This window comes from Halichoeres trimaculatus, unplaced genomic scaffold (assembly GCF_033239565.1).
Source record: "Halichoeres trimaculatus isolate MK-OKI-2021-1 unplaced genomic scaffold, fHalTri1.1 fHalTri1_scaffold_10, whole genome shotgun sequence".
In the NCBI taxonomy this organism is placed as follows: Eukaryota; Metazoa; Chordata; class Actinopteri; order Labriformes; family Labridae; genus Halichoeres; species Halichoeres trimaculatus.
This window is the reverse complement of record NW_027437187.1, coordinates 1,988,197-2,041,547: the sequence shown is the minus strand read 5'-3', so window position 1 is coordinate 2,041,547 and position 53,351 is coordinate 1,988,197. Positions and strand designations below refer to the sequence as shown.

Sequence of the window (53,351 nt, the reverse complement as noted above, 5' to 3'; positions counted from 1 at the left end):
TTTTGTGGCCCATAAAAAACATGACTGTTAATTTCTGTCTGTCAGTTCTGTTCACACGAGTCTGTGATAGTTCATTTTGAGGAATCGTCTGGAAGAAAAGAAAAAGAGAGAAAAGAGCCCCAGGAGTGATTAAACTGATGAGAGATCAGTGGATTAAACCTTTAATCTGTGTTGAGTCTGTCTGGAATAAACTGGATTAACAGGTTGACCTGCAGCTGAACTCCTGACACAGAGAGCACATGAAACACTGTTTATGTTTATCCAGTTTATACATAGTTTTCCTAACTGACCTCAACACTGGCTCGTTCTTTATAATTTACATAAACAGTCTGCAGGAAATCTGATCTTGTTTACAGTATTAGTTGAAGAGGGGCCAGTTACTCACAGCAGGTGGTCTGATTAAAACAATCAAGTAGACTTCATAGGGATTATCAGTCTGCGTCATCATAAAGACGTGCAGTAGTAGCATCAAGCTACGATCACTCAGACAAGTTATCTTTTTTTAAACTCTAAACTAAAGCTGTTGGCAGCATCAAAATGTCTGGTTGTTCAGTAGTCAGTCGTCAGGAACGATACTACGGCATGAAGGCAGCTTCTGACTCACTTCTCACTGTTACAGAGTTACAGGTGTTTTGGAGCAAAGAGTGACCACGCTAACTGGAGACTCTCAGTCAACATGTCAGTGATTAACCATAGACTGTATAATAAATGGAAATAGTCCCTCTGACATCATCCATCTGTTTCTGAAACTGAGTTTTGAGGCAAACCGTCTGGCACAGCCACATTGGAAATGGGGCGGGCTTTGAGGTCTCCTCACTGACAGCTACAGGGTGCCCGTCAGTCACAGCGAGCTGTGCCTCTGATTGGGCGATCTTAAAATCTTTTAAACCACAGAGTACAAAACAAATCCCCCATCTGTACAGTGTGTGCTGTTAGAGAAATTAGCAATTCAGATGGGAGTCATTTTTTGTACCAGGCTGTAAATGTGTTTATTTCTGCTGCTCTTTTGGCTTAGTGTAATATTCCAGTGTTAATCCAGTTCAGAGTAGAGTGTTACACTCTTGGTGTTGTTTTGAGGTATTTAACTCTTTGCTGGTGTGAAACATAGACTGTAATAAAAATGGATGTAATCTTGCTTGGATCAAAGTGAGGTTGCCACAAAAACTGCTCCCCCTGGTGGCTGGCTGCAGTATAGGTCAAAAAATCCACCTCCCCAGTCATTCCAGATAAGCTGTGTTTAAACTTAATACAAAAAAAAAAAATTAAAACACGTGGTAGAAATGTTTCTCACGTCCGACTGTTGTGGTGATTTGAAGATATCATTTGGCTGTCTTGTATTCAAGTCCTCTTTTTTCTGAAAAGTTTCGTTTTCATTAGTTATGAGAGGTTAAAAACAAAGTTTTACATTACATTTAACGATGATTGACAGCTGACGTTCTTGTGTGTTTTTTCCTGGTATTGTAAAATATGTCGGGTGGTAGAGTCAAGAAGTGATGAGAGTCTTGAAAGAATTTTTTTTTTTTTTTTTGTCACCCAGCTCCACTCAGATTCTCCCAGAATCCCTCACAGTCTCTACTGCGCAGACTCTGGCTGCACAACTGCTTTAATGGCTGCACCTGTGACAGTAGAGTTTTGGCTTCAAAACGGTGCAATGGTAAATGGCAGATGCACACTGTCCACTCTAAATAGGATCTATGGTGTTAAACCATACTACTGTGGGAGTAACTTTGCAGTGTTGATGAAAAATAAAACCACAAAGTGTTACTTTATACACTCCTCACTCATGATCGCAATGACTCGTTCTTTGATCTGCTCTGTTGACCCAGCAGTTTTTTGCTAGCAAACCTTCTCAGCAGAGTTTTATTAAAAATTATGAGTGACCGCTTATAACTTTTAATTTATTCAAATGAAGCTAAAGTTTTTGGCAAGAACTGCACTGTTTTAAAACTGAGGAAAGTGATTGTACTTTAATGATTTGAGTCATGATGAACTAAACAAAAGGTTTCAGTAGGGTTAACATCAATTGTAAAAGTATTGGATTTAAACTACACTGCGCTATAAAAACAAACTGTTGTCCAACTTAAAGGGCAACTCTGGTTTTTCGACAGCTGGACCTTATTTATAGGTGTGTGCATGCTCATATACTCACTCAGACAAACATCGTGAAGCTCGGAGTCCTTCAGAAGTTATTTAGATCCAACCGATTTTAGCCGCACTTAGCGGGGGCCACGGCAAGGGAGCTTCAGCGCGGGACATAATCTCTGCAAAATCGCTCATTTCGGCTATATTTTTTCATCCATCGCCAGTGTTATCATAAAGTCAGCTTGACTACCGTCTTCAGGTGGGTCAGCTGACCCAGAGCTGACCTGGTAAACAAACGTTTGATGGTTGTCCTTACCGGTTTGAGCCTGAGTACACGGGCGAGGAGCTCCATGAAAGAAGGATGCAGAGGGGGAGAGACGAAGAGCTGGCTCGAGAACAACAAACAGGAGCACGTCCACGACTCAATGCAAACTGGTGGTGCGCTTGTGGACAGTGTTCGCCTATGGCAACAGAAGAGGAGTGTGTTTGCTGCTCAGAGTGGGACTTGAGACCGGCTGACACGCGTATGGATCTATCCAGGAATATATGTCTGACTACTCTGGAGGATTTCTCTGCAATGACAGACCGCGCTGAAGCTCCCTTGCCGTGGCCCCCGCTAAGTGCGGCTAAAATCAGCTGGATCTAAATAACTTCTGAAGGACTCCCAGCTGCACAATGTTTGTCTGAGTGAGTATATGAGCATGCACACACCTATAAATAAGGTCCAGGTGTCAAAAAAACGTAGTTGCCCTTTGATAAAACTGTTTTAATTGGTAACACACAAACATTTTTTTTTTTTTACAAATAACTGTTTTATGTTGGACTAACATCATTGGTTTGAGTTTCATGTGCTTAGTGATTTGATTCATTTCAAATCATCACCTTGAAAAAACCCAATTCACAACAAGCTAAGCTAAATTTTTAGAAAAGTCATTTTTGTTATGGCAGCTTTTTGTAACCGTGAGTGAGGAGGGAATGCAATAGACATGAGATATATATATATATATATATATATATATATATATATATATATATTCAAAATCCAGAATTGACTTTGCTTATTTAATGAAAATGTTGGTTTGGGGCTGAGGTTCTGACCAAACATGGACTCAATATAGACAGTAAATAAGAAGTGAAGCTATAGATTATGATTAACAGAGATTATCATCAAACTATTAACTAGTTGAATTAGTTAGTCTAAAATATAATTTATCATTAACTTTCTGATGTATTTGGTGCAGTTCCCTGGACGTAGTTTCTGGTTCTTTTATGATGAACCGGGTCTCAGACTCCGCAGTCTGTGTGCTATCTGTGGTTTGGGAGGGTTGTGTGTTTAAATTCCTCTGAGTACACGCTGGATTTTTCTGCTAAAAACATCTGTCCACCTAATATCTGTCCACTTGCTGATCTCTTCATCCACTCACTGCTTTTTGACAAACCTGGGAGCCATTTATCATCTGTCAAACTGATGATATTAATTTAAAAAACAGATTGTCTGGTGGTTAACTCTCTCACGTGTCTTGACAAACCATAATATTGTGCAGTGCTTCTGCAGTTAAAGTGCGCTCAACCGCCCTTGTTGATAATCAAATAATCCCTCTGTAAAGACATCATCTTCCAATCTGAATATTCCTAACATGGTTTAAACCTTGAATCAGTTTACTGAAACATTCAGCAGTAGTGAGGAGTGTTTAAACCAGAACCGTTCATAACTATTTAGATCTAATTCAGAACATGATCCATGTCAGAGCCATAGTTAAAACATTATAAGATGAAAGCTTGGGCTGAAAATGAACCAGAAAAAAATGAAAGATGACTCATTTCACCTGCTCTCTAAATGCGGTTCAATCTGACATGTTATTTTTTTACTTAATATTAATAACATAATGAAAAAGTTTGGTTCTGTAAGGTAATGTCAAAGGTTAATCTATCCATTGGAAAGTATCAGCAGCACTCTGAAAGTTTTGTGCCAACATCACAGATTAGCCTTTCTTTGTGTGTACAGAGAATGCCTACTGCCCCCTGGTGGGTTAGAGGTGAATAGCATATATCTGGATGTTTTCATGGATAACCTTTTTAATCCAGTATGAGTGATTTTGCTGTAGAGGTTTAGACATTTGAAAAGTAAAATCTGCAGTGAGAAAGCACTGGCTCAGCTGGTTGATACAGTGAACATGTGTTTATTGGTAGGAGGTTAATAAGTGCACAGATGAACATATCCACAGGTCAGAAGTGCAGGAACATCTCAGAAAACAAAACCCATGGCTCGTCTCAAAAACTGGAGGACTGAGAGTGTTGAAAGGAGAGAGGGCTGACTGGCCGTCTGGTCTGCATCTTCACATGGGCCGGAATGATACTCCCTCCTCCTCCCCTTCTGCTTCTACTTCTTATTCTTATAGTCCTCCAGGTGAGCCAGGATCCAGCCGGAGGGACCCAGGATGGTCGCGAACATGACTGTCATAGCGATGACCTGCTCCTGAGACACACACACACACACACAAACAAAGAGAAAGTTCAGTATCACGGAGCAGCATGATGATGTTCCCAAAGTCACACACTGAGAAGAACAACCTGAGCCTATCAGGGACAAAAACAGGAAGTTTGAGTGGACTACTTTAGCCCTGGTTTCACCAAACAGTCTGGTTTAGATCAGTATGGTTTGGTACTGGTTAGGGCTGTCAATCCATTAAAACATTTAATCCCAATTAACCGTATGATTGTTCATAGTTAACTGGCAATTAATTTCAAATCTATCACACATTTTTTCATCTTTTCCAATTGTTGTAGCAGTGCTCTCTGTCTCATTGTGCTGACTCTGAGAGCAGAGCTTCATGTAAACAAACGCTTTACGATGACGTAGGCAAGACATGCATGTGTGTAATACCGCGCGTCAAATAAGTTAGTGGGGTTTATCTCAGGTTTAAAAAGTCCCCAATTTACCCTTTAAAACCCTTTAAAAAATAAACTCCACAGATGATAAATATAACAAACACACTCTGAAAGATCTCTGTAATGCTCCTGTTTTGGTGAGGGGAGTATTTTTAAACCATATCTTTTGTCCATGTTTGGTCTTAATTACCAGAGCGTTGTTTTCTTTGGCATGATGAGCAACGACGAAAAAGACTTCTTTTATAGTCTACAGTCTGTAAACACTCAGTCCAAAAACAACACCGGACTGCACTGAACTTTGCTCCTCTTTTTCAGGACTCAAACTCCCCAAATCCTCCCACCAGCTCTGCTGGTTTACTGAGGGAATCTGTACGAGTCAAATGTTCTGTAGTGATGAGTGGACGACTCCACAGGACCCTACGGTACACCCCACCCAGAGCAGCGTCTCAGCATGCAGGTTTACTTTACCTTATGCTAAGTGCTAAGGCTGAGTTTAAAGTCAGGCTGTTGGTGTTAAAAACCTCTTACTGACCTGGTTATGGTCAAAGTAAACATGTAGCTGTGCTGTTTTTTACCCCTTCAGTGTACAGTGATATCTCTGCTGTTTCGAATGGCACATTTCACTTTAAACAACATCCAGACGGCTCAGCCAACAGGTGAAAATAATCAACCCTTTATTTAAAACAATATAACTGAAGTGACTGAAGTCTGTGCTAACCCCTACAGCAACCACAACACAGAATCAGACAGAGTATAGTTTGAGCTGAGGATGAGACTCAAAGACAGCGTGGATACGTAAGAGGAAGCTGTCTGCAGGAAGACTTGGTCGGCATGGTGTGATGGGTCCTATCAATGTGGGAAATAACAGTTTCACTCACACCAGACACACATGTAGAAACCAAACTGGAGCTCCTGAAGAGTGTAAACGCTGTCATATTAACCAGGGATCACAGGAGGTCAGAGGGTGATCAGAGACTCTCACTGTGTGTTCACAACAAAAGAGGCAAAAGAGGCAAGCACGCCGGAAGTTCATTCATCTTCAATGAGAGCCCGGTCCTGAGCGGCTAAAGCGGCTAAAGCGGCTAAAGAGGCACCAGATGAGAAGTTGAGCCTCAGTCAACTTTATGGTAATTAACTATGACGCAGTTCAGCGGCAAACGGTGGCAACCAATCAGAGTAGAGATGTCCTTCGACCGAGCGGGCCAAAGGAACAACGCATGAAACTTCCTAGTGTGAAGAAGGACAACTTTTATTTTTTCATTAGTTGGGAACTTTTTCATGATTTTGGGTTTATGAACATTGAGATTATTGTTCTATTTTGTTTGTGATTTTCTTTGGAACGGGGACTACACACGGGCTGTGCAGGGGTTTCATTTATTGAATAACAGATTAAACTTGAGTCCGGCTCCTGGGTATTTTTCTCTAGGATTATAAAAAACACACACACACACACACACACACACACACACACACAGACACACACACACACACACACACACACACACACACACACACACACACACAGTGTGCAAATGGGCGCTCCTTACCACCACAGACCTTTAGTATATTTCAAAACTGTAAAGGTTGATGTGGTGGATAAATCAATATCATCTCCTTTGTAAATTGCTCTGCCTGTCAATCCGCTTGTGACTGATTAGATGGTGATTTTACGTCATGTTCATGCTATGCAGCAATGCTAAACATGCTAAACATCAAGCAGATGCTGCTGTGAAGAAGTGCGCTGTGCAGCTCCTTTAAATGACAAGCACGATTTAACTCTGACATCAGTCACGTGATGAGTGGCCAAAGCGGCTAAAATATTCAGCCGCTTTGGCCACTGTCCACTTTCTCGGGTGTGCTTGCCACTTTTGCCTCTTTTGCCTCTTTTGGTGTGTCAGAGTCAGAGGATCTGCTTTGTCATGTGGTGTGCCTCAGGGTACTGTGCTGGGATCTGTTTTATTCTCTTTGTATACTTTGCTACTTGGCCTTGGAGCAGACAGTCTCAGGAACGTCATAACACTGTTAAGCTGATTTTATTCAACTGTGTGTTTCTTTTAAGCCAGAGACTGTCTGACCTCCACACAGTCCTGGATGAGTAACGACTTCCTCCACATATCTCAGAGAAAACAGAGGCTCTTATTCTTGCCTCTGACAGAGGCCTTGCCAGCGTTGCTACATCTATGGGTTTCCCTTTCTACTTCAACTAACTTCAGAAGTCTTTGCATCATTTTTGATCACAGAATGTTTTTATCAAATACATCAAATCATTCACCGCTGGGTCATGTTTCTTTCGTTTAAGAAACACTGTAAAACTCAGCTCTATTGTCTCAAATTCATTGATTTATTCGAGTGCTGCACGATTTGGGGAAAAGGTGCAATTTGCGATTAGGTGGACAATATTGCGATTGCGATTGTGCTTGCGATTTAACAAAAAAAGGTGTGTCATGATGAGTCAACAGACTTGCTTGGTTATCATGGAGAAAAATCTGAATTGCATGTGCTGACATTGCGATTGCGATATCCTCTTTTGCGATTACATAATTGCATGTGCTGACATTGCGATTGCGATTGCGATAATCGTGCAGCCCTAATTTATTCCCTCCTGGATCAACTGTTGTGATAATACTTTCACAAGCCAAAAAAGCTGCGTTTCCACCAAGCAGTCCAGTTTGGTCCAGTATGGTTTGGCACGGTTTGATACAGTTAAGCTTGATCTCGTTGCCTTTTCCACAGCAAACTGTGCCCTCTCGTGGAAGGCGGCGTGTAAACCGGATGCCAAAAGCCACATCTGTTAAATAACAGCGTGACGCCAAAGCAGCTTACCCCGCTAATAAATCCAATGAAGAAGAAAAACGCGACACAGTAAACAAAGAGCACAGATGGAAGACATGCAGCATTTCATCCTCTCTGTGATTGTCATGTAGCTCTTTGATACAAAGAACAATCAAGCTTTGTTTCAGAGAAGTCTGTGTGCCACCAGGAGAAATGCAGCAGCTGTCGGGGTAAGTGATGATTCTTTTGATCAATCAACAGTCTGCAGTGTTGTTGCTCCACCTTCCGAGAGTGGATCAGTTCAGTCTGGCACCCATACAAAAGGGTCCCAAAAAGTGGGACGGCTCGTCTCGGTTATTTGGGGATCTGTCCCGGGATAAGTCGGTGGAAACGCCGCAAAATGCGCGCCGTACCAAGACAAACTGAACCGGACTGCTTGAAAAATGCAGTCCTTTGACTGTCTTTAAGTGATCCAAAGTGTCGCAGGTAGACTGCCACCAGCTCCAGGTAGAAGCCCCTCATCGCTCCTGTTTGACTCTCTTTACACTGGCTGTCAATCAGAGTCTGAATTAATTTTAAATCCTTGTTTTGAACTATGTCAGACCTGCTCCACCCCTCAGGTCTTTTGATCAGGGTCTACTCCCTGCACCCTGTGGTAGGCCTAAACACAATGCTGCATTTGCCCATGTGCTCTGATGCTCTGGAATAGTCCTCCTGGGCACATACACTGTGCTGTCTCTGCTGAAGCCTTCAAAAAGGAGCTTAGACCGTTTTGTTTAAACTGGGCTTGGATCATTTGATGTAACCTTAGACCACTGTTACCTTTTTATGTTGATTTATCTCTATATTTGCTGTTTTGTCTATAATAATTTTAAAAACACCTTTAAAACATGACTGATCGCAAGTTTCTTTTGTGTTGTTTTTTTTTACTCGATTCAGTAGTTTCTCTGAATCAATTCACCTTTTGGCCATTGGGGCGTTCTTTCATGTAAGGACGGAAGCTGCACCGGGCCAAACAACAAAATGCCAACCAAAGCAATTCGCAGCAGCATTAAGCTGGCTTCTTCAACTTTTAAGACTGATTTTAAAAACTGGAAATACTGATTATTAGTAGTCAAGGAAGCTGATGACCAATATTTTGGGGCCAATATTCATTTGCAGTAAAAGTGAAAATATCGGCGTTAAAATCAAGGATAATACAAACTCCAACACTTCACTTGTTTTAATGCTGTGAAGATAATGTTCATTAAACAGCTCCCAGGCTCAGCAGCTGTCTTAAAAAGTTAAAAGAAACCTTAAGTTTTCAGCAGTAGGTCAAGTTTTCCAAAACATGGCTCTGTGTTAGAGGTGTCCCAGGCCCATATTGATATCGGATATCGGTCCGATATCAGCAAATAAACAAATATTGGTATCGTATCGGAGTGCATCTAAAATCTCCGATATAAGCACTCCATTCCAGACTCCACTCCTGCTGTTTTTATTTGATTAATTTAGGTTATTTTCTGGGTCTCCTAATTTATTCTTTATTTTATTCAATTACTAGTATTTTTTATGTTTAATGTTAAAATTTCTGTTACCCATTGGTTTATAATAAATGGGTCAGTTTTTCCTCATACCTACTGTTGCTGACTACTGTTATTTGTTTGAATAATATCACTGAGTCAAGCCTTTTCTAACATGACAGACATACTACAGAATAAGTAATAAAAGTATGTATGTTTAATGCTGGTATGGTATCAGATTAAAATCGGTGTCGGCCAATACTCAATGCTGTAGTATCTGTATCGTATCGGAAGTGAGAATGCAATATCGGGACATTCCTACTCTGCATGTCACCAATCAGATGGAACTGTGGGTGGGACAATGCTGGAGACAAGTGTAGCAGACAAAGGTGTGAAGCAAAAATAACAGTCCTTAATGTAATTTCCTATCAACAACCGGATTAAAAATAAGGCCAATGCTGATATGCCTCAAAATGCTAAATATTGGTGCTGCTGATAATCTGCCTATTCCTTTAAAAAAGGTCAATTGTTTTTTTCCTTCTTAATGAATCTACATCAAAGCATTTGAATCAATATCAAATCGAATCAGATGGATATCAAGTTGAGAGGTTCTCAACAGCACCCAGCCCTGCTTTATTGAGTGGTTTTAGAAATGTGGTAATCAGCCATATACCAGAAACAGTTTGAACACTCTGCATAACATAACATGCATGAATAGTCATATGTTTGTTCCACACTGCAAAAAAAAAAAAAAAAAAAAAAAATCAGAAATCTTATCAAGTGTTTTTGTCTTATTTTGAGTAGAAATTGTCTTCTTATACTTTGTATGAGATCCATCCAACTCATCATTCCAGAAAAATGTCTTGTTTCAAGTTATTTAAAGACAGAAATAAGGTCTGAATTGCTGTAGGCTAACAAGTACATTAATCTGCCAATGGAACAAGAGAAACTCCTTGTAAATTCACTTGAACCTAGAACAATGTCTGAAGTAAGTTTACTTCTTACAAACATTTCAGACCTCATTTTAGTCTTTAAATAACTGGAAACCGGACTGGTCATGTGAATGTGGCTCATGTTTAGTCTAAAAAAAACATTTTCTACTGAAAATAAGACAAAAACACTTGATAAGATTTCAGTTTTTTCCAGCACATAAAATGTGTCCACACTGGACGTGTAGGCAGCACCTTATCTACCCCAGCATATATATCCACTCTGCAGCTGCCTTCACATGCGTGTGCGTGTGTGTGTGTGTGTGTGTGTGTGTGTGTGTGTGTGTGTGTGTGTGTGGGTGTGTGTATGTGTTATTTATATGCCTCACTTCATCAGATCGTGGTTGAGGAACCACATGTTGCTGTGTCTGTTGTTTGTGTATAACATTAAGCATTGAGTTGACCTGAGGACTCCTGTAGCTGTACATTTGTATCTCAGGGAGTGTGTGTGTGTGTGTGTGTGTGTGCGTGTGTGTGTGTGTGTGTGTGTGTGTGTGTGTGTGTGTGTGTGTGTGTGTGTGTGTGTGTGTGTGCATGTGTGCCTCAGTTGACCCTGCCTCCCTTACACTCCTATAACCCTGGGCCTAGGTGAGCTCAGGTTGTGCTGTTATTAAGATTTAAAAACACTCTGATTAGTGACAAAATCAGTGGTCAGACAGCACTCCTGTAAGAGTTATTAATAAACTGTATGGTATCATGTCATATCAGCGCTGTGACCTTTAGGACGTGTTACAGATCTTATATCTCTATAGAAGAAGCTCCTATCAAACTATGGCTGACAGAAGTCAGCATGAAGGTCAGTCTGCTGGCACTGGATCACCTGGACGCCATGAGTTTACACAGCCAGACGACCCAGTATGACAGAGGGAGAGAAAGAGAGAGAGAGAGAGAGAGAGAGAGAGAGAAAGAGAGTTGATATATAGTAAAGGAAGCCAGTGCTGTGGTTTAACGTGCAGGAACTTAAACACAACCAGCTGTGTGTGTGTGTGTGTGTGTGTGTGTGTGTGTGTGTGTGTGTGTGTGTGTGTGTGTGTGTGTGTGTGTCTGTGTGTGTGTCTGTGTGTGTGTTAGAGAGAGAGCTGGCAGAGCCGTGTACGTGTTCCAATCAGGCGGAATAATGGCGCGATACTGACGCAATATCGAAAGTGTTAAAAATAAACAGATCAGTCACGGTCACAGTTCGCTTCCTGAAGGTCAAAAAGGACATGAAACATTAAGATATGAACATAAAACACCAACATCCGAACATGCGCAGCTGGGTGTAAAGTTTGGCGCAGTTAAGAGAAGTGAGACGCAGCAGGATTATGCGGCGTCATGTGAGGCCACATGAGGACACGGAGTCTTGGGGGCTGACGGAGACGTTAGCAGACTATTAGGGTGGATGTCTGTGGACCCCTGTGGGATGAGAGGACCCGCTGCGGACTCGTGAGGACCGTTCAGAGCGCACAGACTCACCCCAGCTGAGACGTTGTGTTTTGCAGGTTTGGACGACAGGTTGGCCACAGGCAGCATCTGAGTCCGGAGCGCGCTCCTCAGCAGCCTGGAGGCGGCGGGCAGAGACATACCGGCGGTGCAGAGAGACACGAGCAGCTAGATTACAGCAAATGATCCACTTCAGTCCTCACTGTTCGTCTTAACCGACGTGAGACGCTCACACTGTACGTACGTGCGTGAGTGTGTGCGCGCGTGCGTGTGTACGGCGGCGGGAGGGGGTTACGTTATCACACTTTGGGCGGTGTCGGAATTTAATTGGCCATCTCACCTCCGGATATATGACACTGTGACCGCCGCGCGCGCGGAACGTGTCCTCATATCACCCCCGCGTGCACTACAGTAAACACTACGCCCACGTGCCCCAAGAAACAAGCATTGGATCAGCGGTTAAATATGAGAGCGTCACATGTGAACACTTCTTCCTTCATAACAAATAATGACTTATACTGTGTTTTCTGTTCAGTTCTTTTTCAGGGAATCCCGTTTCAGGCGTTTATAATCCAACTATACACTTACAAACTTTTATACTCAGTTACAGTTTATCCAATGCTGAAACACATTTCTTGAAACCTCAAATTCCCAAATTCAAATTGCGTTCATAAAAAACAGACGTTTTTGTCACAATCAACCATCACCTCAAAATCAGTTATCATGTGATCAGAACAAAACAATGTTCAGATCATACACAAGGCGAATGATATCATATTCACCACAGAACATCCATTGGACCAGGGGTCAACCTTTTTGAGACTGAGAGCTGCCTCAAGGGAAATGAGTGGCATGAAGGGCTACTTGTTTGATGAAAACTTTCTAAACAAAACTGCACAGATCACTTTTTAATAACATTGATGGTATTTGTAGTAGTTCTATGGGAAGAGACTGCTTACATGTGACTGTTAATTATTTCACAGTTATTACTAATGATTTAGACAACAATCATGGTGGGTGGGAGCTCTGTTGTGACCAGCGTTGTTTTTTGGAACATGCACCTTAAGTGGCTCTTGAGGGCCTCCAGGTGCCCATGGGCACTGCGTTGGTGATGTTGGAGTTGTGCTCACATTTTGCCTCCAGTGTTTGAAGTTTTCCCAACTCGAGTGCATCACAGTGTAAATTGTGTGTTTGTGATTGAGAGTGTGTTAAAGGTTTAGAAAAATTAGAACAGGTGAGTTTTCAAGTTGAGTCTATGGAAAGTGTTCCAGTTTTGGCCAAAATAGTGTTTGATTTCAAAAAAGAATTCCTTGAAAGTTTGTCTCAGAGAACGAGCCTTAGTGTTTAGTAACTGGGAGAAACTGTGATTATAGAACAACCCAGGTCCATAAAGGTGAACATTTTATTAACTGTAATTTATTTTCAATTATTCAAACTCCATTAAACAACTTGACAATTAATTTTTGAACTTTGGGATGTTTGTGTATTTTACGTTTATACATGAAAGTGTATTTTCACAGTTTCTTATAATCCGAACCAGTGGCTCAAAAACTGATGTTATTTATTGACTGATTGACCAAAAAATATAAATAAATTTTGCCAGTATATTAGTCCCACTTGGAAAATAGTTTCCACATGATGTGACTCAGTGATTGAGAAACATCAGAAGATGTATTAGTGTCAGCATTCAACTCAACTCAACTCAACTCAACTTTATTTATAGAGCACTTTAAAACAACCTCAGCTGAAAACAAAGTGCTGTACATAAAAGTAGTGCAGACATAAACGAGTAAATAAAACAAATAAAACATTAAAACAAAGGTGCACATAGTAAAATAAATTGTGGCATTGTTCTAAGTTAATTAAAACAATGAAACAATTAATTAAAAACTAAAACAAACCGTAAAAACACTAAAACATTCACAGTGAAGAGGAGACTTCAGGATGCTGGACTTCATGACAGAAATGCCACAAAAAGAAAAAAGGCAGAGATGGATAAAAATGTAAAGACACTGGGAGATTAGAAGGTGTTGTGGAGAGATGCTTTTGTGAGATGCAGAATAAATGAAAAGATGTGAAAGCAGTGTTCAAGGCCATCAGTCAAGCATGGTGGAGGCTGCGTGGTGGTCTGGGGGTGATGACATATGAGGTTTGTACCGAGAGGAGGGAACCTTAACTGCCATGCCACACCCTGTAGACAGCACTATTTGGGCCAGTTCAAGGGGTAACATCCAGTTAATAAAAATAAAGCCTATGCAGAAGTGCTAAAAGTTGCTGTTCATGGAGAATCTGCTTGAGGCTGGCTGCAGAAAGACGTGAAGTCATAAACAGACTTTTACGGCATTGAAAAACATGTTTACAGACTGGTTCAAAAACAGCTTGGGTCTAAAATGCTGATTTCAGTGTTTCCCCTACCATTGTATAGAAGACTTAACCAACTGGAGCACGACCGTGTTGGAGGCACTCTCACAACAGAGCAGAACTGAGCTAGCAGGTATGTAGGATTATTGTCGCACAAAATGACAAATTATTGCACTTTTTGCTGCACTAATCCGTTGGATTGAGAAAAAAAACATTTCATATGCTTTTGACTCCCAAAAATCATTGTAGATCGAGGTGAGGAGTGCAAACAATTGCCCACAGAAGAACATTGCTGGCTAAACTCAGCCTGGATTTCCAAGGCAATAATCTGTCATTAATCCCAACAGTCCCCCAACGGTCAAGTCTGTCCACAGCATCTTTAAGTAATAGTTTAATTAAAGGAAATTTACCTGGTGTGACTCTGTGTTGTCAGAAATGATTATCTGCATAACACAGAAAGAGTCTCTGAACTTCAACAGAAACAAAAGTCGCCCGTCTCTGCTCCACTCCCCAAGGACGACAGAAAAGGGGAGAGGGCAGGGGTCCAACCAAATATAAAAGAAAAGACACCAATGAAGAAGAGACTGACTGGCTGCACATAGAAAGACTTAATACAGAATTTACAGAGACTCTTCAACACAGACACAAATGTATACAGGCATTATTTTTGTAATTATAAAGAAAAAAAATTAGTCAGAGTTAAACCCCCACAAGTATATTATGATAGAGAATAACTTTGATTGAGAGGTAATTCACGACAATAAATAGTTCTCAAATCAAACTCAGTGTCTTTCAGGGGGCTTTTTAAAGAGTCAGAAAGTGAACCTTTCCCAAAAGAACATCATTTGTTCCGTGGACACCCTCTCCAGTGAGAAATAAAGCAACATCTATGTTTTCATACCTTTGGGTAGATGATTAAAAAGATGCTAACTTTTAAACTGAGTCTCTCCTGCTTATTAGGTGTCATCTTTGAAAATCTCTCTCCTTTTCTTGCTGGCTGAGTCCTTCTCAATAAGTAGTGTGCTCTGTGTGTTTTTCCACATTTGTTTTACACACATTTCTATCTCTGTCCATTCTATGTACCTGGTACCTCCAGTGTTGCCGCACATCCAGGTAACTACCCATATCGCAACGTCAGCGCAAACCCACTTTTGAACCTGATTTATTTATTCATTTTAATCAATATAACCATATATTGATTCTGTTTCTTTGGCTGGAGTCAAAATTTGAAGATCACATTCATCAGTTTTATTTAAACCCGAAATTCAGACCCTGACATGTTTATTTGCTAGTTTTGAGAGCACTGTACTTTTTTAAGAATCGATTTTATTTTATAATGCTGTTACTATTTATTATTATTATTATTATTAATCTTAAGCCATTTTCATTTGTTTCTTTTTCTTTTTATTTCCAGTCCATGTCTTTTTAATCTTTTACTCATTGTAACTTCTTTTTACCTTAATTTCTATTTATTTATTCTTCATTTTTTCTGTCTTGACTTTATTCTGCTGCTTTAAAATCGTCTTTCTTGCTTCAAGCATTTCGTTATTTATGAGCCTCAGAGACTTTTCTTTTTGTTCTGTGTGAAGCACTTTCAGTGCCAAACGTGTGGATTAGATTTGATTATATGTCCGAGTTTAAACAGGAATAAAAAAAAGAATTCTTGTTGTTTTCATCCGCGTTGGTAAATTTTAATTTTCCACTGAAAGCGGAACAAAAAGTCCGCAGCGACACAGTCGGGGCTGTGTTGATGTGACACACAGCAGAAGTATAAATAATGGAGGCAGTCCTGCTGTAGTAGCTCACCTCTTTTCTTCACTTGTATCAAATGCACGATGTCCTCACCTGAATCCCTGAGGGAGTTTGTGACCGAGCGGCTGGCTGCAGCTGCTGAAGACATTCTGTCCGCTTTTCAAGCGACCATCGTCCGCTACGAGGAGGAGATCGACCGGCAGCGCAGAATGCTGGATGTGGTTTGGAAACCTCACATTAACTTACACAGAATTGGTAAGTCTTAAAGATAGACAGAGAAACTGGGGTCATACTGGAGTAAAATAGTGTTACTGTGAGAGTGAAGACCTTATCACAGACCACTCCTGGTCTGTTTTAAAGAGACATGTCTGGAGAGCAGGTACACTTCTGATGTGGGGCTCACAGTTTCTCCAGGGTCTGATGAGCAGACTTCACATTCTTCATGGAAACTAAATGATGTATTTGACTGCAAACAGGCAGACGAGTGGCTCCAAAGATCCTGGAGACATAAAAGGAGCAATGTCATGTTGATTCAGGAAACAGCTAATTTCTATAGACTGATCATAAAGAAGACCATTTACTTCATTTACCTCTTTATTCTTTAACTTAACAACATTCTCACAGGGTCTCTTAAAGTGGCCCTTAGAGCTCACAGCACTGCAACTTCAGAAAACATATGCAAAAAGATAAATCAGAAACAAATTAAGAAAACATCTTCAGCAATCTGGCAACACTTGTGCAGCATTAAGAAAACGCACTCCAAACACCACAAAACAACACATTAGAAAAGCATACTGCAAACACCACAAAACAACACATTAGTAAAACACACTCCAAAAACATTGCGACACTTTGAAAAATGCAGTGCAAACACTACAAAACATCAGAAAAAGGTGGTGCAAATATATCACAACTAGGGCTGGGCAACGATTAAAACTTTTAATCGTAGTTAATCGCATGATTTCCCTGATTAATCATAATTAATCGCATTGTGAAAGTGCCATAACATCTGTCATGCAAACACAAAATCAGTACTTGTTATACAGTAATAGTTAAATCACACATTTAGTGCAAATCAAATTTACAAAATGTAAATACAAAATTAAAGCTTATTACCACTGTCAGGGCATTAAAGTGATACTCCGGGATGGAACAAGTTGGGTCCTATCACAAGGTTTAGGGCAGAAATTACCCCTACAGCAGTGTTTTTGTGCAGCAGAAGCCCAGGGTGCTCGCACCAAACACCCCCTTCCTGCTCCTCTGCCGGTTTCCTCTGCACTCAGACGGGACCATATTTCACTTGACCAAAAACACAAATAAACAGACTCCCACCGAAAAACTCTGATATCGGTCTGCATTCACGCTTTATTTAGAGAATTTTCAGCGCGTTACTTTCACACAAAAACACCGCTAAATAAAGCTCTAGTTCTCATTGTGTCTCTTCGTCCTGGCAGACTACCTGCATTTGTTTATATTTGGCACACCGTGAGCGCAGACTGATGCACTAAGCAGCGAGCGCCTTTAAAGGGCAACTGCGGTTTTTCGACAGCTGGACCTTATTTATAGGTGTGTGCATGCTCATATACTTACTCAGACAAACATCATGCAGCTCGGAGTCCTTCAGAAGTTATTTAGATCCAACTGATTTTAGCCGCACTTCGCTTCATCGCGGGACATGATCTCTGCAAAATTGCTCATTTCAGCTATATTTTTTCATCCATCCTCAGTGTCATCACAAATACACTCCTCTTCTGTTGCCATAGGCGAACACTGTCCACAAGCGCACCACCAGTTTGCATTGAGTCGTGGACGTGCTCCTGTTTGTTGTTCTCAGCCAGCTCTTCGTCTCTCTCCCTCTGCATCCTTCTTTCATGGAGCTCCTCGTCCGTGTACTCAGGCTCAAACCGGTAAGGACAACCGTCAAACTCGAAGTCGTAGTCTGAAGACGGTAGACGAGCTAACTTTATGATAACACTGGCGATGGATGAAAAAATATAGCCGAAATGCCCCTCTTCTCCATGCTTGTTTTGGTTACTCATCGTGTTTTTCCGCCAATTTCACTCCCGGTCAGCGACAGACATTTACAAAATAAAAGCATGTGAGCAACATGCACTAACGTGCGATAAAATATTTAACTGCGTTAATAGATTGACGAGTTAACGCGAAAATAACGCGTTAACTTGCCCAGCACTGATCACAACACATAAGAAAAACACACTGCAAATACAATACAACACAACACATTGAAAAAATGCGCTTCAAATACAACAACACACCATTAGAAAAAAGCACTGCAAACACCACAAGAAAACCATTAAAAAACACACTGCAGCCACCACATCACAACACATTAGGAAAACACACTGTAAACATTACAACACAATACTTAGAAAAAGTCGTGCAAATATATATTACAACTCATCAGAAAAACGCACTGCAAACACCACAACACAACACGTTAGAAAAACATGCTGCAAATACAACAACACAACCATTGAAAAACTCGCAACAAATACCACAACACAACACATTAGAAAAATGCGCTGCCAACACCACAACACAACACATAAGAATAACACGCACTGTAAATTCCACAACACAACCCAACACATAAGAATAACACGCACTGCAAATCCCACAACACATTAGAAAAGTGCACTGCAGATAAATTAAATTTGATGCACATGTCCAGTTGTTGACATAGATTTTCAGTCACAGGTCTATTATGGTTTTCTTTCTGTCACTTATGTTGGAAATGAGGTAAAAACTATGTGTTTTTGAATTAGCATTGTATTAGAGTATGTGTAATTACTTTTCTTTGTAACTATTTTTTACTAAAATTCTGAGACAATCATTGAAATAATTGAGACTGCTTTTATTTTCAGCTTTCAACACAGTCTCTAAGATCTGTGTTCCAGATGTTACTTGTAATGGGCTGCCTTTGTTTCTCAGGAACAAACTCATACACACTCGTCTGTCTCTTGACATCAACCGAGGACCACAATAGGCTTTTTTTTTTCAGTTCGCATTTTTCAGACAGTTTTTATGGACATCTTCGTGGGGGTGCACGATAACGGGAAATTATTACGTCATTCCTATCGGTACGGTATTACGGCAGCTAGCCCCGATAACGTGTATCTTTGTCAGCGCGGCGGTGCCCCGCTCCCACTACATGAACGGCCTGCAGTGAATGATGCGTTCAGGCGGCGTCGGCAAAAATATTACAGCGCTTCCTGACTGGGAAAATGTAAGAGTTCCCCCTCATGTCGGAAAAGACTCATTAAGTTGGTCATATTGTGGTGGTTACAGACTTGAATTGGCACCCACAGTATGTTTTTTACATGTTACACATAAACAATACAAACATAAACTCGAAAAGGCCAAAAGAAGGACTAGCAAACATGGGAACCGTGATTTTACGTCATACCCTAAATGCATCACAGCACAGCACAGCATGTTGACGCTTCAAAACAGAACACATGGAGTCGACTGTGTCGGACTTCTTTAAAGTTTCTGAAGAAGACAGTTATTCCAGGAAAGTTCCATGAGGAAGAAAAGGGAGCAGCTTGAATACTTTAAACCTAATCAGTCACCTGAAACAAAACCGTCGCTTCGACAGAGTTTTGAAAGCACGAGGACACCTGGGATGCTAAAGACGCTAATAACGTAAAGCCGACCGCAACAAATCCACTGGGACTTATACACTTCTGAAAAATCCAAGAAATTTGCCGGACATGACCCACGGGCTAAGGTTATTCAAGAATTGTTTAGAATACAGTGTCAGGTCAGAACATGTGCCATCTTTATAGGCACGAACAAAACACTGAATGAAAACCATCATCTCCAGCTCTCATACTCTCACACTGAGTGAGGTCTTGCACACACCTCCGCCCCTCCCTCCTGCTGCTCTCTGACTCTGACCCGCTCACAGCCGTCATGATGCCTTCATACTGACAGTCACAAACACAAACATCTGCACTGAACACACAACTAACAGCAGACCCAGATAGCAGTCAGTTCTGGGCCGATTCTGGCTATCTTCCGCCAGTGTCGGCCGACAGACGGACAGATTATCTGTGTACATGCCAGAATCGTCCCAGATGTGGAAGCCACCTGCCAGTATCATCATCTAAAAGGTGTTGCTGGGCCAGTGGTTTTCCCACGGTTTATGGCCCATGACTGTACAGTAACTGTTGGCCCACATTGTTCTCTTAGTGTGTTGGTACACAATCGGAAAACCGTGTCTGGGCCGGAACAGATGACCAACATGTAAACCGGCGTTTTAATTTAGATACACAACAGGAGGGTCAGCTGTTGTTTTTCTTACAGCCCGTCACAATTGAGGGAGGGCGGTGCCCCAATGAGGAGCTCGTCAGGAAATTTGTGAACCGCTTTTGTTTCTCAGTTGAAACAAGTAAAAAATTCCAGACTACAGTCATATAGCACTGGATCAAGTGCATACGAAAAGAGGACTAGAACAACTATCAACAAGACCATACGCTACCGTCTGCGCGGGGCATCCCTGAAACAAAAACAAGCGCTCCCACAAACCTCTTGGGGAAAAAAAACGCCCACAGGCGTTACTCCTCGGGTCACGCTCTCAAATCCGGGCAGGCGCTGAGAGGGCAATACGGTAAGTGGACCTCCTCTTTATCAATAAAATGTTTTCTCCCAGTCTACTTATGTAACCGAGAGTTATGACAAAGTAAGAACCATGTTTTAAACTTCAGATTTTGCTTACTATAAGGTAAAGTAATAAGCACCGACAAAAACTTGACTAGAAAAGCACTCGGAGAGCGCAAATCACCGCCAATACAGTTTAGGCTGATAGCTGCCCAGATGATAGAGTCCTTTAAAAACAAAAAACCTGTATCCAGACATCAATCCGAATTGTTCCCAATATCTAGTCATTTTTTCATTTCTCCAAATTTCATCAAAATCCATCTATAGCTTTTTGAGTTTTGTTGCTCACTAACAAACAGTCAAACCCCGGCACAAACGTAACCTCATCCCTGGCTGAGGTATTTAATTCTGGTACAGTGTATAGGCATATGTAGTTTGGAGCAATTTATGTGCCCAGCACATCTTCGATTTAAAAAATTAATTAAGTTTTGCCATGTATGAACTGTAAATTTTACACATTTTTCTTGACAGCTAGCTTACTAAAAAAAATGGCGGGCAGTGGAGCCTTTTAACGTCCGAAACGTTATGGGCCATGTATAGTCTATCAGCCATGGCCCAGCAATGAATAATTTAGGTGTGGGCCAGTTGTGGTAATTCTGAACTCAGCCTGAACATCACTTTTTAACTCTTGGAGGGATCGTTTACCTGTAGCAGCCCAATTTCACAACATTTAGTAAGGGAAATTTTGACAAAAAGGTGGGGTATGAGTATATATATCACTAGTAACTGTCATCACCAACAGGTACAAGGATGCTCAACTTGTTTATCAGAAATACCATAAATTTGTTTGATTTTTATATTAACTTGTATGTCTTTGTCTTTTAGAGGCTGATTTGTCCCATGATCCGTCTGGCACCACATCAGATTACAGGTACCACTAGTTATACCCCTAACCCTGAGCCTTATTGGAGGATGTGACATCAAGGACACTGTGTGGCGCATTATGAAGCAGACCATTTCCAACAAGCTAGCTACACAAACAAATTGGAGAGGGGTGAATGGGAAAAACTCCATGGCATCACTTCAGTTGAAGAATGTTATAATTGGTAAATTCATACTCAGATATAAAATTTATACTTTTCAATATTGTACTTCTGGATCGTATAGTTTTGTTCTGCACTGACTTTATTTCTCCTATTTCTTTGTACTGTCTCTTTGTAACTTCTTTTCTGCATCAGCTGCTGTCAGAAAAAATCCTTTAACAACGAAGGCCCCTGAACATGAGATTGAAATGTACATGAAGCGATGGTTGCAGCTGGCAGCAGACGAGAAGGGGGAAGGAAGCGACGGACAAGAACTGCATGGTCGGGGATTTTTTTACATTGACAGTCTTCACTTTTGAATTTTTGTTACAATGAATTTCCAAAATATAAATTTTGTTACATTGTTATGTTCCAGATTATTGTTTCTTTGTTGTAAATGCCATGCTGTTAAGGCTGAAAATGTTGGCAGTTTGTAAGGTTGTACTCTAACAAAACAAAAAGCATGAATTATCAAAATAAAATCCAGTTAACTGTTTGAATGTTGAATTTCTTGGACACACCTACATACACAAAAGCACACACACAAGGTCTTACTGATGAGTTGCACTACACAAATTACTTTTTCCAGTTTTATCAGTATTTATAGAATGTTAAAATATTGAGGATTTTCTTTTATCCTAAGCAGGGGGCAATGACAAATTTTGCCCATTTTCTAATCAAACAGCTGCTGCTAAGTTGAGTTCTAATAGTATAGGCATAACCAGAAAATTAACTGTATGTTTGAAATGGGACAGGACTTGAGATCTCCATGGCAACAAGATCTCCATGCACACAGTAAATGGGCCAGAACTGGGCCAGCTGTATATTTTTAACGGTATGTAGTGTATGGGCCAGATGTGGACCCCAACTTTTTATCAGTTGTAATGAACACACTGGGCCAGGTCCGGACCATATACTTCATGACTGTCAGGTCAAACAGTAGTGGGCCATGTCAGGCCCACTACTGTTTGACCTGACAGTCGTGAAGTACATGGGCCGGACTTGGCCCGAGGAACCAGCCGTATAGTGGGCCAGAGGAAACCCAAGTATGTGGCCCATGTGTGGGCCATAAGTATTTTGCTTGCTGGGGAGCTGTTACAGTATGAACGCCAGAGTCCGTTTGTGACACGTCCGCGGAGGTGCGTTGTTATGATAAAGTGCCGTGTTTTTTAAAGGCAGTATAGTATAGTATATGGTATACAGGTGTTTCCATTGCATATTTTGTGATAAACTTCTCTGAAAAATCACCTCATGAGAGCATAAAAGCTTTTTTTATTCAAATTTGAGAGGTTTCGCGAAATTTTGGTGTCTCTATTATTATTTTTTTTACATTTAAGTTGCAGAAAAAAAAAAATGAACCTCATTTACTGTAGTGAAAAGATATTCATTTGAATCAAACCAGAAGCCAGAGTCCTTTAAGACAGATAGATAGAAAGATAGATAAATGGTAAGATAGATAGGTAGACAGACAGACAGGAACCTAATTAATCCCTCGGAAAGGTTACCCCAAAAAATTCAGATTCCAGCAGCAGTTGCACCAAAGAATAGAACCAGCACACAAGTAGAAAAAAATAAATAAGATACACACTCAAGTTATATACGAGCACTATACTGTACACAGTAGCTGCAATTATAATAGTACTTAGGTTTTTTTTTTATAGAATTCACGTCATGATCTTAGGTTAATATGTAAATGTTTGAGAGTGTGTGTTATCGGTATCGGCCTGGAAAAGCTGAAAGTTCTCGGTTATCGTATCGGTTCAAGGAAAAAGTTGTACATCCCTACATCTTCAACGTTACACTCCCTAACTGTACTTTTTTTGGTTGTCTCACAGTTGTTTAACTGCTCTGCTGCATTGACCATTGTTAACTTAAAATCAGAATCATAACTCTGCCTCAATTCTCTGTTAGCTAACCCAACTTTTGGTCCACTTTGCTCTGGACAGTCAGTGCACCTCTCCATGCCTCTTCTCCTGTCTCTGCGTCTCTGCTGTGATTGACGGATCACTGCAGCCACAGTGAGGTCACTGTCTTTACAAAAAGCTGGCTCTCACCATAGACAACTATCAGCATGTGCCAATGCATAGACCCCGATTAAAAGAAGACCCCCCACTTTTCACATTATTTTCAATAATGAAAAAAACTTTGGCTTATATTCAGGCCAATACGGAAATTCACGTTTCCTGTCTCACCTCAGTGATGCTTCTGTTTCATGTTCCTGTAGAGCTCCCACAGCAACATGTCTGCAAGGAGGAGGAGGAGGAGGAGGTTCTCTCTGAGCAGCAGCTCTGGAACCAGGACAGGACCTCCAGTCTGGACCAAGAGGACCCAGAGCCTCCTCAGATTAAAGAGGAACAGGAGGAACTCTACAGCAGTCAGGATGGAGAGCTGCTTCAACCAGAGCTGAGAACTGAAGACTTGAAGCAGAGTCTTACATTTGAGGATGGGAAGAACTCTGACCTGGGACAAACAAATAAAGAGCAGTTTCATTCTCCAGACCCTCATGTCCCTAAGAACCAAGATCCAAAGACAGACCAGCATGAAGAATCCGAACCAACCGGATTATCAGAACTTAAACCTAAGAAAAGGGTTGACAGAAGAAGGAGTCCCAACCCCAAACTGTCAGAGACTCAGCAAGCAGAGAAGTCCCTTCAGTGTGACACATGTGGGGAAGATTTTAAGTATAACTCAGAGTTACAGACACATTTGCGTGGCCACACAGGTAAAGAGACACACACCTGCAAGAGCTGTGGGAAAATATTCAGCTACAAGTCATTACTGACCGCTCACTTGAAGACGCACACAGGTGAGAAACCGTACTCCTGCAAAACATGTGGGAATCATTTCAGAAGCAGCAGGACACTAGTGGTCCACATGAAGACTCACACAGGTGAGAAACCGTACTCCTGCAAAACATGTGGGAAAAGGTTCCGTCAGAATACTCACCTGAAGAGGCACGCTCTGACTCACACAGGGGAGAAACCTTTTTCCTGCTCCGTGTGCAGCCAGTCCTTCAAAGAGAAACGTGCTTTAAATGACCACATGAGAACTCACACAGGGGAGAAACCTTTTTCCTGCTCTGTGTGCAGCCAGTCCTTTGGAGAGAAAGGTGCTTTGACTGACCACATGAGAACACACACAGGTGAGAGACCCTACTTCTGTAAAATTTGTGTAAAAGAATTTAAGTCTTCATACTCTCTGAAGTCCCACATGGAGAGACACACAGGTGAGAAACCTTACTGCTGTGACACCTGTGGGAAAAGGTTCAGTCAGAATGCTCACCTGAAGAGGCACATTCTGATTCACACAGGGGAGAAACCTTTTCCCTGCTCCGTGTGCAGCCAGTCCTTCAGAGATAAAGCTACTTTGACTGAACACATGAGAACTCACACAGGGGAGAGACCCTACTTCTGCAAAATTTGTGAAAAAGAATTAAAGTCTTCAAACACTATGAGGTACCACATGAGGAGACACACAGGTGAGAAACCGTACTCCTGCAGCACCTGTGGGAAAAGGTTCCTCCGCAACTCCGAGCTCAAAAAGCATTCGGATCGGATCCATTCAGAGGAAGAACCGTCCTTCACCTGCAAAACCTGTGGCAAAGCGTATCGGTTCAGGAGTGCCCTGACAGAGCACATGAAAACACACTTGGATGAGAAGCCTTATTCCTGCAGTGTCTGCCGCAAACAATTCCTGCAAAGCTCAGCTCTGAATATTCACATTCGGATTCATACGGGGGAAAAGCCGTTCATTTGTGAGACCTGCAGGAAATCTTTCAAATCCAGCAGTGAGCTGAGGAGACATGTAAGAAAAATCCACACGAGAGAGAGGCCACACTCCTGCAGCACCTGTGGGAAAGGATTCTTTTGGAAGGGAGACTTGAATAGGCATTTTAAAAGTCAGTCAGGTAAAAGCTGCTCTCCTGTGGCACCTGTGGAAGGTCGCTCAACATGAGGAGTTCCTTTTATCAACACATTCAACCAAATTGAAATAAACCCTGTTAATCTGAAATAGGGATGCATCTATACTGATCCTGGTATCGGGTATTGGTGTATCGGTGCCCGTCAAAGCAGGATCGGTATTGGGGCTGATGGTGAGGGCCAATTCATAGAGCTGATCCAGGCGAACAGCTCTATGCCTTTTTTCACTGGCTCTCTGGGCTACTTGATTTAAAATGTTACCTTTGATGTACTTTTTTTGCTGCATTACCAGTCTACAGGGTATAAAAGTTTACATTTGAATAGAATTTCTGTACATTCTGAAGCTTTGTTTGTACTAAATAGTTATAGTTTAAATAAATATTTACTTCAGTTTTTCCATCTACTCATTTTTTGCCTTTTACCCAAAACATTACCAGTCTTATCCCACAGTAGGACATGCAGGTTATCATTTACCACTGGTATCAGATCAGTATCGATATGGACTGATACCCAAAACCCAGGCATCAGTATCAGAACCAGAAAAGTTGGATCGGTGCATCCCTACATACTGTGCCATTACACATTGCACTCAGGTTGTTGCAACGCTATTTAAAAATTCATCCATCCATTTTCGATACCGCTTATCCTGTTCAGGGTCATGGGTGGCTGGAGCCTATCCCAGCTGTCATTGGGCGAGAGGCGGGGTACACCCTGGACTGGTCGCCAGCCAATCACAGGGCTGACATATAGAGACAGACAACCATTCACTCACACACTCACACCTAGGGATAATTTAGATTTACCACTTAACCTGATGAGCATGTTTTTGGACTGTGGGAGGAAGCCAGAGTACCATGGTGTCCCACACATGCACGGGGAGAACATGCAAACTCCACACAGAAAGGCCAACCAGTGACCTTCTTGCTGTGAGGCTGCAGCGCTAACCGTTGCACCACCATGCAGCTATTTAAAGAATGGCTTGAAATTGAGAATGATGTTTGTTTTATGTTTTACTATGTGGCCTACTGTATTGGTATGGATCAGGTATCGGCATAATTGAATTTTAATGGATCACATCAGAATGTAAAAAAGTGTATCGGCCTGTATCTCTAATCTGAAATACACCAGGTGTGTCTGCAGGCTGTCCCCGTTTTGTCACTGCAACTGATCCGATAAGTTTCCATTCAAATCAATCTGTCAACTAACACTGGATCTTTTCATTGCAGTCTGCGTGGCTGCTCTGTCGTGTTGCAGGTAATATGCAGATGTCCTATTTTAGCCGGATGTGGAGCTGTGACACATAAATTCAGCGTTGGGAAGATCGAGTGGGACAGGAAGTCGTGACCGGAATCTACCTAAGAATACCCAGTGATTTTCCAAATAAAACTGTGTTAAAATCAGTTCAAATTTAGCTGGACTACCACAACAAACGGACATAATGAGTGAAGCCAGACCAGAGGCCTATAGCACAAAGCACGGTCAACTTTTCCTCGGTAACTCACATCTATCCAGGATTGAGTACCTGTAACAATGGCAATCAGGATAATTGATAGCAAGACACAAGTTATCAACACGGTAACTCAACCCAGGATTGTCTCATCAAGAGCCATGAACGCGCACGTAAAAGAGGAGGGCTCAGAGGCAGCTGACCAATCACAATCATGAGCGACTAAGAAAGCTCTGTACGTCACCGCTGAAGAGCAGCGGCTGATAATGCAGCAAAACAAGGAGGAGAGAAGCAATAACTTGGTAAGGGGGAACACGGTAGCAGCAGCCAAACGCTGGCAAAATGCATGGCAACGCAGAGTGGACTGTGTAAATACTAAGTTACTCATCAGTGGCTCAGTATGATAGTGATCACACTTCTAAATCCCATAAAATAATAAATGCTACTGTGCAAATGACTTACGTGTATTCCAATTATCATGTCATTCTCCCAGATGTAATCCTTCTGGAGTCAGAAGAACATGGAGCAGATAAAAAACAAATACAAGAACATCATCATGTCTGAAAAGTCTGTTTCAAGCAGTGGCGATTGCTCTAAGACTACAAGAGAAGCTCAGCTCCCCCTAAAATGTTCCCAAAAAAGTGGTGATATGTTCTGCTGTGTGTATATTTCATTGACAAAATATGCCCCAGAATTCCTTCATCTTTAGTTCAGAATCAGCTCCTATCACAGGTAACTGGCCCCACCTCCTTCTCATTCATCCTGGGAACGCTATGAATTCGTCCCTAAGTTGCGTAAAGGCAGCAGCCACTCGATGCGCGGGATGCCGTAAACTTGCTCAGCCGCTCCTCATCCCCGACAGAGTACATGAAGCTGCCCGTGGCAAAGAACCGCAGGGAGATGCACAATGTCTGTGGGACAGTCAGTGCACTGCTCCTGTGGGTTGCACGGGCAATGTACGGCTCTAATATTTCACAGAGGTAGAGTAGTCTGGGCCGTGAGAACCTATACCTCTTATACAGGGAATCATCGCTTTGATGGAGTGGATCTGATCGATCTTTAAACACCCTTTTCGTAAAGCTCTTCTTACAACTTGTGCCTCTGTCCACCAGGTTTGGGAGAAAAGGGCAGGCCATTGTTTCGAAGAAGCCGATTGGCCAGTGGGAGGGGCTTTTTATAGGATCAGATTCAACCTCCAACTTATCCTGCTCCAGAGCAGGATAGCCGTTCAGAGTAGGTCACCATGGTGATCTACTCTGATAAAAAAGGAACCGGCTTCGTGCTATTGGTAATCAAGAGTTAACCCTGAAGTTATCTCGCTAAGACACTAATCCTGCTTCGTGATATTAGGCCTCTGGAGTCAACAGGTTTGAGGTTTCACTGCCCAACATGAATGAATGGAGTGGGAACTCCTCAGTCTGTGACTCCAGCTGTCCATCTGTCTGTCAGGCAGCTTGTTGGACTGAACACACAACTGGTGTAAGTTGACAAACACAGTCAAGACGCAACGTAATGGAGTCACACTGCAGACGTATCTGGTGTAATGGAGACGTGATGCAGCATGTGGAGCCTTAGGCCATGTCCACACATAGCTGGGTATTCAGCATATATATTTATACGTTTAGGCCTGTCGTCCACATGAAACCACAGTTTTACATCACTGTAAACAATGTTTTCTGAAAACTCTGGCCAAAGAGAAGATCTTTGTAAAACTCTGGGTTCATGGTTTTGTGTTAGACGCTGGGAAACAGAGTTTTGTTTTCTCAAACAAGATCTGTGTGAAAACCTGCAGTCACACACCTGAGTTTGTAAGTCCTATGACATCACATGCGTGGAAGTGGCCGTGTGTAGATATGCTGGAGACGATTCAGTTGAAGTGATGGCTGTGTCTCTGTGTTTAAATGTGTTTCATATCCAGAGGAGATCTGGGTAGTGTCGATGTAATGAAAAGATTTAATTCGAACAATGTTTTAAAGTATTTTTGACTTTTTCCTCCTTTTAATTTCTGCTCATATCAAACATCTATCATGGATAATAATGCTCATCACTCCTCATATGAAACAGTGACGTGTTTTTCATTGGCCTTCATGTCCTCCCTGTCCTGACACTAACTGCTCAGACTGAAGACATCAGACTGTTGTTCTTCCCTGAACTGCTTATGAACAAGCTGAAACAGAAGAAATAAACCTGATGACTGTTGGTACCAAAGACTGTTGGGATCTCTTCTGTGTTTTCTGATGTAAAACCTTTGTAACATGAAGATGTGGGTTTAAGATCACTGTGGTGAGACATTCTGTTCACCACACCTTCAGATGACCTACATGCAGATGTCAGGGCTTGGTGTGAGACTGCAGCTACTTTTGCACAGTGTGTCCTGTTTCAACACGTCTGGTGGTCAAACTACATCAGGCATGTCCAAAGTCAGGCTGAGGTGCGTTTTCATCCAGCCTACAGTTTTCGTATGACTAAGTATTCATTACATCACTGTATGCAGCTGACATCGTTTGCCCTCTTTTGTCCTGTCAGGTTATTTTTTGCTCAATTTTTTGGCTGAAATTTTGGTGTCTTACCCCACACAGAATGATATTTTGTAAGAAGGGTTTTTCATGAAAATCTTCAAGTGTATATATTTTTTGTTTTCATACGTCAGTTTTACACTGGGGGTAAATTTTCCCTGTCACTGTTTATGGAGACAAAAACAGAAACAACAACAACATCAACAAAAACCCAAAGCCAACATATGTGAAAATGTGATCCGATTTTGAGGACTGAGGATTTTCCTTTTGAGATTATGTTAAACTATAAATAAGTTTAGAAATGAAATTGTTTTTGATGCATTGTTTTGTTTTTGGTATATTTAGTATATGGTGACATCATAACTGAATGGGTAGAGATAATAAATACAATTGAGTATTCGGTTTGGACTGAAGTTAATTGAAAGATGTGAGGAAAAATAATAAACCAAAAAATCTGTTTTTTTTTTTTTTTTGTTGTTTTTTTTTTGTGGTTGTTGCAGCTTTTGGTAGAGGACATTTTTGTCCTCTAATTTCCTCAAAGTGTTGAACATCAAAGCAACCCATGAGGCTCCAAATGAATTTAATCATCATGATGTGAAAATGTGCTTCATCAGAGAGGACACAGGAACAGAGTTATGAAATGGAAGGTGAACAGTAGTGTCCAAAGTGGCACAAGTTATGTATTATTATTGTGTATTGAAAACATGTAGTGATATATCTGTTGTTAATGTGAATCATGAATAGGTGGTTGACGCAGTAGGTTCCCGCACTTGCAAGAAACTCTCTATCACAGTCTCCCCGGAGTCTGGGCACCCCTAAAAGTCTGGTCCTAAACTGCCTCTCATACACAAAATAAATACTGATTGGCTTTGCTTTTTCTCCTCTGATTGGTTAATCCACAGCACAGGTGTTCGATGAAAGGTTCATCTTTTGAACCTGGACTGTGGAACAATCAGAAATCCTCATCTGATGATCTGAAATTATCTGAGATGATATATAATCTGAGTTTATCTGCTGATGTGTAAGTATTGCAATCAGGGAAATTAAAACAAAAAATTCTCCATTTCATGGCAGACTGCACTCAGCATTCTGGTGCTTTACTGCCATCTACTGGAGTCTGGAGTTATTTCCCCCAATTACATACAAAAATCACCTTGATTAAACAACCATTGTGGAATGGGCACTAAAATAGTCTGCTCGAGTTTAATTATTTAGTGGTAGTAAAAGTGCGAGCCTTCAAATCCACTTCAGTGCATGTGGATGGTGCATCGTGTTCCCTCCATGCGGCCACCAGAGGGCAGACACACGTCAACCCTGACTCTACGCTGCCAGCTTTACATTAACGAAGAAGGTCACCTCCTCCTTACATGAGGTGTAGAACCTGGACATTTCACCTGAATGTGGCTCAAATATCCAGTTAAACCACAGAAACACAAGACAGGTAAGACATTCCCACCACACTGATCATAGTTTGCCAGCTGAGCAGCACTGTTAACTAGTGATGGGTGCTCCAGGCTTTGTAGATGCTCCGAAAATGCTTCATTGCTCAAAGCTTTAACGATACAACGCTCTAGTAGGTCATCTAGTGGTCAATAAAATGAAGTGCAATTGTTATAGGTTAGGTTGTTGGAATCTGTTGTTGTGACTGTCACAGAGTGCATCCAGACGGACCAAGATATAACAAAAATATATATTTCTTTATTTTTCAAACATGATTTGAACGGCACAGAAACACTTTGAGGGAGAGCTCCTCACGGAGACATCTCCCAACTCGTCTCTCCAGTCCTAGGCTCTGGAGAGGTCTCCTCACTCTCTGCCATGCCACACCTTTTAACACCTTCCCCTCAGGTGCCACTGATTACCCCGCACTCACAAAAAGAAAACACACCGGTAACCAAACCTTCCCCCATTAACATGCTGTAACTTAAAAGAACACTACTGATAAAAATGTAATGATGGATTAACGTTAACAACAGAAGAAAATGAATTTGATGAATAAACTGATTGGCCAATCCTTAAATCCAAAATAAGTTACAGATAACCTTAACCCCTAAACTCAACAATGCATTACACAACATACTAAAATAACATTCCCCTGTTTATGTTTAGAGTGTGAATGTATATATGAAGGTGTAGGAGTATGTATGTGTATGTGTATGTGTATGTGTGTGTATGTGTATGTGTGTGAATGGGTGAGTGAAAGGCTCAGAGAGACAGGGCAGCAGGCCCAGCAGAACCTCCCTTCACAGTGACCTAGCTTAATTTTTTTTTCTGTTTCCCTTATATGGTTTCAGGAGGGTTGCAGGCCCAGCAGTGACGTCATCAGGAGCATGTGGCGCCGTTGGCGGGTGTAGGCTGCACCTTCACCTTGCTTCCCCCTAATTGTGTGTGATTGGTTGTTACACCTTAATTTTTGTTCTCATTGGGCACATTTATTTTATTATTTTTTTTTTAAATATTTGTTTATTTTGACGTACACAAAACAGCACACAACACAACACACAACATATGTACATATATACAGTATTATTTACAATACACATAACGCAGCAGAGAGACAAACCCAGCGCAGGGGTATCAAACTAGGAGTTCATAAATCATGCACGTAATTTAAGGCTTCACATATCTGCAATGTTTTAATTGCCTTTTGATTCTCAAGTCCTGTCAGAGTCCCAAAGTAATAATCAATTTCCAGTTTAAGTTGTAGAAAGCGTGGGATTTTTTCAGCCCATCTGGATTTATGTATGTTGTATTTCCCAAGTAGTATAATAAGGTTTAAAAGAAAAGTCTCTTTGTATCTAGTGCTGCTGTCGAAATATGAAATAATGTCCTTCATATTTAAGTGGACGCTGATTCCAAATTGATCTGTCATAAACCTTTCCACCTCTATCCAGAGCAGCTTTACACACAGACATTCATAAAACAGGTGAATCACAGTTTCGGGCTCAGATTTACAAAACACACACATTTCATCTATATCTCTGAATCTGGAGAGTATTTTTTTAACTGGATAAATCCTATGTTCAATTTTAAAGGATACTTCTCTTATCTTGTTGGTAACACAATATTTTTTATTTATATTCCACACCAATTTCCAATTGATATTTTGAACTTGTGCTTCCCAAAAAGCCTTAGCAGAAGGAATTGATTTTTCCTGACAGAGACTTCTAATATGGTTACTATTACACTTCTTGTTCATGGGCACATTTTCTTTGGTTTGCAGTGTGTGTGTGTGTGTGTGTGTGTGTGTGTGTGTGTGTGTGTGTGTGTGTGTGTGTGTGTGTGTGTGTGTGTGTGTGTGTGTGTGTGAGGTCACAGGGTGTGGGCACCAGCATGTATGGTAAGTAGTCTGCACCCCCTTTCCCAGTCACAACCACTTACGAGCCCTTGGTCTGGAATCTCCCCTTTTATTAGTTTTCTTTTTTAATTAACTGTTTTATCTTTTTCCTCTTTATGGTGAATTATTGTTGCTGCTGCAGGTGTTTTAAGTAATACCAAATAAGTTATACATTTGATCTTGAACTAAATTACCACTAAAGTTTATCCAAATCCAAAATGCCAAAGCAAATTGATTCAGATAGAAAAACTTTTTTCATAGATGTTGATGACCTATCAACAAATAAAACTATGATGTTAGCTGAAGATTAGTCTGAATTGCTGAGAGAGGTTGTTTTTTCAAAAAACTGTGGCGGTGAGGTAAAGTGAGACAAATAGTGTGGGGTAAAGTGAGACAGTGATCACATAATTTTTTCAAGGTTAACTAAGGCCAACTGATCTTGCCACAAACCTAAATCTTACAGTAATGAATTGTCTACTGTAGGTAGAGATTGGTTTGGCAGCTCTCTTGCACATCTTCCTCTCTCTGTCCAAACTCCAGAGGCAACATCCCTGGAAAGGGCTACAGCCTTCAATAAAGCTACAGTTGGGGAGTTCTTTGGGCCATTGTAAGCTTGTGATTGAGAACATGGTCCACAAGTGTGATATATCATTATTGTCGTCTACAGAAAATGTGTTGCCACTGTCTGTACAAAGGAAAGTACACAGACATACTTCCCATTTGATGGTTCATGAGATTAACCTTTAAGCTATTTCAGAAAACAGGTTGATCATTGGCTGGTCGAACGCTTTACACATTTCTATTTGTTAGAGAAAGTCAAGGCTGACCAAGGAGAAATTCACCAATCCAGACAGATTTAGAAAAAATGTCTACTGGAATTGTGTGGAAAGATGCTGTCAATGAAGGCGGACACTTTTCTTCTAGCTCCCTCCTCCCTATGTGCCCTGCTTGCTCTTGGTCTGTCTCTGTCTGAACTATCAGAGCCAGACCGTATGCCTGTCGAGGATGTTGAAGACATCTACATATTTGGATTCATGATAACAGGCTTTCTGCTGTTTGGAGCTGGCAGTTTCCTGATATATCGCAAAATTCAGAAGCTGTAGGCTGCTATTTCTGCTATCCACAATCAGCCCGTCTTTGAGGGATTTGGCCGGGCTGTCAACACTCAGACTCAAGCGACATGCGAAGTGAATCGCAGACTGGATAAGATGGATAACAACTTGGAAAAGTTGTCAACTTGGCTCGGCTGTAATGGGACACCAAATTAGGCCACAGAGATGACCAGTAGAACTCTAAAGCAGATGGAAAATTTTACAGTCTGCCTGTTCCAAAACAATTTTTTTATCTCTCTTTCGGCTCCTCCGCGTTGGCCTTGGTAGGCTGATAAGCGCTCTTCTCTCCTGGATGGTATGCAGACAGATGCTCTCTCCCTCCCAACCCCAACCTTCCACCTGTGAACTTGTCTCTGGAGGATCAGAACTCTTTGAGGTCGTCTCCACGGCCACCATCAGACGGCAGAGAGATTGTCGAGTCTGGTGGGGATGAAGCCCATGGGCTTACACATACACAGACATGAACTCACATGGCACACACACAACCTTGGACTCAACGCCTTCGTTGGCTCTGTCACAGTTCATCTGTAGAGGGTAGTGCGTGAGTGCCTGAGAAGGCTGCATGCCCACGAGACCACTTTTTTAAAAAATAATTTTCACTGCCCTTCTTCCTAAATACAACCTGATGATTTCCATTGCTAGGAAACATCCTAAATTAATGGGAAATGTGTACATTTTACTGATGCACCATTTCAGCTCACTTAGAGGGGAGCAAATGTAAAAACTGTCTCACATTACCCCATTCTCCCCTAAGTAGTGATAGAAATGTGTGTTTTTCCACATTTGTTTTACACACATTTCTATTTCTGACCATTCTATGTACCTGGTACCTCCAGTGTTGCCACACATCCAGGTAACTACCCAAATCGCAACGTCAGTGCAAACCCACTATTGAACCTTATTTATTTATTCATTTAAATCAATTTAACCATATATTGATTTTATTTTTTTTGTTTGTTTTTGGCTAAAGTCAAAGTTTGATGATCACATTCATCAGTTTTATTTAAATTCTTAATTTAGACTGACATGTTTTGGGTACGTTTGAGCAGTACTGTACTTTTTAAAGAATAGATTTTATCTTATAATGCTATTCATTTTTTATTATTTATTTTTAGACATTTTTCATTTGTTTATTTGTTTCTTTTTATTTACAGTCCAAGTTTTTTTTTTTAAATTTTTACTCATTGTAACTTCTTTATACCTTAATTTCTATTTATTTGTTCTTCATTTTTTCTGTCTTAAAAAATCTTAAAATCGTCTTTCTTTCTTTAAGCATTTCGTTATTTATCAGCCTCAGAGTCTTTTCTTTTTGTTCTGTGTGAAGCACTTTCAGTGCCAAACGTGGATTAGATTGGATTATATGTCCGAGTTTAAACAGGAATAAAAAATATATTTTTGTTGTTTTCATCCGCTTTGGTAAATTTTCCACTGAAAGCGGAACAAAAAGTCCGCAGCGACACAGCCGGGGCTGTGTTGATGTGACACACAGCAGATGTATAAATAATGGAGGCAGCCCTGCTGTAGTAGCTCACCTCTTTTCTTCACTTGTATCAAATGCACGATGTCCTCACCTGAATCCCTGAGGGAGTTTGTGACCGAGCGGCTGGCTGCAGCTGCTGAAGACATTCTGTCCGCTTTTCAAGCGACCATCGTCCGCTACGAGGAGGAGATCGACCGGCAGCGCAGAATGTTGGATGTGGTTTGGAAACCTCACATTAACTTACACAGAATTGGTAAGTCTTAAAAATAAACAGAACAACTGGGGTCATACTGGAGTAAAATAGTGTTACTGTGAGAGTGAAGACCTTAGTACAGACCACTCCTGGTCTGTTTTAAAGAGACATGTCTGGAGAGCAGACTCCCTAAAGTGATGCACATGTCCAGACTGGAGTCAAGCCAGCACACAAGTAGAAACACTCGGTCAAGCCAGCCCACACGTTGTTTTATGATGCGCGAATATATGGCAAATTACGGTAATAGCGGCAAACGCCTCATTTCAAAGTAAAAGCAATCTGACTGATAGTACAAGATGTGAGGATTAAACTCAGATAAAAATCAGCTCATTCTGATGTGGAATTTCATAATAAAAGCCCTCTAAACTTTCGAATCTCACTGTATTTTGCTCGGCGCTGCCCTAGTTTCTGCCTGTTGCAGTAGCTCTCCCGTTTTTGTCTTGTAATTTTTTTTGTCTCTTTTTGTCGTCTTAGTATTTGGAGTGGATCATTACTTTGTATGGTTCATTGTTGGTCATAGACACCAAACCTTTTGTGGCTTCTGTGATATTTTTACTACTTTTCTCCTGTGTTTGTCTGGAGATCCTACATGTAACCATGGCTGCATTGTTTACATGTGAAATTAGCTGTTAGCAGCCTGTAGCATGTCAATGCTAACTAGTGTAAGGCTTGATGATGTCCCTCGAGGTGAGGAGGAGGAGGTGAGGACGACATACTGTTTCTCCGATGTGAGCTGGGAGGTGACGATGTGGACCTGTCCTTCCATCCATCATTGTTGGGAACGTGGAATCTAGCTCTGGTGGGATGGACGAGCTAGCCGTGCTAACCCAGCGGCATCGTGCTGTTCACGGACGTGGCTGACGGAGCTGACATTGGACGCCGGCGCCACATTGGAGGAGCTTCACCTGCTGTGAGCAGACAGGATCCAGGAGACAGAGGCCCCGTTTACACGACGCCGAAAACGGTCGATTCCGCAAACATTTCGTTGCGTTTTGGCCTTCCGTTTAGACGAGACCACGTTGCGTTTTCAGTGAAAACGCAAACTTTTGAAAACGCTCCCCAGAGTGGAAAGATCTGAATCCGCTCCTCCATCCAGCTTCGTGTAAACACAGAGCGGAGCGTCTCAGGGTGAAACGCTGACGTCACCGCATGCGCACTCGCAGTTTTAGGTGAAGGCTCCGCGCTAAGCCACATTTCCAGTTGAGCCAGTAGTTGGGGGTAATGCGCGTTATGGTTGGATTGCCGACCGTCTCACACAACAAAACGGCAGAAAAAGAAAGAACAGAAGAGGAGGCTTCTCCTCCTGGAGTCGTATGAACGCGGATCGTTTTCACCCCGTCCTCATGTAAACGCGGGTGGCTTTTGAAAACGCAAAGGAAGAATCGTTGAGGGAGTCTCCGTGTAAACGGGGCCAGAGACTGAACAGACTGCTGGGGAGGCTCAGTCCTGGACCCTGTGGAGGTGGAGACTGGCTCGGCTGGAGAGTGGTGGACGAGTGGTGGACGGGATGTCGTCATCTAATTTCTTATGGACCTTTTTGCACTTTCAATACACTTTCTTACTTTTGTTTTATTGATTGCTGCTGTGACTCCTGATTTTCCCTCGGGGATGAATAAAGTAGTTTTCTATTCTGTTCTATTTTGTCGATAATTAGATTATAATTATCAAAAATAAATCTTTAGTTATAACTGGACCATTCCACTTTAGACTGATAGTACTTGACCTCAGGATGACACTCAGAAAAAAACAGCTCTTTCTGATGTGGAATTTCACAATAAAAGCCCTCTGATTTTTTATTTATTTACATTTTAACTAACTATTATTATTAAAATTCTGAGACAATCATTGGAATAATGGAGACTGCTTTTATTTTTGGCTCTAAATACAGTCTCTAAGATCTGTGTTTCAGATGTTACTTGTAATGGGCTGCCTTTGTTTCTCAGTAACAAACTCATACACACTCGTCTGTCTCTTGATATCAGCCGCCATGAGGACCACAATAGGCTTTTTTTTTAGTTCGCATTTTTCAGACAGTTTTTGTGGACATCTTGGACATTACACTCCCTAACTGTACTTTTTTGGTTGTCTCACAGTTGTTTAACTGCTCTGCTGCATTGACCATTGTTAAGTTAAAATCAGAATCATAACTCTGCCTCAATTCTCTGTTAACTAACCCAACTTTTGGTCCACTTTGCTCTGGACAATCAGTGCACCTCTCCATGCCTCTTCTCCTGTCTCTGCATCTCTGCTGTGATTGACGGATCACTGCAGCCACAGTGAGGTCACTGTCTTTACAAAAAGCTGGCTCTCACCATAGACAACTATCAGCATGTGCCAATGCATAGAGCTCGATTAAAAGAAGACCCCCCACTTTTCACATTATTTTCAATAATGAAAAAAACTTTGTCTTATATTCAGGCCAATACTGTAATTCATGTTTCCTGTCTCACCTCAGTGATGCTTCTGTTTCATGTTCCTGTAGAGCTCCCCCAGCAACACGCCTGCAAGGAGGAGGAGGAGGACGACGAGGTTCTCTCTGAGCAGCAGCTCTGGAACCAGAACAGGACCTCCAGTCTGGACCAAGAGGACCCAGAGCCTCCTCAGATTAAAGAGGAACAGGAGGAACTCTACAGCAGTCAGGATGGAGAGCTGCTTCAACCAGAGCTGAGAACTGAAGACTTGAAGCAGAGTCTTACATTTGAGGATGGGAAGAACTCTGACCTGGGACAAAAAAATAAAGAGCAGTTTCATTCTCCAGACCCTCATGTCCCTAAGAACCAAGATCCAAAGACAGGCCAGCATGGAGAGTCCGAACCAACCGGACTATCAGAACTAAAACCTAAGAAAAGGGTTGACAGAAGAAGGAGTCCCAACCCCAAACTGTCAGAGACTCAGCAAGCAGAGAAGTCCCTTCAGTGTGACACATGTGGGGAAGATTTTAAGTATAACTCAGAGTTACAGACACATTTGCGTGGCCACACAAGTAAAGAGACACACACCTGCAAGAGCTGTGGGAAAATATTCAGCTACAGGTCATTACTGACCGCTCACATGAAGACACACACAGGTGAGAAACCGTACTCCTGCAAAACATGTGGGAAACATTTCAGGTTCAGGCGCATTTTGGCAGTCCACATGAAGACTCACACAGGTGAGAAACCTTACTGCTGTGACACCTGTGGGAAAAGGTTCCGTCAGAATACTCACCTGAAGAGGCACGCTCTGACTCACACAGGGGAGAAACCTTTTCCCTGCTCCGTGTGCAGCCAGTCCTTCAGTGAGAAACGTGCTTTGACTGAACACATGAGAACTCACACAGGGGAGAAACCTTTTTCCTGCTCCGTCTGCAGCCAGTCCTTCAAAAAGAAAGGTGCTTTGACTGATCACATAAGAACTCACACAGAGGAGAAACCCTACTTCTGCAAAATTTGTGAAAAAGAATTTAAGTCTTCATACTCTCTGAAATCCCACATGGACAGACACACAGGTGAGAAACCTTACTGCTGTGACACCTGTGGGAAAAGGTTCAGTCAGAATGCTCACCTGAAGAGGCATGCTCAGATTCACACAGGGGAGAAACCTTTTCCCTGCTCCTCGTGCAGCCAGTCCTTCAGAGATAAAGCTACTTTGACTGAACACATGAGAACTCACACAGGGGAGAGACCCTACTTCTGCAAAATTTGTGAAAAAGAATTAAAGTCTTCAAACACTATGAGGTACCACATGAGGAGACACAAAGGTGAGAAACCATACTCCTGCAGCACCTGTGGGAAAAGGTTTCTTCGCAACTCCGAGCTAAAAGTGCACCATCGGGTCCATTCAGAGGAAGAACCGTCCTTCACCTGCAAAACCTGTGGCAAAGCGTATCGGTTCAAGAGTGCCCTGACAGTGCACATGAAAACACACACAGGCAAGAAGCCTTATTCCTGCAGAGTCTGCTGCAAACAATTCCTGCGAAGCTCATCTCTGAATGTTCATATTCGGATTCATACGGGGGAAAAGCCTTTCATTTGTGAGACCTGCAGCAATTCTTTCAAATCCAGCAGTGAGCTGAGGAGACATGTAAGAAAAATCCACACGAGAGAGAAGCCACACTCCTGCAGCACCTGTGGGAAAAGATTCTTTTGGAAGGGAGACTTGAATAAGCATTTTAAAAGTCAGTCAGGTAAAAGCTGCTCTCCTGTGGCACCTGTGGAAGGTCACTCAACATGAGGAGTTCCTTTTATCAACACATTCAACCAAATTGAAATAAACCCTGTTAATCTGAAATACACTAGGTGTGTCTGCAGTCCGTCCCTGTTTTGTCACTCTAAAATAGGGATGCGTCTATACTGATCCTGGTATCGGGTATTGGTGTATCGGTGCCCGTCAAAGCAGGATCGGTATTGGGGCTGATGGTGAGGGCCGATCCATAGAGCTGATCCAGGCAAACAGCTCTATGCCTTTTTTCACTGGCTCTCTGGGCTACTTGATTTAAAATGTTACCTCTGATGTACTTTTTTTGCTACAGGGTATAAAAGTTTACATTTGAATAGAATTTCTGTACATTCTGAAGCTTTGTTTGTACCAAATAGTTATAGTTTAAATAAATATTTACTTCAGTTTTTCCATCTACTCATTTTTGCCTTTTACCCAAAACATTACCAGTCTTATCCCACAGTAGGACATGCAGGTTATCATTTACCACTGGTATCAGATCAGTATCGATATGGACCGATACCCAAAGCCCAGGCATCAGTATCAGAACCAGAAAAGTTGGATCGGTGCATCCCTACATACTGTGCCATTACATATTGCACTCAGGTTGTTGCAACGCTATTTAAAAATTCATCCATCCATTTTCGATACCGCTTATCTTGTTCAGGGTCGTGGGTGGCTGGAGCCTATCCCAGCTGTCATTGGGCGAGAGGCGGGGTACACCCTGGACTGGTCGCCAGCCAATCACAGGGCTGACATATAGAGACAGAAAACCATTCACTCACACACTCACACCTAGGGATAATTTAGATTGACCACTTAACCTGATGAGAATGTTTTTGGACTGTGGGAGGAAGCCGGAGTACCTGGAGAGGACCTGCGCATGCACGGGGAGAACATGCAAACTCCACACAGAAAGGCCAACCAGTGACCTTCTTGCTGTGAGGCTGCAGCACTAACCATTGCGCCACCATGCAGCTATTTAAAGAATGGCTTGAAATTGAGAATGATGTTTGTTTTATGTTTTACTATGTTGCCTACTGTATTGGTATGGATCAGGTATCGGCATAATTAAATTTTAATAGATCAGATCAGAATGTAAAAAAGTGTATCGGCCTATCTCTAATCTGAAATACACCAGGTGTGTCTGCAGGCTGTCCCCGTTTTGTCACTGCAACTGATCTGATAATTTTCCATTCAAATCAATCTGTCAACTAACACTGGATCTTTTCATCGCAGTCTGCGTGGCTGCTCTGTCGTGTTGCAGGTAATTTGCAGCTGTCCTATTTTAACCAGACCAGGAGTCAATAGGTTTGAGGTTTTCCAGCCCAACATGAATGAATGGAGTGGGAACTCCTCAGTCTGTGACTCCAGCTGTCCATCTGTCTGTCAGGCAGCTTGTTGGACTGAACACACAACTGGTGTAAGTTGACAAACAGTCAAGACGCAACGTAATGGAGTCACACTGCAGACGTATCTGGTGTAATGGAGACGTGATGCAGCATGTGGAGCCTTAGGCCATGTCCACACATAGCTGGGTATTCAGCATATATATTTATATGTTTAGGCCTGTCATCCACATGAAACCACAGTTTTACATCACTGTAAACAATGTTTTCTGAAAACTCTGGCCAAAGAGTAGATCTTTGTAAAACTCTGGTTTCATGGTTTAGTGTTAGACGCTGGGAAACAGAGTTTTGTTTTCTCAAACAAGATCTGTGTAAAAACCTGCAGTCACACACCTGAGTTTGTAAGTCCTAGGACATCACATGCGTGGAAGTGGCCGTGTGTAGATATGCTGGAGACGATTCAGTTGAAGTGATGGGGTTGGGGGCCCCTCGGCCACCTGGGGGTCGGCCGCTGGGGCCTGGCATACCTCCACATCTTGCCCCACCTGGCCTGGCTGTGGTTCGTGGCCTCCCCTCTGGGGAGGGGTCTGGTCCTGGGGGAGCTGGCTCTCGGGTGGCTTGGGGCCTCCGGCCTGCCGCAGGGGATGTGGGGGTGACTGGGTGCTGGGGGTGGGGGTGGCTTGGGGCCAGGTGGTCGGAGAGGGTGGGCGCTGTCTGCAGGGGGGGCCACTGCTTTGGGCCCTGGGTGCTGTCTTTGGTATCGGCGGGGAGGCAGGTCTGTGCCCCCTTGAGTCCTGAGGCTGTCCCTGGGCCTGGCGGTTTGGGGACTGTGTTGGGGGGTCCTGGGTGCCCTGGTGGCCAGGGGGGCGCCCGTGGCTGTGTTTTACTTACTTGGATATTCGGTGACCACCTCACACGCATGCAGATACTCAAGCTTCTGTCGAGACTAACTAAGAGACATGATAGATCCTATCAGAGCATGCCGAGTCGGGTACTATTACACATCTTCTCACATCCTGTGATGCATGCCACTTCAACTCCTATCCACGTAGGCCCACACTCCCCACACTTTCAAGACCCCACATTTCTGGTGTCCCTGGTTTCGTACAACCTTTACTTCCTGTATTGAATTAGCCTAGCACTTGAACTGCTATCTTAAGTCAACAATAGTAGACGTTTGTCCTCCCTTCTGTTTGTCTTGTCTCGTCCTGCCTGTCATTATTTCCCCTTCTTTCACACTGTGGTGTGGCATGGCCCTCCCCTTCAGCTCACATCAGGGGTTAAATAAAGTTTAGAATGATGGAGTAGCCTACAGGGAGGGCTGGTGATGGTCACTATAGCAGTTAATCATATTCACATCTCTCTGACTGCTAGAAAAAAAATGCATTGGTCTTTTCAACGCTGTCATATGACACAGTGCTCAGCAGAAAAGATAATGCAGACAAGGGAAAAAAAAAAAAAGAAGTGATGGCTGTGTCTCTGTGTTTAAATGTGTTTCATATCCAGAGGAGATCTGGGTAGTGTCAATGTAATGAAAAGATATAATTTTAACAATGTTATTAAGTATTTTTGACTTTTTCCTCCCTTTGAATTTCTGCTCATATCAAACATCTATCATGGATAATAAAGCTCATCACTCCTCCTTATGAAGAAAAAACAGTAACAACAAAAAATAAACAAAACGCGCAAAACCAACAAATATGAAAATATGATCGATGTTTGAGGGCTGAGGATCTTTCTTTTCAGATTATGTTAAACTATAAATAAGTTTAGAATTAAAATTTTTTTTGATGCATTTTTTTTTTGTATATTTCGTATATGGTGACATCATAACTGACTGGGTAGAGATAATATTAAAAATACTATTGGGTATTCGGTTTTGGACTAGAGTTAATTGAAAGATCTGAGGGAAAATAATAAACCCATAAAAACGTTTTTTTGTTGTTGTTGTTGCAGCTTTTGGTAGAGGACATTTTTGTCCTCTAATGTCCTCAAAGTGTTGAACATCAAAACAACCCATGAGGCTCCAAATGAATTTATTCATCACAATGTGAAAATGTGCTTCATCAGAGAGGACACAGGAACAGAGTTATGAAATGGAAGGTGAACAGTAGTGTCCAAAGTGGCACAAGTTATGTATTATTATTGTGTATTGAAAACATGTAGTGATATATCTGTTGTTAATGTGAATCATGAATAGGTGGTTGAAGCAGTAGGTTCCAGCACTTGCAAGAAACTCTCTATCACAGTCTCCCTGGAGTCTGGGCACCCCTAAAAGTCTGGTCCTAAACTGCCTCTCATACACAAAATAAATACTGATTGGCTTTGCTTTTTCTCCTCTGATTGGTTAATCCACAGCACAGGTGTTCGATGAAAGGTTCATCTTTTGAACCTGGACTGTGGAACAATCAGAAATCCTCATCTGATGATCTGAAATTATCTGAGATGATATATAATCTGAGTTTATCTGCTGATGTGTAAGTATTGCAATCAGGGAAATCAAAACAAAAAATTCTCCATTTCATGGCAGACTGCACTCAGCATTTTGGTGCTTTGCTGCCATCTACTGGAGTCTGGAGTTATTTCCCCCAATTACATACAAAAATCACCTTGATTCAACAACCATTGTGGAATGGGCACTAAAATAGTCTACTCTAGTTTAATTATTTAGTAGTGGTAAAAGTGCGAGCCTTCAAATCCACTTCAGTTCATGTGGATGGTCATATTCCCTCCATGCGGCCACCAGAGGGCAGAAACACGTTGACCATGACTCTACGCTGCCAGATTTACATTAACAAAGAAGGTCACCTCCTCCTTACATGAGGTGTAGAACCTGGACACTTCACCTGAATGTGGCTCAAATATCCAGTTAAACCACAGAAACACAAGACAGGTAAGACATTCCCACCACACTGATCATAGTTTGCCAGCTGAGCAGCACTAGTGATGGGCGCTTGAGGCTTTGTAGATGCTCCAACACCGAGTTTGAAAAAATGCTTCATTGCTCAAGGCTTCAATGATACAATGCTCTAGTAGGTCTTCTAGTGGTCAATAAAATGAAGTGAAATTGTTATGGGTTAGGTTGTTGGAATCTGATGTTGTGGATGTGTGTAGATTAATTTGTTTTTTTCTGTTTCCCTTATATGATTTCAGGAGGGTTGCAGGTCCAGGGGTGACGTCATCAAGAGCACGTGGCGCCATTGGCGGGTGTAGGCTGCACCTGCACCTTGCTTCCCCCTAATTGTGTGTGATTGGTAGTTACACCTTAATTTTTGTTCTCATTGGGCACATCTTCTTTGGTTTGCAGTGTGTGTGTGTGTGTGTGAGGTCACAGGGTGTGGGCATGTTAGGGCGAATTTAAAGGCTAAACATACAGCTATTCGTTTCATGTGATGTTTGTGAGATTCTAGTTGAGGTAATTTCAGCCAGACCTGCAGCAGGCTTGTTCTCGGAAAAGGTGCTTGTGAGAGAGGTCAGAGGTGAGTTTCTCAGCAGCGAAAAACAATACTCGAAACCTTTGCCAAAACGTTCCACCCTGATAAGAGAGTACAGGAAATCTCATGCCGTGACCAGTGGTAGTTTGGCTGGAGCCAAACTATCCCCATAGTGACGAGTTGGCAAAAACAGACACATGATGACGTCACTGAAACCTTCCATAAAGATACATGTTTGAAGCTGAGGGGAGTCGGTCCGTCCATCTACCATGATTGCTGTGTTTCGAGCTGTGTGACTTCAATAAAACCCGCAAAGGCTGCCAAGTTGATTCTGTCGTCTCATCATTGATATATGTGTATTTGCATCTGGGAAATCCTTAACATAAGTGGCGTCACGAACATGAATAACAGGCTGCCAAGTTGATTCTGTCGTCTCATCATTGATATATGTGTATTTGCATCTGGGAAATCCTTAACATAAGTGGCGTCATCGAATTTCGGTCTGATTGGGAGCCGGAGCGTTGGTCTCTCCAGGCAGGTGAAATCTGTGCCGGCACAAAAGGTAGGAGAAATTTTATTCTCAATTTTAAGAGTGATTTCACTGTGTGGTGAGACTAACTTTTGCTTTGGCTCTCTCTCACATAAAAGAACCTGTGGACACAGAATCAGCTTCAGCCTGTTATTCATGTGCACATGAAGGCTGCTTGAAAACGTGTCAGTAGGACACCTAAATTGTGAGACGGACAAATTAATCATTGGGATTGAAGCAGCAGAAAGCTTGGCCAAGCATTTAGAGTAAGGTTGTTAAAGATATGCTGGGCCTCAGTGGTATGGCTGTCGAGCATACACTGGAGGCCAGCTCGTGAGACAAGATACAGAAAAGTGGTATTGGAGAGCCATTGACCACTGTGTGTGTGTGTGTGGTTTTTGAAGTCGACTGCCTGGCCCGGGCCTGTTTAAACACGATGAGGTTTGACTGAAATCAGAGATACAGCTCAAGAGGAGCGAGTGAGAGTCCGAACGGTGTTGACCCATTAGGACCTTGCTCATGTTAAGTGCCGTGATCGGGGGCCGACCTTTTAGGGCTCGAAAGGCGCTCACCTTACCGGTTGCGGACTTTTCTAATATAATTTATACGTGGAGAAATTCACTATTTCAGGAGCAGTGAGATGCTGCTGGGCTGCACTGCGAATGCAGAAAAGTTGCAGTAGCACTGGCTGTTAAAGTCCTAGGAAATTCATTTCAGTCCTTAGGAGGGGCTCTTATAGTACATAACAAACCTAGACAAAAAGCTAGCTATAAGGGGGGTGCGGCAAACCTTGAATGAATAAAATACTATTTGGCAAAGGATAATTGGATACTGGAGAGAACAAATCTATAAGGAAGGAGTTGTCAGATCTGCAACTCCTCTCCCAATTGCCACCGACTAAAACACGTCTGATCAACGTGTTAAGTACACAGACATCTGCCTTTTTATAAAATATCTCCAGTCAAAAAAAAAAAAAAAAAAAAAAAAAGAGAGAGAAAAACATACAAAACAATATTGCATGACCAAGACGACCGACTCTTGACTGCTGACGGACTAGACGGAGTGAATGAGCGTCTCTTTTCCTTTGTCTCCCACGTCTCACTTCCTTGTGTGTGTGGGTTAACCCTCAGTGTAGTGTGGAAGTAAAGCAGCTGCCGTTTGTGTGTGTTTATGTGTGCGAGTGATGTGTGTTGGATGTGGAAGCTGAGTGCAATAATACATGTTGAGATCTGATATTACATGTGCTATGTAAACTAAAAGCTGGCTGATTTATGCTGCATGGGGTATAATTTCGTGGAATCTGCTAAATGAGTCTAATGTGCTGCTCTGAGTTACGTTCACCTTAACACTAACTTCATGTGCTATGCTGATGTGCTCCGTATTGTGCAAAGATTAGGGGCTTGTGTATGCCAAACTGAACATAAATCTCATGTGCTGTGGAAAAACTGGGAATTGTGGGCCTAGGGCCTTAGATAAAACCAAAAAGTATATAATAGCACGTGTTAAGCTTTTCTGAGCAAGAAAAGGTGGATGTGTGAAGTGTAAGAGCAAATAGAGAGAATGTGAGTAAGTGTGGATGTGATAAAGTTGAAATCAAGACAGCTGGGAATGGCACACGGAGAGAATTGAGGAAGTTGCCTGTTTGACGGTCAAAACTAGACTGAGGATTCAGGAAGTAGAGTTGGGAGGAGCGTGTAACACAAATAGAAAGCTACACTTAGACACCAGGCTTTTCCCGCCTTATACGCTGAAGGCTTTTCCTGCGGCCTGCTCTCTTTACTCGCCCCCTCCCTTCGTGAGAAGCCCTCCCTTTCTCTCCTCAACAACTTTCGGAGCTGGGACAGCGTTTTTGTTTTTTCAAAGTGCTGAACATTAAAGCAAGGGTACTTAGGGTTGGAGCACACGTTTTTTGTACGTTAACGTTTACTATTATTGAGTTTTTAATTGCATTTAATCATAATACAATCAATATGTCTAAGAATATCACACCAGTAGCTATTATTAGCTGCAAACACCCAGAGTTAATGAAAGACATTCAGAAGTTTTCGGACAAGTGGCACAAACAGTACAAAGGATTAGATCCTGCGTGGCCAGAAGAGGGCACATTTGATGTGGGAGTGTGTGGGGATATGGAATGTCGCATAAAAGATCGCAAACCAACATTTAAGACAAAAAGCAATCTGAAGCAGAAGGAGTTGGAGATCAAGATCATCAACCTGTTCAAAGAAGAAGGCCAATCTCACAGGAAGACGATAAGGGAAGGTCTTGCTGAGCTGCAGAGAAGCAAACAAAACAATGCAAGGAAGATGAAATTTCAGATGAGCGAGTCAGCAAGTGAAGAGAAAAAGAGTGAACAAACCAATGCAACAACCATCAGTGGATTATACCCAGTGATCACAGGATCGTTCCACATTAATGGAGGCTGTGATATAGTGAACAGTGAGTCATTGGGCAGCAGTTTTGGAGGACAAGGGCAGAGTTCTACTACACAGATTGCAAATAAACCTCCAGAGTATACGGCCAGTGTGGGTATTCCCCCTAACACCCAACCATCCACACCGCAGCCATCCACATCCCAGCCACAGCAGCAGCCCCCACCGCAAACGCCAACTCAAAAACAGCAGCCTCAAGTTCAGACCCAGACTTCTGGACACAGAGTTAACCCACAGCCAACTCAGACGTCCCCACAGGGCGAGCAGATACACGACTTAGTTCCAAAACACTGCAGCACCACACTGAAGGCAAGTCCACAGGGAAAACAAGCTGTTCTAGACTGCTACGCAGACTACGACAGCAGACAGTCAGCATCAACGACATGGTGGTTAGATTTAGAGAGTGTGGGAACAGATTATGAGAGAGAAACAAACAGAACAGAGATCCAACAATTAGAGGGAGCTATAGACGAACAGTATGATCATACAGTTAAGGGACCAGCAACAGGGGAGCAACCAAAAGAAGGGAAAAAAGGGACACCGACTCAGACTGCAGGTGTACACCCCGAAGCTAAAATGCAGAGACAGTATGATCTTAGATACAGACCAAACATACACCCACCAGATAGGTACACAGACGGGCAGTATCCAATTCTGATTAAGGGCACCCAGGGTCATTACATCCCATGGCAGACACTCGACCTTGCTGGGCTGGTTTCACGGCTGCCAGACGTTCATGAGGGCGCTAGCAAGTGGATCAGGGCATTTGAAGAAGAAACAGTGGGAAAACTACTAGCTTTGGGAGACATTAAGTCTGTGTGGGCTCAATCATTTGGAGCTCCTGCAATGAATAACATTTTGGGACAAAGTGGCAATGGCTGGATGATTGATCCAAGAGCGGATGGAACAGAGTTTAATGCGTATCGCACAACACTCTGGCAAGCGTTACGCACAGAGTATCCAACTAGAACGGATCCTAAAGCTCTAAAAGGTGACCCCCTGCAAGAAAGTGAAAACCCGACAACCTATATCAACAAGCTGTTAAAAAGATGGAAGCAGGAAACAGAGGAGGAAGTGGACAAAAGCCCAACTTTGGTGATTTTGTTCAGAAATGCAGTCGTGGAGGCTCTGCCAACCCCATGCCGAAGCAAACTGGAGGATGTGGTTGGACTGACATCTATGCCTCACAGACAATTTTGCGATCACGTGACCCACGTTGTGGAAAAGTATCGCAAGGAGGAGCAAAATAACAAAGAACAGGAGAAAAACGTACAGAGGAAACTGGCACAGCTGCAGCTTGGTGAATTACAGAGTAAAAATAAAGTAAAAGCCCAAGCTACTGTCGTGGCTGACACTGCAAGACAAGCAGCACAGATCACACCAAAACCAATTGAGAATGCTCCATCGGCGCCCCCTCCACAAGCAACACCAGTGGTTAACATATATCCGCAGCAGCAGTACTCACAACCTCCAAGAAACCCTCCATATTATGGCCCACAAAGACAGCCAATGCAGCGTAGAGGGGAGGGTCAGAGGGGGAGGGGAGGAAGACAGTCGATACCAGGACGCTGCTGGAACTGCGGTGAACCCAACCACAAAGCGATGTATTGTCCAAATTCACGAGCAAATCCCGAGTGGGCAGAAAGTGGTCGTGGAGTGCAGCCCACGCAACAGAGAGGTGGAGGACCAACCAATCCATGGGCAGGTCCAAACCATGGGTATTAGGGGTGCCCAGAGAATCCCACAGGGGAGGGTCAGCTTCCTCTAATCACCAAAGGAGCTGATGCAGAACCAATGTTGCAAGTAAAAATTGAAAATAAGCAAACATCAATGTTGGTAGACACTGGAGCAACACACACTTGTGTGTGTCCTGAATGTGGCTCTCACCTTCCCCTCTCAGGCAAATGTGTGAAAACAGTGGGGTTCTCGGGTATAAAACAGTTAATTCCTATGACAGCTCCAGTGCGAATAGCAACAGACGAAAATGAAATCAGAATTCCTATCTTGGTATCGAACCAAACACCAGTTAACCTATTGGGGAGAGATGCATTATGTAAACTGAAAATTAAAATTTGGTGTTCACCACTGGGTGTGTACATCGACAGCGCTGGGTTGGTATCTCAAATGTACATACAAACAGAGGGCGCCAAGGTGTATTGGTTGGGCGACATCACAGGGCCTGTGACAGAGACATTCCAGAAATGGGAAAAGTACATTCAAGTGCAGCTACCAAAAGCAAAAAAGCCATTTTCTGAGTATCATTGTACAATGTACTACGACGCATCGGGCAGCGAAACATTTGAAGAAAAGTGGGATGAGGCAACCGCAGGTGTAAAAATCAATTTGAGCTCACAGTATATTATAGTGGGTGAACAGGGGGCAGCTCTAAATGTACAAGAGAACTCATTTATTTCTGAATGGTACAACGTCCCTGAGTCTTTGCCACACATCACGCTGCTGGTAAATGAAAACTTTAGATCAAAAGATTTGGGACCAATGATGCGGGCCGCTGCCCGAATTAAATGGGAAGAAACTGACAACCCATTAATCTTGATTTCACAAAAAGGGGACATGTTGAAAATTTTGTGTGACACAACAATGATTTCTAAGCCACAGGAAGTGGTAATTCCCGAACCTAGCACACAGCAGGTACTCACTGAAAGTAGCAAAGACAAAAACGGGCTATTTGAAGACATGACATTACGGGTTCCTGACCAGCTGTGGTCAAAGCATGACACTGATGTGGGTTTAGTAAAATCTGCTAATCCGGTCAGAATCGAACTCAAACCAAACTTACATCTGCCAAATCGCATGCAGTATCCATTAAAATCGGACGCTGAGGCAGGTGTGAGCAAAACAATAGAGGGGTTAATCAAAGCAGGTGTGTTAATCGAGACAAACAGTGCATGTAACACACCTATTTTTCCAGTCTTAAAAAGTGACAAATCAAAGTACCGATTGGTGCATGACTTGAGAGCAGTTAATGAAATCATACAGGACCTACCAGCGGATGTGCCAAATCCACACACACTCCTCACAAATGTTCCACCGGATGCAAAGTTCTTCACAGTGGTAGACTTGTGCTCTGCGTTCTTTAGCATCCCTTTAGCCGAGGAATCGCAACACCTGTTTGCATTTACCTACAGAGGAAAAAAGTTAACATATACAAGAATCCCACAAGGAATGAAGCACAGTCCACATGTGTTCAACCAAGTCCTCAAGCAAGATTTGGAGGATATTGGAATCGACAGCACACTAATTCAATACGTGGACGATTTGCTGATCTGCTCATCCTCCTTGGATGAGTGTCATCGAGATTCAGTGAAGGTGCTCCAAAGGCTGGCAGAGGGGGGACACAAGGTCTCCAAAACAAAACTGCAGTACTGTCAGCCTCAAGTGGAGTACCTGGGAAGAACAATCTCTCATGGGACAATAGCAATATCTCCGTCCCAGGTGGAGGGCGTGAGTAGAGTCCCGCGACCAAGGAATGTACAGCAGATGATGACATTCTTGGGAATGACGGGTTACAGTTCTGACTGGATTGAGGACTATGCTGAAAAAACTTCTCCATTGAGAGAAATGATCAAAGCAGCAGGTAATGTATCTTTGAAAGCTCAGTTGAAATGGACGAGCGAAGCAATGACGGCATTCGAAACACTGAAACAAGAAATGCAAACCGCTCCTTGTCTTGCAACACCAAACTACGACAAACCATTCTTGTTGTATGTATCAAACAGAGCAGACATGTATGCAACAGCTGTGTTAATGCAGGAAACATGCAGTGGTCGTCAAAAACAGCCCATAGCATACTACAGTACAAAACTTGACAATGTGGTTCAGGGGTGGCCGCCATGTTATCAGGGCCTAGCTGCAGTGCATTTTGCATATGAAAAAGCATCCACAATAACAATGGGGTATCCCGTTACTATTCTCACTCATCACAAAATCAGTGAGTTGATAAACCAAGGGAAGTTCGTTGTAACTCAGTCACGCTGTTTGCAGTATACACCGTTGTTGTCGTATCCAGATATAACAATAAAGAGATGTCAGACAACAAATCCAGCAAACGTGATTCCTCTAGAAACTGAGGGTGACCCTCATGAGTGCATCGCCGAAACAATGAGATACACAAAACTCAGACCTGACCTTGAGTCCACACCAGTAATCTGTGAAGATGTGACATACTTTGTTGATGGTTCCTGCTACCGAGACCACCTAGGAAATCATGCAGGGTTTGCGGTAGTGAAACAAGAAGCTAACAAGTTTGTTACAGAAAAAGCTGAAAGTTGTGCTCAACCATGTTCAGCACAGCTGGCCGAATTAAAAGCATTGACTGAAGCGTGTAAATTAGCACAGGGGAAAGTAGCTAATATATACACTGACTCAGCATATGCGCACGGAGTTTGCCATCTTTTTGGTTCATTGTGGAGACAAAGAGGATTCAGAAGAACAGATGGCAGTCCAATACAGCATGGTAACCAGATAAGTGAATTGATGTCGGCAATGATGTTGCCATCCAAACTTGCTATCATTAAGTGTCAAGCTCATCGTAAAGGTAACGATGTAGTGATAAAAGGAAATAATGCAGCCGATGAGGCTGCCAAAGCAGCATCCAAGTGCGAAGCAGCCATCTTGGCTCCTGAGATCTCACTTGAACCAACAGTCACTCCTGAAGACATTGTCTTAATACAAAAAGAGGCAAGTGAAACAGAACAAAACTTGTGGCGACAAAGAGGGGCATCAACAGATGAAAGAGGCTTATGGAGATCCCATGAAGGACTGTTGGTTGCACCGGTGCCCCTGTTGACCATTTTAATCTCCGAAGTACACAGTGCAGACCACTGTGGAAGGGGGGAGGTATTAAAAAAGGTAAGACAACAGGGATATTGGTCACCATACATGCAAGCTATGGTCGATGAAGTGTTAAGCCAATGTGAAATCTGTGCTCAAAATAATGTACGAAAACCAATAAAAACACCAGTTGGACACATCCCAGTCCCTGAAGGTCCGTTCAAACACCTAGCCATAGACTATGTTGACATGATAAAACCAGTGCAAGGGAAGCGCTATATGTTAGTCATCATAGATCGATTTTCACGCTGGGTAGAGGCGGTTCCATCAAAAACCTTGGGTTCAGAGACTGTGGTTAAATTTCTGACAAGAGAGGTTATTCCAAGATTTGGCATACCGTCAGAAATAAGTTCAGATAATGGGTCTGCTTTTATACATAAAGTTGCCAAGGGTGTCCTCCAACAGCTGCGAATAAAACAGAGATTATCCGCCGTATATCATCCCCAGAGCAACGGGATGGTTGAACGAATAAATGGAACTCTTAAGGCAAAGATCAATAAGATCTGTGCCAGCACAAAGCTGAACTGGGTAGATGCTCTGCCGCTTGCACTAATGAGTTATCGTATGCAAACTCACCGAAGCACGCATTTAACCCCGCATGAAATGCTAACAGGCCGGCCGATGCCAGCTCCGCAGTTGCGAGGTCCGTATAAGGGACCTCCCCTTGAGCAGTTACAAGTTGAGCTTAAAGACTATATGAACCAACTAACTGCAATACATAAGACTATCTACCTACAGGAAAAGAGGAGAGAGCCAATCCCTGACCAGGGGACCAAGAGACTGGTGGTGCCGGGTGATCAGGTGTACGTCAAGGTCTTCCGAAGAAAGTGGAACGAGCCGCGACGAGAGGGGCCGTACACAGTGGTGCGAGCTACCCCAACAGCAGTTCAGGTTGAAGGAAGTGGAACGTGGTATCACCTGTCTCACTGCACGGCAGTTCCAGGGAAAACAAAGGGCGGTATTCAGTTAAAAAACAAAGATGAACAAAATGACATTGTGGTGTGTCCTGAGCGTAACAAG

General features: G+C 42.4%; 2 protein-coding genes and 1 long non-coding RNA gene across 3 annotated transcripts; 2 read left to right on the top strand and 1 right to left on the bottom strand.

The window, feature by feature from the left end:
- Positions 1 to 4,237: 4,237 nt before the first annotated feature.
- cox8b (cytochrome c oxidase subunit 8B) lies at positions 4,238 to 11,927 on the bottom strand. The gene is made up of 2 exons (XM_074677843.1): positions 11,690 to 11,927; positions 4,238 to 4,558 (listed from the first exon to the last, which is right to left on the bottom strand). The coding sequence occupies exons 1-2, from the start codon at positions 11,795 to 11,797 to the stop codon at positions 4,463 to 4,465; spliced, it is 204 nt and encodes a 67-aa protein (XP_074533944.1). The 5' UTR covers positions 11,798 to 11,927; the 3' UTR covers positions 4,238 to 4,462.
- Positions 11,928 to 15,766: 3,839 nt separating this feature from the next.
- LOC141796152 (uncharacterized) lies at positions 15,767 to 41,348 on the top strand. The gene is made up of 4 exons (XM_074677120.1): positions 15,767 to 16,024; positions 23,699 to 25,423; positions 35,309 to 35,539; positions 38,022 to 41,348. Exons 1-4 carry the CDS (start codon positions 15,853 to 15,855, stop codon positions 39,749 to 39,751), a joined length of 3,858 nt encoding a protein of 1,285 aa, XP_074533221.1. The 5' UTR covers positions 15,767 to 15,852; the 3' UTR covers positions 39,752 to 41,348.
- On the top strand, positions 20,194 to 21,753 carry LOC141796326 (uncharacterized). Its single transcript, XR_012598885.1, has 3 exons — positions 20,194 to 20,402; positions 21,278 to 21,498; positions 21,631 to 21,753. It is a non-coding gene; the product is annotated as an uncharacterized LOC141796326 (long non-coding RNA).
- Positions 41,349 to 53,351: the final 12,003 nt, after the last annotated feature.

Coding starts and splice junctions, on each gene's coding strand:
- LOC141796152 (XM_074677120.1), top strand. CDS start 15,853: ATGTCCTCACCTGAATCCCTGAGGGAGTTTGTGACCGAGCGGCTGGCT. Junction 16,025..23,698: donor CATTAACTTACACAGAATTG/GTAAGTCTTAAA, acceptor ATGTTCCTGTAG/AGCTCCCACAGCAACATGTC. Junction 35,540..38,021: donor CATTAACTTACACAGAATTG/GTAAGTCTTAAA, acceptor ATGTTCCTGTAG/AGCTCCCCCAGCAACACGCC.
- cox8b (XM_074677843.1), bottom strand. CDS start 11,797: ATGTCTCTGCCCGCCGCCTCCAGGCTGCTGAGGAGCGCGCTCCGGACT. Junction 4,559..11,689: donor AACACAACGTCTCAGCTGGG/GTGAGTCTGTGC, acceptor TGTGTGTCTCAG/GAGCAGGTCATCGCTATGAC.